Below are 72,089 nucleotides of genomic sequence, written 5' to 3' on the forward strand. Positions count from 1 at the left end.
ACCAAGTAGCTTGTTTAAAATGAGAAAACACTATCTGACTCCCTTTGAAAGATGGCAGCAGTCAGCAAACTATGGGTCATAGGCCAAATCTAGGCCACTGTCTGTTTATGCATGGCCCTTGAGCAAAGAATGGTTCAAAAAAAAAAAAGAAAAGGAATATGTTACAGAGACTATATGTGGCCCACAAAGCTGAAAATATTTACTCCCTGGCCCTTTACAGAAAAAGTTTGCTGACCCCTGTAAAAGAGAATTGAAAAAAGCCAGTGTTGGGTCAAAGAAAAAGGTTGAGGGATGCTCTCTGTTAAGAGATGAGCAAACACATCATAGTTCAATCATAGTGGGAAAATGTTGCCTGCAGTAAGGGAATTTCTAATGTGCAGCTCTGTAGATTGTCCCATCCATGGGGCAATTCCATACCTACGAGGGAGAAAAAGGTTTTCAGGTTTATTTATGGAGATCCAGTTTGCACAGTGCTAAGGCAAAACTCAGCTAAAGTTTTTAATGACCCAGGGCTTTTATCCAGGAAATCAGATGCTGAGGTATCCCAATTTCTGAATTCTGTATCTACAGGGGAGATTTCCTTACCCAATGAGACAAGGTTACTATAGTTCTCCAGCATCACATCTTGGTACAAGTTTCTCTGAGAAGGAGCCAGCTTTCTCCACTCATCCCGCGTAAAGAACACAGCCACATCTTCAAACGTCACTGACACCTGTAGAGACAAGCATCCCAGCTCACCCAGGACCACCCATCACACAGGGTGAAAAAGGCGGCAGTGGGGAGTAGACGGGCTACCATGAAATGCTTCTATATTATTCTAGGTTCTGAAGGTTCCAGGTCATTTGTTTAATGAACAACTGACCAATGACAAATATATACTGAGTAGCATGAAGTATGACCCAGGCCCCGAGTTAACTGCTACAAGAGATGTGTGGAGGTATTAAGGCCATTAGTGGGAGTGTTAATTAGAATAATCTTCCTGTTGGCAATTTGGTAACATACATTAGAAGCTTTAAAATGTGCATACTCTTTAACTCTCCAATTACTATATTTGTTTGATAATGAACACTGAACAAAAATGCACATGCAAGGACATTTATCATGGTGTTAGTACCAGCAAAGAAATGGAAACAACCTCAATAATCACCGAGGGAGCTAGTTTAAATAACTGAAGGCACTCTGTGCTCCCTAAAGCTTGAGGACAGTAATAATGGAAATTAAAATAGCTATAATTTATTGAATGCTTTTTTCAGGCTAAGTACTATTCTTAGGGCTTTATATTAACCTTTAGTGTATATCTTTATTTTATCTTCACAACAACCCTATGAAGAAGGTACTATTATTGTGTCCATTTTACACAAGAGAAAACAAAGAGAAATTTATCCAAGTCACACAGCTGGTATGAAGGAAAAACTCACTCCTCCTGCATGTCTCCTCTACTCTCAATACAACACTATTTCACTTCTGACACCAGATGTGGGGGGTTTTCCACACACCAAGCACTTGTGGGACACCAGCTGGGTGTCCTACAATTAAACTCAATTCTGACACCTGAAGATAGTGTCAGATTCCCACAAGACTGGCCCCCTTTCAATGTCAATCACAAGTCCAGGTTGTTACCTGTGCTGCTGACTGACTGGCTATAAGTTGGAGGTTTCTACAACGCTCTCCTCAGGTTTGATTAATTTGCCAGAATGGCTCACAGAACTCAGGAAAACATTTACTTACTAGATTACTGGTTTATTATAAAAGAAGATATAGGAACTGGCAGGTGAAAGAGCGGCATAGGGAAGGGGTGCACAGCTTCCATGCTCTCTCGGGATTCACCATTCTCTCTGACTCTCTACATGTTCACCAACCTGGAAGAACTCTGAACCCTTCTGGGTTTTTATGGAGGTTCATTACATAGGCATGATTGATTAAATCACTGACCATTGGCGACTGATTCAATTTTCATCTCCTAGGGTGGTGACAGATGGATAAGAGGGGTTATTGGGGGGCAGGACTGAAAATTCCAACACTTTAATCAAGGTTGGTTCCCCTGGCAATTAGCCCGCATCCTTAGGTGGGGTACAAAAGTAACCTCATTAACATAAACTCTGGTGTGGATACAAAACACACCCATTGTACCTTCATTGCTCTGAAGTAATTTCAGGGATAAAAAGCATATATTACTAACCACTTAGGAAATCACAAGGGTTTTGGAAATTATGTGCCAGGAACAGGGACAAAGACCAAATATATATTTCGTATTATAAATCACAATATCACAGCTGGTCAGTCGTAGAGGTAGAATTCCAATCCAAGGAACTGCCTCTCAACGCCTATCTCATAGGGTTAAGTAATAAATGATAATCCATACGATGGAGGTAAAGAGTAGTGATGGTAGCACAACACTGGGAACGTACTTAATGCCAATATACTCAAAAATGATTAAAGTGGTAAATTTAATCTTATGTATATTTTATCAAAATAAAAAGCTAAAATGATAAAAATATACATACATACATATGTACACATGTACATAAATAAATAATAAATAAAGGTACACAGAAAATTATTCTGAGGGCTGCATACCAAAGGTATGACCATGATTATCTCAAGATGTTGGGGTAAGAGTGATTTTACTTTTTTATTCTCTGAGATTTTTATCATTAACATGCAGTGCATGTATAATAAGATAATTTATTGGCACATGGCAGGGAATACAAGAAATGATCTTTGCCCTCAAAACAATTTACAATCCAACTGGCAGACAAGAAAAACGCATGAAACAATTTGAACAAGAAAAGTGTCGCTGGACAGGACCATATACTATTTCCTAGTTCAATCCTCATTTTAGAGATGAGAAACACAAGGTCCAGGGCAGTTAAGACACCAGGTCACATACTTTATCAATGGCAGAGACAAGACGATAACTGAAGTTTTCTTTTAACCCAGAACTTGGTGGGTATATTCTCTCTCTGGTCTTAAACGTCCTGTCACTGAGTTTTACACACAAGTCCACATAGTACTGACATATCGGCAGCAGGTGAGGTTAGGGAGAAATGTCACATAGGACACACAAGCAGGGATGGAGAAGATTCTGGGTAAGAGAGCAGCCTGGCTCTGTTGGAATGGAATGGGAAGGGCTTAGACAAAAGTAGCCCAAATATGCAGAGGCAGGCCCTAGCCACACTCTCAGAACATCAACCACTACCACATTTCATGGGTCCAAAAGATACACAACATCACATTGCAGAGAACTCTGGTCATTTGGGAGCCAGGCCTGCCCTGCTTTCTGAAAGATGTACCAGAGGAAAGACTGGATGATAACTAACATGAACTTAGAGGCCAGACATACCTGGGTTTGATTTCAGGTTACCTGACTTCGTTGAGCCTTAGTTTCAAGTGTAAAATGGGGGTAATAACTTCTGCTTCGCTATGAGAGTGAGAACAAAGGTGAAGCCCTCAGGATATTCCCCAGCAACGTTAACTACTATTGTTAGATGAGGATGAGTAAAGGAAGGACACTGTATAGTCATTTCTATCTACCAACAGTAGATAGATAGACATCATGAACTAGAATAATATCGTTTAGCTACCACAACCACCACATATTGAACATCTACTATGTGCCCGGCCCTGATAAGAACGCTTTCCATGCACTAACTCCCAGGATCCTCTCATCTACCCTTTGAGGTAGGCCCAGTTGTTGTATTCATGTTACAGGTGAAGAAACTGAGGCACAGAGAGGTAAGAAACTGAGGCACAGAGAGGTGGAGTTTTTTGCCCAAGACCCATTAACAGCAACAGAGGAGATGGGCACAAACCTGGCCATCTGGCTCAAAAGCCCCACTGAGGAATCACCGTATACACTGCCTCTCCACTACCAACATCCCATGATATCCCATACACTGCTGCTTCCTGAGGAGTCTTCTCTCTGCTCTTGGAGTCAAGAGACCTCTCCATCTACATCCCCACCAGCATGGCTATCCTTTGTGCACACAGTGGCTCACCTGGATGGGGTCCCACCCTCATTCTCACAACATAAAGATGAAAATGGCAGGTCAACATCAGTTTTCAAGAGAGTGACAGAAGCAAGGCACATGATCCAGAAAGTTAAGATGGAGAAAAACTAAAAACTATGGACTGGGAAAAGCCTGGCGAAGGTATCATGAGGATTTCTCAGGGGCGGAAAGAAAAAGAAAAGCATTCTGGCCAAGGGTAGGGAGGGGGACACGACTGAGCAAAGGAGACAGGCCAGAAAGGAACTCTGCCAAGTGCGCATGTTTGTTTGTTCTGACCCCAAGTGGTATAAGACATGTGGCATCTTACCTATCAATTCACTAATCATACAGTGAATTGAGATTAATGAATAAAAGAGTGTCTATTAGAAAAAAAAAGAGAAACACAGGCCATGGATTGGGGGGTTGGAGGCAAGCATTCCCTATGCAATCCACCATCCACCAGGGTGGACCAACTCTTCCAAGGCAGAAGGACATGGGCTCCAAATCCTGGTGAAGACTGTATTGGGGAGAAAACTTCAGTTTAAGGGTAAAATAACAAAAAAAAACCCATCTATCTCTAAGACCTGAGATGGCAATGAACTCACCTGAGACCTTGCTTCCCTCTGTTCAGTAGCCATGTCCTCTTTCTCGGCAGTTTCACCTTAGGATGGGAGAAGTCTCCAGAAGCCAGATCTGAGAGAAGAAAAAGGGAACCAGGAGGAAGCCCCTTCTGCTTTCCACCCCTCAGAATCAGCAGCTCTGAAGCCTTTATACCACTTGAAAATGATGCCAAGTGCCCCCAGAGAAGGAAGTCAGAAGGAACGAGGGCTAGACAGGACCAGAGAGAAGGGCTGGGTCATCCTGGTCCAGGCCCAGCTCTTTCCCTGGCTCAGAGGAAAAGGTCCTAGGACTCTATCAGCAGTAGCAGCAACTCCCTGAGCCTCGCCGCGTGCCAGGCACTACCTATCAATACATCATCGAGTCCCACAGCACAGCTGGCACTGTCAGCACCCCATTTTATACATCAGGAAACTGAGGGCAGAGTGGGAGCAACTTGTCCCAGTCCACACAGCCAGGGAGGGTAGCACCAGGTTTCCAAGCACCGTGGGCTCCAGAGCACCTGCTCTAACCTCCCTGCGTGCATGTGACAACTTTTCTCCACCTCAAGCATTCCCACCCAATTCCTACCCCTCCTGTCAAGGAAACAATTTCCAGATTTCTAGAGAAAGCTGCTTCGGAAAGGGAAAACATCAGCTCTCCTATGGCGGGGAGGGGCTGCTGTCTTGAGGAAAGGGCACATTAAACCAAAGACCTGGGTCCAGTCCTGGCTCTGCCACTGGGGGAAGCCGGTGACTCACTTCTCGCGTAAAACAAGCCTGTCACTCGGGAGTGCAGGGGTGATGGTAAGGGGAGGAAATAATTTTCTCACGTTCACTGCCAGCCCAAAACAAATTCAAATGCCAGCAGGCGCTGAGCAGGTAGCGCGCTGGGAACTGGTCGGGAAGAAGCAGGAGGGTGGCTGGGTCCAGCCAATGGGGACGAAGTGTCCGACCTGTCTCGTTCAGGGGCACGTCAGTGGGACGGCTGGGGGCGGCAGGCGAACAGAGCCAGGGGTGCCCGGCTCTCGGCCCGCCGGCGCCCACAAAGACCCGGCTCGCGTCTCTTGGGCCTGTGCCCCATGCCCCGGCGACGCATCCTCCCGAAGCCCGGTCCTCCCTCCCGCATCCTGCCTACCCACCGCCGCTCACCTCGCCCAGGCATCGGGGGTTCCGCGGGCCGCAGGCTGGAGGCTCCGGAACTGCCACGGCCGGACAGAAGCTTCCGCTGGGGACTCCACGCGGTGCCGCCTCGGCGGACCTCTGGCGGATAATCAGCTCACGCCAACGGCAAACGCCCGACGCCCGACGCCCCACGTAGGTCCGGGAGGGGTGGGGCAGGGACAGTCGCGAGCCCCTCTGGGAAATGTAGTCCATGCGAGAGCAAAAGATTCTGGGAAATGTAGTTCTTCGAGCTTGTCTGCGAGGAGAGCCCTGGCTGAGCCTATCACTTGTCCAGACCCCATTCTGGGTTCGTGGTCGAGCTCCTTGGGCTGCTGGCTCCTGGGTTCCCGGTTCTTCCAGGAGGAAACCGAGGTTCCTACAGGGCAGTGACTTGTAGCTCTGCATCTGCGTAAATGAGAGCAAGGCAAGTAGACAACCGCCAAGAACAAACCTATTTCCCCGTAAGTCTTTCAACAAGAGTGTATGGAGGACTTCCCTGGTGACTAAGTGGTTGAGAATCCGCCTGCCAATGCAAGGAACACGGGTTCGAGTCCTGGTCCCAGAAGATCCCACATGCCTTGGAGCAACTAAACCTGTGTGCCAGAACTACAGAGCCTGTGCTGTAGAGCTGGTGAGCCACAGCTACTGAGGCCATGTGCCACAACTACTGAAGCCTGCGCACCTAGAGCCCATGCTCGTCAAGAAAGAGAAGCCACCTCAATGAGAAGCCCACGCACCTCAACGAAGAGTAGCCCCCCTCACACCACAACTAGAGAAAGCCTGTGAGCAGCAACGAAGTCCCAACGCAGCCAAAAATAAAGAAAGAAATTTATATTCGAAAAAAAAATGTATGGATCACCTGCTATGTGCCAAGCCCCTTTGTAAAGGATTTGAAATACCTCAGTGGGCAAAAGAGAGATCGTTGCTCTGGAGAACAGTTTTGGGAGGTGGGGGTGGGGGAAGGAGGTAGAGAGCAGACAATAAGCCATGAATATCATTATATAACATTTTAGGAGATAAGTGTTATGGGAAAAAGTGAAAGAAGAGCAGTGTGGTGGGGATTTGGGGCTCATTTGGGAAAGTGAGTAGGGTGGCTCCTCGCAGGCCTCACTGAGAGAGTGAGAATGGAGGGAAGAGTCAGAGGCAGTGCAGGAGAGGAGGGCCATTTCAGGCACCGAGAAACCAACAAATTTTTTTTTTTTTGGTAAAGAAACACATGGCCCATTTAGAAGGTTTGATAAATAAAATAAAGAAAGATGCACTTGATGCCACCACACAAAAATAAATGGTTAACATTTTGGTGAACATCTTTTAGCAGCCCTTTGAACTCCATATTAATCTCTCTGATAGTCACACCAATCTGTTTTTAACAAAATGGAATATTGCAGATAGCAATTGTAACCTATGTTGGTTACAATTATGTGTGGGTTTTTTCCCCACTTAAGAATATGCCTTGAATATTTGAACTTGCCAATAAATCTTATCCGTCAGTAGTGTTTTCAGTGACTTCAGTACATTCCATTGTATTTAAATAAATTCTTTTGTTAAACATATTTAAACTTATTTATTTAAATGTACTTACCTAATATTTTACCCCTACTGTTAGTTATATTTTTTCTAGTTTTTTGCTCCATTAATATCCTTGTAGCTATATCTTTGAAAATTATTTTCTTTTATTTATTTATTTATTTTTGGCTGTGTTCGGTCTTTGTTTCTATGCGAGGGCTTTCTCTAGCTGCGGTGAGCGGGGACCACTCTACATCGCGGTGCGCGGGCCTCTCACTATCTCGGCCTCTCTTGTTGCGGAGCACAGGCTCCAGACGCGCAGGCTCAGTAGTTGTGGCTCACGGTCCCAGTTGCTCTGTGGCATGTGGGATCCTCCCAGACCAGGGCTCGAACCCATGTCCCCTGCATTGGCAGGCAGATTCTCAACTACTGCGCCACCAGGGAAGCTCGAAAATTCTTTTCTTTTTTTTTTTTTTTTTTTTGCGGTACACGGGCCTCTCACTATTGTGGCCTCTCCCGTTGTGGAGCACAGGCTCCGGACGCGCAGGCTCAGTGGCCATGGCTCACGGGCCTAGCCATTCTGCGGCATGTGGGATCTTCCCAGACTGGGGCATGAACCCGTGTCCCCTGCATCAGCAGGCGGACTCTCAACCACTGCGCCACCAGGGAAGCCCGAAAATTACTTTTTAGTTTAAATTCCCTGAAGTTGAATTGCTGGATCAAGGACTGGTAGAATTCTAAGTACATTGACTAGTTGCCTTCCAGGAAGATTTTACAATTTATATTTCCATAAGCAGTTTCTGACACCCATGCCCATTCTGGGTTTTTTCTTTTTAACGATTTAAAAAATACTCTTTTTTAATTTAATAGAGCAAAATTTTTATATTTAATTTGAAATTAAATATAATATCATATTTATTGAACTATTCAGCTATATTAATTGCCTGTATATGTACTTTGGCCATTTCCTATTGAAACGTTAAAACTTTTGGTATCATTTTGAAATACTGTATATGCACAATTTTTTAAAGGGAAAAGTGCTTTGTTGTTTATCCTGTCTATGAAAATAATGCATTCATTGTTAAAAAAATTTACACACAGTATATGGAATGAAGAAACATGTAATAAAGAAATAAATCCAACAGAAGCATTGGTTACATGTTTATATGCTATTCATATATGCTGTTGTATGTGCATATACACATTTGTGAGTATGAAACAAAAATAGAATCATATTTCTCATACTTTTAAAAATGTGAAATATACATACAGAAAGCCAATTAGAACATATAATCCAGTGTAACACATGATTATAAAGAGATCACCCCTGTAAACATCTATCCAACTTGAGAGGTAGCCCCCTACTAACACTCAGTACCTTCTTCCTAATCACTAATCAGCTACTATCATGACTTTTGAGATAGATCTTTTTGTGATTTTCTTTATGGTTTTACTACCTACTCATACATCCTTGTGTAATAGCTTTACTTGTATTTAACTTTATAAAATAGAGTCATATAGTCATATTTTTTGTGTGCTTTGTTCTCCAAACATTTTGTCAGATTTATCCCCATTATTGCAGGTAGCTTTACCTATTATACTGTCAATGGACATCTGTGTTGTTTCCAAGTTTTATCTTTTAGGAACCGTGATAAAACAAATTTAGTAGTATGTTATTGGTAGAATCTAGGTGATGGTATATGGGCGTTCACTGTAAAATTCTTTCAACTTTACTTTGTATTTGAAAATTTTCATAATAAAATGTTGAGGAAAACTCCATACCTGGGGTTTGACCCAAAATGGAGTAGCCCCATTCCTCCCATGTCATCCCTTTTACAATTAAAAATCCATGGGCATAACACAACGAACAAGCACGGGAAGACTCTGAAATGTGGAAGGAAGAAGGCAAACTGAGAACTTTAGAGCCAGGGAAGGACATGTGGTAAATTCCCTTGTTTTCCTTATCACCTCCTGTATGTCTCAGCTAGGGTGCTGCAGAAGCTTACAAGCCAGAACCAACAACAGACCCAGACAAGAAAAAAACAAAACTCTAAGAAAAGCCTATTTCCCTTAGTTGAAACTGGGGAAAATGGTGGCCTAACACAGAGAACTTTTTTGGTAATACCCACCTTACTGTAACCAAACACCAGTGGGAAACCACCCCCCACTCATCTGAACTGTGGAAGCCAAAGGAAGCAGCATGTTTTTCTCAAATGGAAAGAAAAGGAACTGTCAACCATGAATTCTATATCTGGTGAAAATACAATTCAGGAGTAAAAGGGAAATAAAGACATCCTCAGACAAAGGATAACCAAGAGCATTCATTGCTAGCAGAACTACCCTTAAAGAATAACTAAAGGAAGTATTCTAAACAAAGTAAATGATAACAGAAGAAGGCTTGGAACTGTAGAGAGAAAAAAAAAGAACATCAGAATGGGTAAAAATAGGGATAACTAAAACAGACTCTCCTAACTATGAGTTTCTTAAAACAGAAGTGATGGTTGAAGTAAAATGATAGCACGATTGGTGCCCAATGTATACAGAGGAAAGACTTAAGACAATTATATTTTAAAAAGTGGGGAGACAGAGGGACCTCAGTGGAATTAAGGTTTCTGTACTTTGCTAAGTTATGTGTGTATACCTAGAGCAACCACTAAAAAATTATACAAAATGATATACTGAAGAAGACTATATAAATCAAGGTGGAAGTCTAAAAAATGTTTAAGTAACATACGAGAAGGCCAGAGAAGAGAAGCAGAACAAGAAACATGAAACAGAAAACAAGGTTAAACAAAATCCTTTCTCTCTCGTTAACCAAATGGCTCATGATAGACTATCTCAAGCTTTATTTGTTTGTTTTTCATTTTCAAGTAAGAGTAATAGTAGCTTTAAAAAACATGCTGCCATAATAAACCAGTCACAGAAAGACAAATACTCTATTATTCTACTTATATGAGGTTATTTGAATAGTCAGAATCATGGAAACAGAAAGCAGAATGGTGGTTGCCTGGGGCTTGGGGGAGGTGCTGTGGGGAGTTATTGCTTAATTGGTACAGAGTTTTAGATTTACAAGATGAAGAGTTCTGGACATGGATGGTGGTGATGGTTGCACAACACTGTGGATATATTTAATACCACTGAACTGTACACTTGAAAATGGTTAAGATGGTAAATTTTATGTGTATTTTACCACAATAAAATGTCTTGGGAAAAAATGCTGCTGTAAATATTCTGTACATGCTGATGTACCTCTTCATGAGTTTTTCTAGAGTTTGCAGGTACCTGTGGATAATTAAGACTTTCCCAAGAGTGCATAGTTACTGATAGTTGTAAGGGAATGAATGTCTAGGCCACAATTTCCATTTGTGTCCTCCTGAGCAAGGAAGGTTCTCTCCTCTTTTCATTCCCTTCAAATAACCCTCTTCCCACTCACCAGAGGACTCTTAAAATGGTGCAGTGCCCAATGGTGTCAAACTCTCTGGAGTACCACAGTCTAGGACTACTGAAATGAGTCTTTTCTAGGAAGACTTCTTTTCTGATTAATGAAAGACCCCACACATGGGGCTTCCCTGTCTTTAGTCACATTTCTGTTAGAAATGGGGTATATAGGCCCTTAGCAGTCTCTGAGACCAGATACTTCAACAATTTGAGAGTCATGGTAGTTTCACTGTCCCTTCTCATCTAGTCAACAAACTGTCAAATAATGTACTGCTTTCAAGAAAGAGTGTATGGTGAGAACAATGCAATTAAGGCGCTGGTAAAGAAAATATTGAATGATTAAAATGCCACACACACACACCACACACACACACACACACACACTTTTTTTTAAAGCAAGCACCGTTCTGCAAGAGATGATGTGAAAAGTATTTCAAAATGGATGCCAACCAGAGAAACTTAATGGGCTTACTCACTGATGTCAACTTCGTCTTCAGCTCTGCTCCATATTCATCCACAGGAGGGCGCATTAAATGTCCAACCTGTATTTTTTCTAACACCACCAAGCTGTTAACTCAATTGTGACACAGGCTACCTGGAGATGATATCAGATGCCACAAGTTAAGGCTTCAGAAGTCCTACAAGATTGCCCACCACCCCAAATTCCACCCCCACTTCAGACACCAATCTCAAGTTCAGGTTGTTACCTGTGACTCTGACCTACTGGCTATAAATCAGGGGTTTATGCACCCCCCTCCTCAAGTTTGATTAATTTTCTAGAGCTGCTCACAGAATTCAGGAAAACATTTTGCTTACCAAATCACCAGTTTACTATAAAAGGATGTAATACAGAAACAGCCCAATGGAAGAGAGGCATAGGACAAGGTATGGGGAAAGGATGCAGAGTTTTCTTGCTCTCTCTGAGCACCTCTCTCCCAGCAGCTCCACAAGTTCACCAACCTGGACGCTCTGAACCCCAGTCATTTTGAGATTTTATAGAGGCTTCATTACATAGGCATGATTGATTAAATCATTGGTCATTGATGATTGAACTCAATCTCCAGCTCTCCAGCCCCTCTTCCCTCCCTTGATATTGGGGAGCGGGGATGGGGCTACTTCAACACTCTAATAACATGGGTTGTGCCCTGGCAACCTGCCCCCATCTTTAGGTGTTTTCCAAAAATTAGTTCATTAACATAAGGTCTGGTGTGGTTGAAAAGAGCTTGTTATGAATATCAAAAGACACATTTATCTCTCTTACCACTTAGGAAATCCCAAGGGTTTTGGGAGCTCTGTGCCAGAAACTGGTTGAAGATCATATATATATTTCTTATTATAAATCACAATATCACAAACTGGTGAAAACAACAACTTGAAACAGTCATGTTAATGAAGCTTCTTGTCTTTTCATTTATTCTCTTTTTTAAATGCAGATTTGTAAGTGTACATTTTCGTCAAATTTGATAAATTTGTTTGACCCCAAATAAAACATGGAACATTCTCATTATCCCAGAAAGTTCCCTCAAACTACTTCCCACTCAAAACCACCCACACAGAAGCAACCACTCTTCTGATATCTTTTGCTGTATATTAGTTTTGCCAGTTCTAAAACTTCATATAAATGGAACCTTATAGTATGTACTTTTTTGTGTCTCACTTCTCTCCCTCAACATATTATTTATGAGATTAATTTATTATGGTCTGTGTATCGATACTTCTTTTCATTACTGTGTAGTATTTTTTCTTTTTTAAAAAATACCCAATATCAATAGAACTTACATTCTTTTAAAAATATTTATTTCATTAATTTTATTTTTTGCTTCATCGGGTCTTAGTTGTGGCGTGCAGGCTCAGTAGTTGCACTGCACGGGCTTAGTTGCCCTGCTGAATGTGGAATCTTAGTTCTCCATCCGGGGATCAAACCCACATCTCCTGCATTGGAAGGTGGATTCTTAACCACTAGACCACCAGGGAAGTCCCACTGTGTAGTATTTCATTGCACAAATGTACAACAGTATTTATGCACTCACCTGTTGATGGACGTTTGGATTGTTTCTAAGTTATTATGAATAAAGCTGCCATGAACATTGGTGCACAAGTCTTTTGGTGGGCATCGATTTATTTCTCTTGAGTAAATACCTAAGACTAGAACAACTGGTTGTGGGGTAGGTGTATTACTCTGCTTGGGCTGCCATAACAAAATACACAGACTGGGTGGTTTAAACAACAGAAATTTATTTCTCACTGTTCTTGAGGCTAAAAAGTCCTGGGAAGTCTGATCTGAGAAGTGTAAGATTAAGGCACCAGCAAGGTAGGGTTTATTCTGAGGCCTCTTCTCTTGGCTTGTAGGCAGCTGCCATCTTGCTGTGTGCTCACATGATCTCTTTGTGAGTGCAGGAAAGAGAGAGAGAGCAAGCTCCCTAGTGTCTCTTCTTATAAGGGCCCTAATCCCATCATGAGGGCCCCACCCTCATGACCTCAACTAGCCCTGATTACTTCCCAAAAGCCTCATTTTCAAATACCATCCACTGGGGGTTAGGACTTCAAAATACGCATTTTGGGAGGAACACAAACATTCAGTCCATAACAGTAGGTGACGTTTAACTTTATAACAAACTATTAAATAGCTTTCCAACGTGGTTTTATCCCTTTACACTCCCAGGAGCAATGTAGGAGTGTTCCCGCATGTTCACTAACACTTGGTACTGTCACCTCTTTCATTTTAGCCTTTTATTGAGTGTATAATGGCATCTCATTGTACTTTTAATTTGTATTTCCCTGAAGACTAATGATTTTGAGACCCTTTTCAGGTGCTCATGGGCCATTTGTATATGTTCTTTTGTGAAGTATCAGCTCAAGTCTCTTTCAAGTCACTATCACAGTTTTCAAGGTCTCTGTGAAATATGATTTACTTGGTACCAAAGGATACAAGCAGATCTGAAGGGAGTCAGGAATTGCAGTGATGTGGGATGTCCTCCATCAGAGCTATTTTTCTTATTCTCCCAACCATAGATTAAACTTCACTAAACCTCTAGATGCTTTAAACTATCCCTTAGCCTTTTGGTCACAGTAACTTAATTTAGTTGCTCCTAAACATTCCTTGGTGAATTTAGGTGTGTCAAACAATGGTTCTGTGGGTAGGGAATGCCTCTGAAAGGACTGGCTGAATTTTGTCAAACTCAGATTGATAAAATTCATATCAAAACTGATATAAAACTCAGTTCAGTTATTTCATGCTGTTAAGAACTTTTATCCTGGGCTTCCCTGGTAGCACAGTGGTTAAGAATCCACCTGCCAATGCAAGGGACACGGGTTCCAGCCCTGGACCGGGAAGATCCCACAAGCCACGGAGCAACTAAATCTGTGCGCCACAACTACTGAGCCTGCACTCTAGAGCCCAGAAGCCACAACTACTGAAGCCCGCATGCCTAGAGCCCGTGCTCCGCGATGAGAGAAACCACTGCAATGAGAAGCCAGCGCACTGTCACGAAGAGTAGCCCCCAGTCGCTCCAACTAGAGAAAGCCCGCACACAGCAACGAAGACCCAGCACAGCCAAAAATAAATAAAATAAAATAAATTAATTAAAAAAAAGAAATTTATCCTGAGCACAGACTCTACATTCTCGCTATATGCTATGTTCATCATTGCTCAGCTGTGTACCAGAGCTGTGGCACAGCTTTGTGTCTTCAGATGACCCCAGTTGGAAGCACACTGCTTGCTCTACCACCAGTAGACTTCAGGGGTCACAATGCACGTCATCCCCATGGTTCCAATCCTTACATCATCTTTAAAATTTTTCCTATAAGAGGTTTAATTAATGAATTGTCTAATACATAACAACATGTATGTGTAATCAGTACTGCATATCATTATACCTATACCAATTAATAACATTGAAACCCAAATCTAATCTTGTCCTATAGGACTAAAATCATTGGCTAGGTTTAAGGAGCACATATTTTGAAACATTTAAAATTGATCCAGTTCTAACAAGTAATCCACACTTATTCTATTCTCATTCACATCATTTATGACATTACATTAATACTTTCTTTCATTTCTTGGCTCAGCAATACATCAGCCCAAGAAATGTGACTTAGCAAATTGTGGCATATTAATCTCTTGCTAGCACAGAATATATTTTGTAAAGATTTCAAGATACCCCTTACAGATTCCCTCCTGTGTCTAAAGCACTATGCTCATAAGGCATGTGATTCTGTGTGTTCTCAAGGCCTCCAGACACCAGGTAACAATGGCCCACACAGAAGGACAAATCTGAGAATAGTCTTTAAGTTGAAGTGAGAATTTTCTGTCCCAAGAGGTAAAGGTAAAAAATTATGATTAATAAACGTACCCATGCATCTTAACATACAGAAAAATTTAGATCTTATACCTTCTATCCAAGAATATACAGCTAAGATTAGATAGGTGTAACTTTTGGGCCATTATCCTCCACATCCTCCAAGTGTCCAGAAGTATCTTCTGGCCCAGCAGCCATAATTTCAGCTGGCTTCACACCATTTTATTGTTTCATTTATGTTTTGAATAGATACAAGGAGTGCAGTGTGCCAGCTGGTCTTTGTCAGATATTTCCCTTCAGTGGGAGTGGTCTTTTCAGAGGTGCATACAACTATTCAGCAGCTGTCTCCTCAGATGTTTCAGATGATAGCTCAGGTACAAGGAAGCAAGACTCATGATGGCTTTGAAGCCCTAGGCCCTATCAGATCTAATGTATCTTGTAACAGCCTATGAGAACAGCTGAGTTTCCAAGGTTCCTGCAAGGGACTTGCCCAGTGTAAATACACTTTACCAATCAGGAGTCATTTTTATCTTAAGCAATGTTGCCTCATTATGCAGCTGATGAATCTTTTGAGCATGTTACCAAGGCAGTCAGAAACATAAATAAGATTGTTCAGAAACACAGTTGACATACTTTCTTGGGTGGTTACCAGGGGAACAGAGCTAAAATGCTATTCCAAGGTCAAATTCTTTCACAGAGAATGAGAAAGGATTTCCTTATCTTATTACCTATCACCCATCCCCTTGTTCTTTAGTTAATTGTTTTTTTTCATTAAACTGTATTTTGAGATCATTACTGATTGACATGCAGTTGTCAGAAATAACACACAGGGCTCCTGTGTATACTTTACCGTTTCCCCAGTGGCAACATCTTGCAAAACTATAGTACAATAATGTGCTTGTTAGCTTTTTTAATACAGAAAAGAAGACAGGTTAGTATATACCTGGTCACCAGGACTTATATTGTAAAATGGGCCATTAACAACCAATTTATTTATTAAATAATTAGGTGATTTTTTTGATCAAAATAACTTTTTAGTATCCATAGTATTTTTATAGGAAATTTTCTACCAAATAATAGTATGACAGTATTTAACACACCAAACAGTGTTATTTGACAGAGTTAACAGTATCTCTTTCACCCTCACAGCAAGTGTCTCTTTTAGGTATCTCAAACTTAGTATGTTTTAAATTGGATGTTTTATCTTCTCTCCCAAACCAGTTTTACCAACATTTTTAGTAGACTTTACTTTTTTAGATCAGTGTTAGCTTCACAGCAAAACTGAGCGGAAGGTACAGAGAGCTCCCATAGACCTCCTACCTTACCCACATACACAGCTTCCCTCACTATTTTTTTTTTATATACTGCAGGTTCTTATTAGTCATCCATTTCATACACATCAGTGTATACATGTCAATCCCAATCTCCCAATTCGTCACATCACCCCTGCCCACCACCACTTTCCTCCCCTGGTGTCCATACATCTGTTCTCTACATCTGTGTCTCAATTTCTGCCCTGCAAACCAGTCCATCTGTACCATTTTTCTAGGTTCCACATACATGCGTTAATATGTGATATTTGTTTTTCTCTTTCTGACTTACTTCACTCTGTATGACAGTCTCTAGATTCATCCACGTCTCAACAAATGAACCAATTACGTTCCTTTTTATGGCTGAGAAATATTCCATTGTATATATGTACCACATCTTCTTTATCCATTCATCTGTTGATGGGCATTTAAGTTGCTTCCATGACCTGGCTATTGTAAATAGTGCTGCATTGAACATTGGGGTGCGGTACATGTGTCTTTTTCACTACGGTTTTCTCAGGGTATGTGCCCAGTAGTGGGATTCCTGGGTCATATGGTAATTCTATGTTGTTGTTTTTTTTTACATCTTTATTGGAGTATAATTGCTTTACAATGGTGTGTTAGTTTCTGCTTTATAACAAAGTGAATCAATTATACATATACATATGCTCCCATATCTCTTCCCTCTTGCATCTCCCTCCTTCCCACCCTCCCTATCCCACCCCTCCAGGTGGTCACAAAGCACCGAGCTGATCTCCTTGTGCTATGCGGCTGCTTCCCACTATCTATTTTACATTTGGTAGTGTATATATGTCCATGCCACTCTCTCACTTTGTCACAGCTTACCCTTCCCCGTCCCCATATCCTCAAGTCCATTCTCTACTAGGTCTGTGTCTTTATTCCCATCTTACCCCTACGTTCTTCATGACATTTTTTTCTTATATTCCATATATATGTGTTAGCATATGGTATTTGTCTTTCTCCTTCTGACTTACTTCACTCTGTATGACAGACTCTAGATCCATGCACCTCACTACAAATAACTCAATTTCGTTTCCTTTTATGGCTGAGTAATATTCCATTGTATATATGTGCCACATCTTCGTTATCCATTCATCCGATGATGGACACTTAGGTTGTTTCCATCTCCTGGCTATTGTAAATAGAGCTACAATGAACATTTTGGTACATGACTCTTTTTGAATTATGGGTTTCTCAGGGTATATGTCCAGTAGTGGGATTGCTGGGTCATATGGTAGTTTATTTTTAGTTTTTTTTTTTTTTTTTTTTTTTACATATGCAATATATTTTTTGCATATTTTTATGACATCAGGTCACAAACATCTAAGATGATCTAAAAGGTGTTTTGCAAGCAAATGATTTTGAGAATTTCTAGGTTTCAACTATTAGCATTATGGATTTAAATCAAGATGAAAATTTGCCTCTTAGAGCTGACAATAGTGCCTAACAAAAGTGATTAAGAAATGACTAAATTTGTCCTGTCAGCCTTTCCTATCGCTCTTGCAGCTGCTGAGTAATACTTTGAATGATTTCACTATTTACATCTGGACACTACTTTTAAAATTCATCACCTAATAAATCATACCACCCACTGTTTTTGACATAACTTAGCTTCTTTGATAAAATCCCTGTAGACAGTGGAAAACACCCTGTTTTACTGTTGCCTTCGGTTAATCTCATCAACTCGATTTATTCAGTGATAAATTTTCATGCCTAATTATTTATATCTGTGAATTTTACATTTTATTTGGGGGACTTCACCCCATAATTTATCATTTCAGTATTTGGAGAGAAAATACACTCATAAAATTGGTTATGGAACCTCTTAGATCTTCACTGATCTATAAATCATGCCTATAAGTACAAGTATGTAAAAATATGGCAAGTTGAAAAATTCAGTCCTATAAAATTAGTCCTGGTAGCAATTATCTTATGACAGTAAGGAGACCACCTCTAGGAAACACAGTGGTAAGATAGTAATAAAAATGAGGGTACAAAGAAGATATATACAACCAATTGCAACTGCTGGATAACAAATTCAAGCAACGTCTTCAATTTTGGGGTGAGGACTTCATTTTGTATATCTGGCAATTAGCCAAAATAACACCAGTTTAAAAGTAGCCCTGAGATCTTTTGGATTGAATTAACCTTATTTATCACATAATAGGCTGTCAAAAGTCAATTTTGTCTGTAATACTTAACTTTGTTGATTTACCACCAGGATCAAATACATCATAGGGAACACCACAGATGTTTTTAACAAAAACATGTTCTTTCACCCACACATAGTTTGCTTTTTCAAACATTGAATTAGGGTTTCTTTCTTTGTAGACACAGTGGTTCTTTTTCTTTTTTTTTTTTTTTTTGCTTTATCACAAATTTAATCAGTTATATGTATACATATGTTCCCATATCCCCTCCCTTTTGCGTCTCCCTCCCACCCTCCCTATCCCACCCCTCCAGGCGGTCACAAAGCACCGAGCTGATCTCCTTGTGCTATGCGGCTGCTTCCCACTATCTATTTTACATTTGGTAGTGTATATATGTCCATGCCACTCTCTCACTTTGTCACAGCTTACCCTTCCCCGTCCCCATATCCTCAAGTCCATTCTCTACTAGGTCTGTGTCTTTATTCCCATCTTACCCCTACGTTCTTCATGACATTTTTTTCTTATATTCCATATATATGTGTTAGCATATGGTATTTGTCTTTCTCCTTCTGACTTACTTCACTCTGTATGACAGACTCTAGATCCATGCACCTCACTACAAATAACTCAATTTCGTTTCCTTTTATGGCTGAGTAATATTCCATTGTATATATGTGCCACATCTTCGTTATCCATTCATCCGATGATGGACACTTAGGTTGTTTCCATCTCCTGGCTATTGTAAATAGAGCTACAATGAACATTTTGGTACATGACTCTTTTTGAATTATGGGTTTCTCAGGGTATATGTCCAGTAGTGGGATTGCTGGGTCATATGGTAGTTTATTTTTAGTTTTTTAAGGAACCTACATACTGTTCTCCATAGTGGCTGTATCAATTTACATTCCCACCAGTAGTGCAAGAGTGTTCCCTTTTCTCCACACCCTCACCATCATTTATTGTTTCTAGACTTTTTGCTGATTGCCATTCTGACCGGTGTGAGATGATACCTCTTTGTAGTTTTGATTTGCATTTCTCTAATGATTAATGATGTTAAGCATTCTTTCATGTGTTTGTTGGCATTCTGTATGTCTTCTCTGGAGAAATGTCTATTCAGGTCTTCTGCCCATTTTTGGATTGGGTTGTTGGCTTTTTTGTTATTGAGCTGCATGAGTTGTTTGCAAATTTTGGAGATTAATCCAACAGACAAAGTTGCTTCATTTGGAAATATTTTCTCCCATTCTGAGGGTTGTCTTTTGGTCTTATTTATGGTTTCCTTTGCTGTGCAAAGCTTTGAAGTTTCATTAGGTCCCATTTGTTTATTTTTGTTTTTATTTCCATTTCTCTAGGAGGTGGGTCAAAAAGGATCTTGCTGTGGTTTATGTCATAGAGTGTTCTGCCTATATTTTCCTCTAAGAGTTTGATAGTTTCTGGCCTTACATTTAGATCTTTAATCCATTTTGAGCTTATTTTTGTGTATGGTGGTAGGGAGTGTTCTAATCTCATACTTTTACATGTACCTGTCCAGTTTTCCCAGCACCAATTATTGAAGAGGCTGTCCTTTCTCCACTGTACATTCCTGCCTCCTTTATCAAAGGTAAGGTGACCATATGTGCGTGGGTTTATCTCTGGGCTTTCTACCCTGTTCCATTGATCTATATTTCTGTTTTTGGGCCAGTACCATACTGTCTTGATTACTGTAGCTTTGTAGTATAGTCTGAGGTCAGGGAGCCTGATTCCTCCAACTCCGTTTTTCGTTCTCAAGATTGATTTGGCTATTCGGGGTCTTTTGTGTTTCCATAAAAAAGGTGAAATTTTTTGTTCTAGTTCTGTGAAAAATGCCAGGGGTAGTCTGATAGGGATTGCATTGAATCTGTAGATTGCTTTGGGTAGTATAGTCATTTTCACAATGTTGATTCTTCCAATCCAAGAACATGGTATATCTCTCCATCTATTTGTATCATCTTTAATTTCTTTCATCAGTGTCTTATAATTTTCTGCATACAGGTCTTTTGTCTCCTTTAGGTAGGTTTATTCCTAGATATTTTTTTTCTTTTTGTTGCAATGGTAAATGGGAGTGTTTTCTTAATTTCACTTTCAGATTTTTTATCATTAGTGTATAGGAATGCCAGAGATTTCTGTGCATTAATTTTGTATCCTGCTACTTTACCAAATTCATTGTTTAGCTCCAGTAGTTTTCTGGTAGCATCTTTAGGATCCTCTATGTATAGTATCATACCATCTGCAAACAGTGACAGCTTTACTTCTTCTTTTCCGATTTGGATTCCTTTTATTTCTTTTTCATATCTGATTGCTGTGGCTAAAACTTCCAAAACTATGTTGAATAATAGTGGTGTGAGAGTGGGCAACCTTGTCTTTTTCCTGATCTTAGTGGAAATGCTTTCAGTTTTTCACCATTGAGGACGATGTTGGCTGTGGGTTTGTCATATATGGCCTTTATTATGTTGAGGAAAATTCCCTCTATGCCTACTTTCTGCAGGGTTTTTATCATAAATGGGTGGTAAAATTTAAGTTAATACATGCACAAGCCCTCTGACTTCCCCCATACCTGAATATGTGCATATTTTCCATCATTTCCACTTTTGTTTGCAAATCTTGTTAGAAAGCAATGATGCTCAAAATATCCACCCCTCAATGCTGGGGTGCTGGCTCTTACCTCAGGTTCAGATCATATCCCTCGCTGTTAGGTCTCCTTTATATTCACCTAGTCACTCACGTTGGAGGAAAACTAAGCTGATCTCATGAACAGGCTCAGAGGTATGTTAATGGGGAAACACTTTATAGGCTATACATTTTATCACTTACACTCAATTGTCACAGAAGCATTGCACATGTGCTATTAGCAGCAGACTTAAAGCAAGCAGTGTCACATTTCATGAGTAGTTATAATCTGTGAAAATTTCGCTGGATAATTTTCTTGCCATTCAGAACACCAGGGCAAAAGCGTGGTTAACACAATACCTGTCATAAATACAGACCTTAACTAAAAGAACTAGAATTTAACATCCACTAAAACATAGTCTTTTTTCTCTCTGAAATAACCCTCATCTCCACCAAACACAGCAAATCAAAACTAGTTTGTTTGCAAATGACCATATCAGCTCCTTCAAGCTGGCTGAGGTAGAAGTCCTCAGGAGTCACAGACTGAATTCCCCAAAGGCCTCTCAAGGCCAGGAATGCCATGACAAAAGCCTGCCATAAGCCTCCACCTCAGTGGATTTCTGTCTTCTAGAGGTATCCCAAATATCAAGATTCGTGCACATGCCAGGAGACAGTCTTTCCCATTCACCTGATAAGGCTGCTCAGAAACCAAGAGTCCCAGTTTTTGGAGGGACTGGGCAGAGAGAAAAGAAAAATGTTTCAATTCTACCCTCAGGAGTAGTATACCCAATTGCTGTAAGTCACAACTAACTTGAGGGGAAGGGCATCCCTCTATCTGGAAAACACAGATCAAAACTTTCCAGACAAAACCCATAAATATTATAACCATATTCACCAGTTCACTCAGTAACCAATCCTTCCATTAACTTTTTACGAAGCCATCAGGTTTTCCTTTAGGATTATTTAAGTTTTTACCCAGTTCTGAAGTGTAATCTGAAATTTATCAGAGACCTGTTATTGTCAAAAGGTCGTTCCTATGAATCTGGAAGATGAAGCACTTTTGCAAAAGCATCAGAGTACAACAAGAACTGTCTACAAAAGACAAAAGACTTAAAAAGTCACAGTTAAACATATTATCACAATGTAAGTGATAAAGAAACTTGGTTATAGTAACTAGAATTATGATTGATTATAATCTTAACCCTTAAAAACCTTAATCTCTCACCAAAACCATAAAACAATTGTGCATTTCCTGATTGGAAAGCTTAATGCTTTAGTCTTATTCTCCTAAGCAGGCAAAAGTAGATAAACTTAGACCTGCCCAGCAATTAATGTTCCAATATTTTACCTTTCTTGAAATGACTTAGTCAATGAATTCTCTTCATGTAACTTAGTTTAGTTTCAAGTTACAAAAATCTTGAGAGTCTATTTTAGATAGACATTCCCAAAGCATAATTATTCCCATAAAGATTTTTAAAACCCTTGCTCCTTTTTGTTCATTTACCCTTAGAGATCACATATGATTAGATTAAAGTTCCTGAGAACCCAGGTAGATCATATACATCTCAAAGGTACAGGAAGAGAAATACCAATTCCTTCCAGAGAGCTAGCTTAACCAATTACAGAAGGCTCACTTTGATACAGTAGCAGAGCCATGAGGGGCCATTGTTCTCCAGATCTCTTGGCAGCCCCCATTCATCATGCACAGCCACTAGAAGGTCTCACATACTAGTAGACATCCACTGCAGTACTACCCCTGCAACTTTCAGGATTACCCCCTCAGCTTTTGGACCCCACGTGTGAATGGCCGGCCACTCTGGGATAAAACCCACAACTTTCAGGCCCCACAAGCTAGTGGACAAGCCCTGCAACATTCCATTCCCCATCCTGTGTTTCCCAACATCTCAGTGCTCACAAGAGTTTCCTTGTTCTCCTGGCTGGCTCTGCCAACTGTTGGGCTGCACCCAGCAGGCCTCTAAGGCCTACATTTGCCCAGTTTAAGACCAAAGAAGAAGCCTGGAGTCAGCAACAGAGACACCAGTGGCTTAATGGATGGTAGGGCGTGTAGATTGCCAGTTATAGAGGGAATTACATCAGTTTGGCGCATTAGTTACCAGGACCCATACTACCCCTTTGATAAGGACAATCAGTAGCCTGGGCCTGGAGCAAGCATGTAGGAAGTTCAGTCGTGTGAGTAGGGTACAGGTGAAGCAGGCAGTGGTTGAGCAGGGGGTGTTCAGAGTGGAAGAGAACCCCTATCTTGAGTGGCCTGACCATATAAATGTCATCAGTATTATACCATGTCCCTGTTCCCTCCTTCCTGATCCTCTCCTCCCCACTTCATGTAGTAAAGTCGGAGTAATTTTTTTACCTATTTGTCTTTGAATGATTTCTTTACCAAAATATTATATTAGATATGATTTCTTGAGACTACTTTTGGCTTCATTATGACAACTTTTAAGGATATAAGCTGAATTTGTTTACGATAGAAATTTCTTGAAATAACTGGATCACTAGGCAGTTCTTTGGTCTTTTTAGGTTCTATAGGGAGTTTGAGTTGTAATCATGGCTTTGTATTGTGGGATTTGATCTGCATCATCAAGTCTGAATTCTTAAGGGACATCTGCAGCTACTTTCATGCAACAAAGATAACCTCACGTCCTTCTTGACAAATATATCCATCCACAGTACAGGGGCAAGTTTGTGCCTTTATATCAGTTGTATCTCACATTTAGAAATCATGATGAACCTGAACCAGTAGTTTTTGATGAGCAACAGGATATGCCTGAAGTTTAGAATGAATAAAAGGTGGCCTGTTTTGACGGTGGGCTTGGCAATACATTGTGTACCTCTGTGTGGCTCACAAATGAAAAGTTAATCTAGAAAACCAGATTCATTTGGAATCAGAGTTCATAAGCTAGACATAGCCAGCTTTCAATATTTAAGTGACAAAAGGTCAATGCCGAGAACAAAGTCATCTACTTGAAGGCCAATTGACAATGTGATAGATAAAGTTCATATAAAGCCTAGCTTTCTGCCCTCAACCACAAGGAGACAAGATATTACAGGCAGAACACTAAGAATATCTACTAGGCTACAATATCCAGGGAATAGCAGGAAGGGCGTCTTCAGCTCATGAGAGATGGTGCGGGACTGTAATGGAAACCGTGGCCTTGGAACAGAAACTTGAAGGACAAGTTAGAGGAAAATGATTCCATGAAACATGAAAATACCTCCAATGGCTGTGACATGGAGCAAACCTTGTTCCCTCCAGGGAGAACAGTATCTGGGGAAATGTGCCAGGAAGAAGGATGAGCCTTTATTCCAACATCAGTGAGGTGAAGCCAAACTTTTCTCTCCATATGGTTTTTTGTTTGTTTGTTTGTTTGTTTTTGTTGGTTTTTTAAAACATCTTTATTGGAGTATAATTCCTTTACAATAGTGTGTTAGTTTCTGCATTATAACAAAGTGAATCAGTTATACATATACATATGTTCCCATATCTCTTCCTTCTTGCATCTCCCTCCCTCCACCCTCCCTATCCCACCCTTCTAGGTGGTTTGTGTCCAGATGGTTTTAATTGGCTCACAAAGAGCTGTTCCTGTTGGCTAACTAGTGCTAGATGGAAGATGCCTGTGGTGAAGTGGGGGTGGTGTCTTTAGGGAGTCCCAGCTGCAGAGAAGAGGCTCCTGGCACAGGCCTGGCCTCTGCTAAATCAGGCCATGGAGGGTGAATTCCCAGACACAATCCTGATTTCCTGGCTGCTCCCAGGGGGGACTCTGCCAGCCTGGCACTGCTTTGCTTGTATGGGGAGAGGGCACTAGAAGCCCTGCATGAGGCTGAGCTTTAATTTATGACCACTTCATGTCATGTGTGACTCTCACATGCAGGAAACCACAAGAGAGGCTGATTCTACCTGGACCCTAGAGTAAACCCCTTTTCTTATTTCCCCTTCATTCCCCTTAAGTGGTTGAAGTAATGCAGGGAGCCAGTGAAGATGGAGTTGAAGGTGGTCCCCAGAAGTAGGAGGATTAAAGACTTGAGGCTCTGGTAGAATTAAACAGCATATAACCTCACACCACAGCCAGTCTGAGCAAGACAGAGGCCCTTCCTCTTTCTGTTAACACCACACTGCTGAGATTTCTTTTCCCCTTCAGACAGGATCTTCTGTCTGGTGAATGATGATTTCTCCCTTGAGATGAACGAGTGGGGACCATGTAGATAGAGAGTGATTTTCCCTTTGACTTTGTACCCTATTGTAAGTTCACTGATTTCTCTCTATCCTCATGCTTCTTCTACAGCCAACTTTTGACTGACAGTTGAGGGAGAGGGATGAGCAATAAAACTATATCCCAAACATGGTCCTTTTCATTCAACCCTGCAGCTTCCTTGGGTCCCAGAATGCAGTGAAATCTTTCTGTGTTCTGGAGCAGCCTTCTCAGTACTTTAGTTCCCTAGATTTAAATTTTTACCCTTCTGATTTTTTTGTGTCTACGAATGTTCACTTCCCAGGTTACCATTAGACTTGCCTACCACATCATCAGTGATTTTTCAATACATGATTATTTGGGATGAACAAAAACTCTACTGAGCATTGTATGGGATGTGCCCATGCATAATCTATGGTATTTTATCAAAGTGAATATGTAATGTAATAACCAGAGGAGATATGTATGCAGACATGGGTAATGCAAGGAAGAATATGATGAGACCAAAATGAGTCATGTAACCTTAAACACCAACATTAGTCCATGTTATTATATCTTAAACATTTGCACTAAACTACTTCTAAAATAAAACTTAACAGTTCAGAACACTACATAGATTTTATCACATGTAGTCAGGTTCCCACTGGCACCAACATACATTTGGGAGTTCATTTACTACATCCAAGAAGAACTATGTTGTGTGCTCAGTACATGTCTGTGAGATGTAATTAGTAAAGGAGTTAAGGGGAATGCACAATTATTAGAGTCTTAAAAAATCAAGGGAGGGCTTTCCTGGTGGCACAGTGGTTGGGAGTCCACCTGCCGATGCAGGGGACACGGGTCCGTGCCCTGGTCCGGGAAGATCCCACATCCCGCAGAGCGGCTGGGCCCATGAGCCATGGCCACTGAGCCTGCGCGTCCGGAGCCTGTGCTCCACAACGGGAGAGGCCACGGCAGTGTACCGCAAAAAAAAAAAAAAAAAAAAAAATATATATATATATATATATATATACACATATAAAATACACATATTTCCACCTTGAAAATAGAGAATATATATTCTTATTTTAAGCCCAGGGAATAATTACAAATGTTGGCCATTTTCTTGACTACAAAAAAAACTTTATAATAGAGTTTTTGAAATGAAAACTGAATCAATGAAATCAAACATTGATTTCATAGGATATATTCTCTTATGGCCTTCACCACAAAGCCAAAAATTAGAAACCAGAAATCAAAATGTAAAAAGAAATGTTCAGTTGATAAAATTTAAAACAGTGTTCTTCATAATCCCCATATCAAAAAGAAAGTTTAAACCAAATGATTCATAAATTAGAGAAAAAATATAAAAAGCTATGGGAAAATAGCCTTAAATGTTCTTATTGATAATAAAGGAATATAAAAACTGAATAAATCAAGTATTTAATCAAGAATTTTTATTTTAAAATTATTTTACTCAAATAAATATATTAGCATAGCTTTAAAAGTTAAACAATTCTTTAAATGAGAAAGGTAGTTCACTACCTATCTTTCCACTCCATGATCCAACTTCCCAATATAAATACTTTTATATATTTCTAAATAATATGTTTATAATGCTATTTTTGATCATTGATTTACAATATATTGTCTTCCCATTTTGACAGGTGATGAGTTAATACCACTTCACCATCCCTTTTCCTCTTCCTCAAATGCTCCTATTATAGGCACATCACAATTTGGAGGTATGTCAATATCTATTACTGACTTTCTGACTCTGTTATACACTGTTTGTGTACTAATCCTTTTGTTTTTCCTGGCACAAATTTTGAATGTTCCTGAAGTTAATAATTGCCTATTTAAAAAAAAAATAATTGCCTATTTTTTTCATTTGCTTAATTTATTTATTTATTTATTTATTTATTTATTTATTTATTTTTTTGCGGCATGCGGGCCTCTCACTGTTGTGTCCTCTCCCGTTGCGGAGCACAGGCTCCGGACGCACAGGCTCAGCGGCCATGGCTCACGGGCCCAGCTGCTCCGCAGCATATGGGATCCTCCCGGACTGGGGCATGAACCCGTATCCCCTGCATCGGCAGGCGGACTCTCAACCACTGCGCCACCAGGGAGGCCATCATTTGCTTAATTTTTATGCCTCTTTTCTTTCCATATTTTGAAATTAATTTTGGGGGGGTGAGTTATAATTGATAGATAATAAACATTACCCATTTACGTTACACTTCAATGAATTTTAAAATCATGTTGTCATGTAACCACCACCACAATCAAGAAACACAACAGTTATATCACCCTAAAAATTTTCTTCTTTCCCTTTGAAGTTAGCACCCTTCCATGACCAGGTAATCACTGATCTGCTTTCTTTCACTACAATTTTGTGTTTCCTAGAATTTAATATAAATGGAATCATACAGTATGTGGTCTTTTGTGTTTGAATTCTTTCACTTAGCATAATGCTTTTGAGATTAATCCATGTTGTCAATGTATCACAAATTTGTTGCATTTATTAACATTGTGTTCCTTTTCATTCCTGTGTAGTATTCCATAGTAAGGAGATCCACAATTTTTATAACCATTCAACAGTTGAGGAAATTGGTTTGTTTCCAGTTTAGAACTATTATGTATAATATGTATGCATATCACTATATATGTATACAATGTGCATATAATACTACCATGTATATTTCTGTAGAAGTTTGTGTGTGGCCATATGCTTTCATTTTTCTTGGAATGTGATTACTGGTTTTTATGGTAAATGTTTTAACTTTATAAGATACTGCAATACTGCTTTTGCAAAAAATAGCTGGACAGTTTGCATTCCTATCAGCAATATTTGAGAGTTCTAATTGTTACACATCCTTATCAACACTGGGTATTGTCAGTCATCTTTTTTTTCGGTATGCAGGCCTCTCACTGCTGTGGCCTCTCCCGTTGCAGAGCACAGGCTCCAGACACACAGGCTCAGCGGCCACGGCTCACGCGGCATGTGGGATCTTCCTGGACCAGGGCACGAACCCATGTCCCCTGCATCGGCAGGCGGAGTCTCAACCACTGCGCCACCAGGGAAGCCCTTGTCAGTCTTTGTAACATTAACTATTCTACTGGATGTATAATAATATCTCATTGTGGTTTTAATTTGCATTTTCCTGATAACTAGTGATGTTGAGCATCTTATACTTATCGCCTATTCATATATCTCCTTTTGTCAAGTTCTGTTCAAATATTTTCCCCATTTTTATTGGGTTGTTTGCCTATGTTTATTGAGCTGTTTTTCTTCTCATTTTTGAGGGTTTTTTTCTGGACTCAATTGTAAATTTCGCAAATATTTTCTCCCAGTTTGTGGTTTGCTTTTAATTTTCTTATGCCTTATGAAGAGAAAAAAATTAATTTTAATGTTCATCTTATCACTCTTTCCCCTTAAAGTTATGCTTTTTATGTCCTATTCATGAAATCTTTGCCTAAGTCAGTGTAACAAATATTTTGTACCATGTTTTCTTCCAGTAGTTTAATAGAATTTTGTCTTTAACTTTATGATTCATTTCCGTGAGTGAATATGATGTGAGGTAAAAATTAGAGTTAGTTTTTATCTATACTGATAACCAGTTGTTCCAACATCACCTGCTAAAAAGATTTCTGTTTCCATATTGAATTATACTTGCACCTTTGTTGAAATTCAATTCTATTTCTGGAGTTTTTGTGTGTTGCATTCATTTCTATGTTTATCTAACGCCAATACCACACTGTCATGATTATTGAATCTTTATGTTAAATATTGAAATCAATAGTATAAGTGATCTGAACTTGTTCTTAAGTTTCAAGGTTTTTGGCTATTTTAGGTCCTTTGCTTTTCAATATAAACCTTTAAATCAGCTTGTCAATTTCTTGAAAATTGTCTGTTAGGGTTTTGATTGGGTTGTATTGAATCTGTTGATTAATTTGGGGAGGATTAAATTCTAATCTTTTATTGCTAACATGTAGACACACAGTTGATTTTGCGTATTCACCTTGTACTCTGAAATTAGCTTTTCAATTCTAGGAATGTTTCTATAGATTCCATTGTGTTTTCTATGTACTTCAACATGTACACTAAGGCAAGAGTCAGCAAATTTTTACTGTAAAAGGCCAGTTACTGAGTACTCTAGATGTTGCAATGTCACCTCTCCCATTGTAGAAGGAGAGCAGTCATAGAAAGTATGAAAAAAATGATGATGGCTATGTTCCAAAGAACTTGTTAAAAAAAGAAAACAAAAGGCAGAGGGCTGAATTTTGCTTATAGGCTGTGCTTTGCCAACTCTTGTTCTTGGGTTTTGCAGAAATGAAATCATATAACATGTACACTTTTGTCTGGCTTCTTTAACAGCATAATTGTTTTGAGATTCATCCATGCTGTAGCTGTAGTTTATTCCTTTTTATTGCAGGTAATATTCCATTTCATGGCTATACTACAACGGTTCATACAGGCGCCTATCTATGAAGGCTTGTGTTGTCTCAGAAATAAAGTCACAGGCAACATTCAACTACAAGACTTGGTATGGATCTATGCTTTTTCTTCTCTTGGATTAATTAACTAGAAGAGGAAAGGCTGGATCATTTTAAGAAATTAACATTTTTAAGAAAATGCCAAACTCTTTTCCAAGGTTGTTGTATTGCATATATTTCTTGGTGAATTGCCTGTTCAAATTTTTTGCATTTTTAAAAATTACAATGTTTGTCTTTATATTCCTGAATTTGTATATTGGGCATAGTTAACCTTTATCAGATATATGAATTAACAGATAAATGTTCTTATCAGATATATGATTTGCAAATGTTTTCTTCCAGTATGTAACTTGTCTTTTAATTCATTTATCAGTGTATTTTGAGGAGCAGAAGTTCTTACTTTGATGTTCAATTAACCAGTTTGTTCATTTATATATGGTCTTTTGGTGTCATATCTAAGTTTTTGTTTTGTTTTGTTTTGTTTTGTTTTGTTTGCGGTACGCGGGCCTCTCAATGCTGTGGCTTCTCCCGTTGTGGAGCACAGGCTCCAGACACGCAGGCTCAGCGGCCATGGCTCAAGGGCCCAGCCACTCCGAAGCATGTGGGATCTTCCTGGACCGGGGCATGAACCTGTGTCCCCTGCATTGGCAGGTGGACTCTCAATGACTGCGCTACCAGAGAAGCCCTCCAAAGATTTTTTACCTGTTTTGGAAGTTTTATAATTTTGGATTTTACATTCAGATCTGTGGTCCATTTTGGGTTAATTGTAAAATATGGTATGAGGTATGGATCCAAGTTCCATCCCCCTCACCCCATATGATTTAGATAGCCAACTGGTCCAGCACCACTTGTTTAAAAAAGCTAGACGTTCTCTGCTAAATTGCCTTTGTATTTGGGTTTATTTCTGAATTCTTTCCTTTCCATTCATATATTTGTCTATACTGATGGCAGGACTCAGAGCCAAGACTGATGGCCAAGACTCATTTGTCTTGAGTACAATCTTTGTTAATAATTCTTGAATTTGGACAGTGTAAGTCTTCCAACTTAGATCTTTTTCAAAGCTGTTTTTGCAATGCTAGGTTTTTTGCATTGTTATATAAATTTTAGAATCAGTTTGCCAATTTCTATGAAAAAGTCTGATGAAATTTTGAGACCACATGAAACGTTATCAATTTCAGAATTAACAATAATTAGTCTCCTGACCCAAAAGCATAGCATATTTCTTCATTTTAAAAGGTTTTCTTTTATTCCTCTCATGAATATTATTTTTAGTTTTCAGTGTACGGATTGCTCATATTTTTGACAACTTTAACACTAAATGTTTCATATTTTATGCTACTGTAAATGGTACTAAGTTTTTAATTCAAATTATTTATTATTTGTTGTTATATGATTTTTTTTAATATTGGTTTTGAATCCTGAAACTTTGCTAAACTCACTAATTAGCTATAATAGATTCCTTATAATTCCATCAAAAATTCTGCATGGCAGATTATTGTGTCCACATACAAAGACAATTTTACTTTTTCCTTTCCAATCTACTTGGGTGCCCTATAATTTAATTTCATTCAGATACTAACTATCCTGACCTAAGACAGACCCCAGAGTTTAAGGGCTCAGTCCCACAAAGCTACCCCCATTCAGATGCCAATCAGAAGTACTGGGCCCCCAGGTTACTCATACTCTGCTAAACTTGGTTACACATCGGGGTTTCCATGACCCCATCCTCAAATTGGATAATTTGCTATAATGTCTCACAGAACTCAAGGAAACAGTTTATTTACTATTATTGGTTCATTTTAAAGGATACTATAAATGACACAAATGACCAGCCAGAGGAAGAGGCACATAGGGACAGGGCAAGGTCAGGAAGGGTCCTGAGTGCAGGAACTTCTGTCCCACAGAGTTTGGGGTGCACCACCCTCGTGGCACATGGATGCTCGCTCTTCTACTTTTCCTTCTTTCTCTGGCCTGTGGTGTCGAAATGATGACAGTACCTCCAGCTGCCACCCTGGACCATAAGATGAGGATGGAAAACTTACACTAAGATAATGGGGTAGAAATTTCTGAGCTTGGGAGTCTGATGACATCTTAGATCCACTGTACCAGCCTTTGAATACCTACATCTGAACTTATTTTGTGTGTGATAGAAATAAACTTCTATCTTGTCTAAGCCAACATTTTATACATTTTTGTCTTTTGAAGGTAATAGTACTGTTCCAAATGGCCCCCAAGCATAGTGCTGTAATGTTGTCTAGTTTTCCTAAGTGCAGGAGGGCCATGAGGTGTTTAACGGAGAAAATAATCTTTGTTCAGGCATGAGTTATAGTGCTGTTGGCCATGAGTTCAATGTTAATGAGTTTACAATATATATTAAGTAAGGTGTATTTAAACTGAGACACACATACAACAATGTTATGTATTGATTGGTTGACCAAAAATATTGTGGCCAGAGGCTCACAGGGACCTATTTCCCTTAGTAACAGTGGCTCAGTATTCACCAATTCAGTGTTTATCATGACTTTATGGAACAAAACTACCCATATAAAGAGAATTGACTGTATTATTATCCTTAGATGATAAAGCTGAGGTGCAGAGATACAAAGTAATGAGCCCGGGATCACATAGCTAGTAAGTGGTATAGCTGATATTTGAACCCAGGGCAGCCTGGCTCCAGAACCTGTATTCTTCCCCACCACACCATCCTGCCTCTGGTAGGGTGAGAGAACTCTGGGTATCAGGCTTCCTTGAAGGTCAGGGTTGGGAGTGGGAATTAGGATGCCCTGGAAAAAAAACTCCTCCCCAGCCTCCTAGGAAATAATGGTATCCTGGGATGTCAAGTCAAACCTGTAGTGTCTCAATGTCTTGGGGAGCAGGGTAGTAGGTCAGAGTTTCTTTGTAATATCAGAGTGTCCTGGGATCATCAGGCTGCTTTGGATGGCTGGTCAGAGTTCCCTTATAGTGCTAGGCTATATTGAGGCAGCAAGAGTATTGGAATTCAGTGTGTGCTTGTGGATCCAAGTTGACTACATGAATCTTGGGAGGCAGAGCTGTCATGCAGCTCGAGTTTCTCTAGGAGGTCACAGTATACCCTGGGGTAGGGGGAGAGGGGTTGGCATCTTGGATCAGTGTTTCTTGACTTTTATGTTGTTATGACCTGAATGTTTGTGTCTCCTCACCACTTCATATGTTGAGTCCTAACCCCAATGTGATGCAATGATATTTGGAGGTGGGGCCTTTGGGAGGTGATTAGGGTTAAGTGAGATCATGAGGTTGAGGCCACAAGATAAGAGTAGTGTCTTTATAAGAAGAGAAAAGAGACCAGGACTGAGTTCTCTTTCTGTCTTGTGAAGACACAGAAGGTGGCTGTCTGTAACCCAGGAAAAGTCTCTTAGGAACTGAATCAGCTGGCACCTTAATCATGGACTTCTCAGCCTCCAGAACTGTGAGAAATGGATATCTGTTGTTTTAGCCACCTTGCCTTTGGCATTTTATTATGGCAGCCAGAGCTGATGAAGACAAGTGTACAGTCAGTTCTCTTGGGGATCTTGTTACAGTGAAAATTCTGATTCAGTAGGACTGAAGTGGGGCCTCAAATTTTACATTTCTAACAAGCTCTCATGTGCTGCTTATACTTCTGATCCATGGATCATATTGTAAGCCTCAGGATCCTGGAAGATTACCATGTTTTTCTGTCTTGAGTTGTTCTTTTAAAGAATGTGTGTGAAGGATTAGCATAACATTGGGGATCAGACAGTCCCATGAGTACAGTGTGTTCCAAGGGGATTAGGGTGCCCTCACTGATTCAGTCTATTCTGACATTTCAGAACTTCATGGCGGGGGACAGGGATAATCTCCTAGTTGAGGTTGAATACTCTAGGTTTCAGTGTGTCCTAGAGAACCCTAGAGTCCTAGGATATTGGGTTGTCTTTAAAGGGTCAGGATGTCCTACGGATGTCAGAATGTAGTTCCTAGATCTAAGTAATCTCAAGAAGCAGAGTACTGCGGGTATCAGGGTGTCCTGACTGCTCTGCAATGCTGGGTATGTCAGGGTTTCCTTGAAGAATCAGAATGTTGGGATGTCATGGGAATCTCAGTCTTCTGCAGAGTCCTGAGGTCCAGGGAGATCAGGATGCACCTGAAATACAGATGCTCTTGAGGGTAAGTGTTCTCTGATGGTCTGGGTGACCTTGGAGCGTCAGGGAGTCCTGGGGGGTTCTGAGTGAATGAGGAGGTGACATTTGGGAGAGGGAAACAGAAAGTACTTGAGAACTATGGTGTCCGGGAGACTCATCCTATGGTTCAGGTTGTCCTGACGGGGTGTCCAGTGTATTCTGAGAATCAGGATATTTAGGAGGGGCCAGAATGTACTTGTGTTTTTAGTTTTTTACTTTCCTGGAAAGAAGTCTTTGGGAATCACCCACGTACTGAGACACAAGGCAGGCCGTACTCCTTATCTCCATTTTCACAAACTCTCCCTCTCCCTCTCCCCTCATGATGAGGTTCTGAGGAGGAGTCTCAGGAGGAATGCATTTTCTCTTCCTTCCCCTGCCTGCTCCCAGGAGGGGATTTAACAGGACAAAAGAATTTGGTCCTCTGGGAATATGAGCTCTTGGCCCCAGTCCCTGGACCCTCCAACAGAGCACGTTCCCTCATTTGGCTTGTGATCCTCCCCTGATGATGGGGGCTCTGGCGACCAGGCAATGATTGGATGGGCTCACATGGGTGAGGAACAGGTCACTCCTCCAAGGCTCAGGGAGAAAGAGTTAGTGTGGGATTGCAAACTGGGAAAGTAGGCAGCTGAGAGCAAAAGGAGAGAACGGCATCCCAGAGAGAGAAGGTGCAGGGGGAGAAAAGTGGAGACTAAAACAGAGAAACAGGGTGAGGGCAAGGCAGAATGAGATGATACTCAAGCAAAGGAATGGGGAATTAGAAATAGAAATAAAAGTTAGAAAAAAGGAGAGAGAGAAAAAGGTCTATCTATCTATATCTACACAGGGAGAGAGATTCAGAGAGAGGTATAAACAGGGGGAAAGCAGTGAAATACAAGGTATAGAGGGGAACAGAAACAGAGAAAGACTGATCCAGAATCACAGACTCAGGGACATGAGCCTGAGCTGTCTTTGGTCTTTGTTGTGAGCCATGGATGCAGAAGGGAAGAGTGAGCAGGGTAAACAAAAGAAGGGGCGAGTTTGCAGCAGTCTCTGGCCCGAGGGCTACGCAGCCACTGGGACTTTGATCTCCACGGTGGGTGAGTGAATCTCTGGGGTGGTCCTGAGGAGACAGCAGGTGTGCATGCTCCATGCCCAGGCTCCGTGGGGCGATGGTTCGCCACGAGGAAAGTGAAGAGGAGAAATAAAAAACCAGAATCCTAGCATGTTAAAAACAAGGGAATCTTAGAACACATGGGACGATACAACTCCTTTGCTTTACAGAGTGGCACACTGAGACCCTGACTGATGAGGAGGCGGCAGAGGCTGAGCTAAAAGCTGTCTCCTCACTCCTGACCTCAGAGTTTGCTCACTGCACTGCTTTCTCCAAGGAAGAGAGTTGGAGGGGCCAGGGCTTTGGATCCGAGGAGATCAGAGGGCTAAGGTGGACAGTGAGCACGGGGTAGGGTCTACCGCCTGGGTCCCCATGGGGATGGGATCCTCACTCCAGATATCTTTTCTCAGTGTGTGCCTCCCAGGTGTTTCCTTTCGCTCCTGTTCTCTATTCCCCAGATGGCTCTCAGACTAATTAGTGTGGGGGCTTAGTGAGTCTGTAGGGAGAAGAGGCAGGCCTTTCCCACGAGCTCAGGTTCCTGCAGCCTGGTGGCCAGGCCAGGACTGGGATTGGGGAGAAGATGAAATGTATGTGTGAGGAGGGTGTGTCTGAGCAGAAGAGTGAGGAATGTTTCATCTTCCCAGGTGGAGGGAATAGGACAATGGGAACAATATAAAGGTTTAAGTTGCATGTTGAACCATGAGAGCAGGGAGCAAGTCATAGGGGTCTTAGACAGAGACCTGGGCAGTTTGTTAGGTTGTCAGAGCGAATAGGAGATCCACAGGGTGAGACCCAGGAAGGTGGTATGTGTGCTGAGAGAGATGAAAGGCTATGGAGGGGCATGCCTTACATGGGGATGCATCTGTGGGAGTGTAATAGGGAGTGGGCACAAGGTGCAGAAGTGAGGCAGAGGGAGCGTGAGTGCCTAGGACAAGTGAGACTGAGGGGCGGACTTCATGTGGAGAGGGCAGCATGGGTTAAGGGAATCAGAAGTGAAGCAGGGCCAAGGCTGAGCTGGATTCAGCTAATTCTGAAAGCTGAAGAATTTCTGGTCAGGGCAGAGTATATGAGCAATACACTGGGTCCTAGTAGAAACTGGGGGTTCCAGCATATGTGGTCTGGCATGGATGGGTGGATCCATGCGGCAGCAAACTCTCCTCCACCCTCCTTCTCAGACATGAGCACTCAGCCCTGCAGGAACCTCTCTGGTGTAGGAGTGGGGAGACCAAGTCTTTGCTCACAAGGAGAACAGAGGGGTCGCCCACACTCCCGGCGCCGCCAACGCACCACCTTCAGTCCAGCGCACTTGGAACAGCTGGAGTCAGCTTTTGGGAGGAACCGCTACCCTGACATTTGGGCCCGAGAAGGCCTGGCCCGGGACACAGGTCTCAGCGAGGCCAGAATCCAGGTGATGGCCCAGGATCCTCCGCCCACCATCCCCTGAAGAAATGCAGATTCGGTGATTGGGAACTACTGGGGCATAAATTCTCAGGGCACTATAACCCTAACCCAAATGTTCGCCAGAACAGAGTCTTACCCAACAGTCAGCATAACCTCATCTACATCAGGAATTTCACTGGAGTTTAACCTTGGGGCTAACCTAACCTAACTTGAATTTCAATGTCAAACCCCAACCTTAACAGTGATGTGAACTCCAACAGAAATTCAATCCTAACTATTCACACACGTACGTAACCTTGTCCCTAACCATGGTCTTGAAACTCAACCTGATGCTTGCTCAATTCTAACCATAGAGTTACTTAATCTTAAGAATAAACTGTACCCTAAATCTAACCTGGTCTGTAACAATTAAACTCATCCATAGTCTTAGTCTCTAATAACCCTAGAGGAAATTTCCCATTCTCTGTGGAGGTGAAATGCCACTGTGTCATATTTATCTCTTTCTTTTTACAAGTTGACATTTCTTACTCACCCAAAGTTGTAGCAGGGCAAATTTAGATATGGATTGGGGGAATGGTGTGGGTCTTGCTTTGTCACTAGTCCTGGTTCAGCTATGCCTTCTGCAAGAGCTTTACTTCCTCTGGGGATGTGGGGGAGTCTTATGCCCTGTACCAGTCTGTAGCCACATATGACAATGCCACCTATTTGAGAGAGGGGCTCTAATGTGGCTATTCTCCCTCCTCCTCAGGTCTGGTTCCAGAACCGCAGAGCTAAGCAGAGGAAGCAAGAGCGGTCACTGCTCCAGCCACTGGCCCATCTGTCTCCTGCCACCTTCTCCGGTTTCTTGCCTGAGCGCCCTGCTTGCCCCTACTCCTACCCAACACCACCTCCCCCAGTGACCTGCTTCCATCACCCCTACAACCATGCCCTTCCCTCTCAGCCTTCCACTGGTGGTTCCTTTGCTCGACCCCACCATTCTGAAGACTGGTACCCCACCCTGCACGCAACCCCTGCTGGTCATCTGCCCTGCCCTCCACCCCCATCCATGCTTCCCCTCAGCCTTGAGCCACCAAAGTCCTGGAACTAAAGTTAAACAAGTACTGATAAGGTATTTTCCCAGCCTGTGACCCTCACAAAACAGAGAAAACTGGGTGGTTTCCTTTCCTTCTAAGGGCGAAGTAGAAATATGGTGAATGACAGCTCAGAGACTGGGAATGTTAAAATGGGAGATCATGATGAAGGCTCACTGAGCTGATTAATTGAGTGAATTTAAGGAGGTGAAACTACTGGAAGATATAGGTAAAAAGCCCCAGTGGAGGTGACTGGTGGAAAAGTGACATTGAGGGAAGCAGTGGTTGCTGCTGGTGGCTGGAAATGGTTGAAGGGGATAGAACTTTTGGGACTTCACTCATTGAGATCACAGTTGAGGACCTTCATCCCCATTGTTTCTAGCTGATTTCAATAAGGCTTTTGATTTAATGTCTACCTATACATCCCTTCCCCAACACCACCATCTGAATCCATCATTAAGTTTTATTCATTCTATCCTGGAAATAGCTCTTGAATTTATTCCTCTCCTTTCTGTTCCAGCAGACACTTTTTTTCTGGCCCCACGTTTTCTAATTAATCCTCCTCCTTGGTTCCCTTAGCTCCAGTCTTTCCCACTTCCAAAAGGCTTTGTAAATCTGATCATCAAATATTAGCTCTCCAGTGTTTTATAAACAATAAATAAGTAATACCTGATTTGCTAAGCCTGTAAGAGTCTTCAGCGTTACCTTCAACGTAACTTTTAAGTCACCTGCATGTGGCTTTGTTATTGAGCAAGGGCTCCTGTGACTACAGCACCGAAAGCCAAACTCTGACAGCTGATGTTTGCAATAAAGTAAGGGTTTATTGCAGGGTGCCAAGCAAGGGAGTGGGAGACAAGCCTCAGATCTGCTCCAACTTGGCCTTTGAGTTGGGAGTGTTTTTAAAGAAGAAGAAAAAAGAAGTTGGGATTAACCATCATCTTGTGACATCTCTTAATCATAGTTGTGGAAGTCAGGATGTTTCCAGTTTACAATTCTCTAGCCACCTGGGGGATCTGTGAGCTCATCCTGCTCTGGAGAAACAACCTGATTTTGTGTGTTAATGATGATATCTACAACAGCAATTTTAGTACATTAATGATGTTGTAGACAATAGCAATTTTAGTCATCTGATTCTGTTTGATTAGTGTTCAGTTAGCACAGGATTGAAGTCAGAAGAGGCAAACAAGGCAATAAAGTTTTGAGTAGAGAGATTAATCAGAAACTCACAAAGGGAACTCAATTTTAGAGGGGCTCAGTTTCAGTTTGTGATAGAGAAGAAACAATTTGATTAAGGGCAAACTTTTCCAAGAGCAAACCGTGAGTCTTGAGGTTCATAAGAGGTCATTCCCAGAAAAGAATCTGCTGTGAAGTGCCTTAGTCTGAGCTCTCCTAATAGAAACATGCTGTGGCCTAGTTGGTTTGCCATTTATATACCATATTGCTTATAATGTACTTATTTTACTCATAATTTACTTATTTATAAGTAGGTCTACCTCACTTATGGGCACATACATATAAAACTTCTGAGTAAACAAGCCTCTGGGGATTTTATTTGCAGTTTTTTGTATGTATTATATTTTAAAAGTCTGGAATTGAAACCTCTGTGATGCACAATTCCATTTCCATGTAATTATCCCCTTGTGCCAGACTGCCTTCCTGAAAGATAATACTGGTTTGCATGCCTCCCAAAATATCAGTGTCAGTTTCAGCACATCCTTATCGACATTGATCATTTTGGACAATTTTTTGACTGAGAGTCATGTCTCCTAGTTGGTTATTTTTTCAGTTTTCATTTAATCTATTGCTAGTGAATGTTAAAAATAGTTTCATGTTTATTGACAATTTACATTTTTTTCTCCTCTGCATTGCTTTTCTGAGTTATTTGTGTATTGACCTAGTCATCTCTTATTAGTGTTTGAGGAACCCCAAGTGAGATATCTCCCCTTAATTTTACCGCTTCACCATGTTTTCCTTATTATTTGGATCAAAATACTATGCCTTGAATCATTTTAAATTTATTTTAGCTTGTGCGGTAGAATAGTCATCCAATTTCCCCTCAATCAGCTAGCTGGTTTTTCCAATATAATTTATTTAACAGTCTAACTTTGATTTGTAAAAACATTTTTCCACACACTAAGATCTCATATGGGACAGCTGTAGACTCTTAATTCTTTCCACCAATTAGCTTCTCTATTCTGATATCAGTACCATAGTGTCTTCATTACCAAAAATGTAAGGATCTTTAAAATGTTAAATTTTCTTATCCAAATACAAGGTGTGTCTTGTTATTTTTTCCAGATTTCTCTTATGTCCCTCAGGAAACTTCTTGGTATTTTTTTATAAAACAAATCTTAATAAGAGTTTTATAAATTACAAAAGTTATATAGGGTCTTTGTAACAGTCAACCCAAAAGATTTATATACATATAAGACATATATATTATATAGATGAATATATATTGTACATGAATATATATTTATACATATTAACCTGGATTAATCACAAAACCCCATGTTAAGCAAATTCACCTCAACATGAGATAAACAACATTAGTAGTGTGTATCTTTCCACAACTTATTGTGCTCATAGAAAAATATACAGACATACACATGTAACAGGGAAGAACAAAATGTGACTCCACGTTGGATCTGTTTCTTTTACTTTAACCTTTGCTCTCCATTAATTTTTATTACTATAATCACTAAAAGGCTGATGTCTATAGCTATAGGCATACATAATGGCCTCCCTCGGGGAACCCTGACCCTCTGCCTGAATATTAAACTAAAGTGCCTTTGTTCAGCTCACAAGGAAACACCCTGACCCTGCCCAACTGTGAATGGCTGCAGAAAAGAAGAAATTAGCACAGCCCCTCCCTGCGGCTGGCCAAAAACCAGGAGATATTTTGCAAGACTTATGGCCTTTTACTTTACTTCCTCACCTCCTCCCCTTCTCTGTTCTATAAAAAAAAGCTAGCATCCAGACACTGATAAGATGTTACTCTAGGATATTAGTCTGCCACCTTCTCATCTGCCTGCTTTCCAAATAAAGTTGCCATTCCTTGCCTCAACACCTCATCTCCTGATTTATTTGCCTGTTATGTGGCAAGCAGAGCTAGCTTGGACTCAGTAACACATACACTAATATTTTTTTCCTTTTTAAAAATAAAAATGATATCCTACTGTAAGTGGATATAGATATAAAAACATTCTTCAACTGGATCACATAGATTTTTATTGTTTTCATTCCATTAACTGGCAATTTTATGAGCCATTTAACCATTCTCCTGTCATTCGAGATTCAGAGTTAGTTTGATATTTTGTTTTGTTTTACCACCACAAATGCCACTGTAGTTGTTTCATTAAAGGATAATTCTCAAAAAAAAGGTAAAATCATGACTCTCATAGATATGTAAATTTTATTTAACTCATTTAACTCATAAGGCAACGATAAAGATGTCAAAGCCAGTTCAAAGGACAAAGACCAAGCATATTTATAGATGAGGAATAGTGAAATGAATGTGTAAATGGAGGCAAAATTGCCTTCTTTCCTAGCTGAGGAGGGACTTCAATTGACCCTTCAGGGGATGGGATTTATTTACGTATCTATAGACAAGAATTTTTTTGCATTGCCATCAGTTATCTAGAATTTACAGAGTTATAAATTAGCTCAAAGGCAAAGAAAGCCTCAGAGTGCACAAAGAATCAAAGTCAAATAAACTGGAAAGGTGGGCCCTAAACAGTGCATGGCTTTCCATTGAATCACATTTTCCCCCTACAGTTTCCTCTGGTCCAGGTGCTTTTTACTTCTGTAGGTTAGATGTCCCAAGGTTGGACTGCTGTGTTAAGTGTTATGTACATTTAAAATTGTAAGAGATACAGCCTGATTAGTTTACCAAAAAGGGTAGCTTAGGAAAATGTCTTGTTTAGTTAAAATTTTTTTTCCTTTAAGCCTAGAAAATACTTCACCCTAATATTTCTTTAAAGGTTTGATTTTTTAAAAATCTAAAATAACTACAGAACCTACTTTTGTATATGCTGAGAATCAAGGGAGTGAGTCTCTTCTAGATCAAAAGTAAAATATACCAGCGCTATTCATTAAACTACCTTATTCATTGAATCAAATTGCTACGTTTATCATATATCATAAATTAAATTCGTGTGAGGTTTAAAAATCTATTCTTGGTTCTCTATTCGAGGGTCGGTTCTCCCACTAGCTTTTTAGGATCACGCAGGCAGCGGCACACACTGGGGGTCCCCCTCTGCCTCATCACACCTGCTGGTGAGCTGGTACATACGAGGTCATGTTCTCTGTGCCCTTCACTCCAGCCTTCCTAGCCCATCTCGGCCTCCTGTCCCGCCCCCTGGCCCGCGGTCCCACTATGGGGGAGGAAGGGGTGCAAGCAAAGGAAGGAAGGCAGAGGGTGTTTCCGCACTACTGGCCCCCTCTCGCTGTCAGCCTGCACACATCCTGGTGCCTATAGTGCCAGGGACTGAACTGAGGGGCTGAGGCTGGTGAGGTTAGCAAGGCATCTCAGCGTCCCTGCGGGTCTTAGAAAGCCCAAGAGGCAGGGCAAGGCGTACCTCGATTCTTCGGGTTCCCCTGTCCTTCCTTCTCGGGATTAGAGATACCCTTACAGTTCAAACTGGCAGAAGTTTGGAATCTTTGCCCCAATTGGGGTTTAAAAAGAAAAAGAACTGCCTTTGAAGCAGCGACATCCCTTCACTCATCCCCGCCAACCAAAGAGGAAATGCAGCCACGTGAGGGTAAAGAAGTCACGAATTCTTCCTTGCGTTGGGAAATCTAAATCCCTGGTTTTTCAGAAAGATCCATTCCCAGCAGGATCCAAATCCGAGTTCAGAAAGCGAAATGACTTGGAGTCCGAAATGGGTGTGCAGGGCGTAAGAGCAGGAGCTCTGGGGTGGCATAGCGGAGTGCACTGCTCCAAGCGACTTTGGAAACAATTAGGGCGCTCCTGCAAGCTACTGAAGACCGCAGGGCTGAACCATGGAGTTTCCGGGTGCTCCTAGAAGGCTGAGAGGTGAGGTCCCAGAGACCCTACTGGTCCGGGCTGGGAACGGGCGGGGCATGCTCAACGCAATGAAAACAACCAGGCCTAAGAAAGCAGAGGAGTTAAAACATTCAACTCCTGTGAGAAACCCCCTCCCAGACACCTGGGGACTCGAGGCCTGGGCCGCTTCTAGCTCTACCAGCTTCAACTTCCTGGGAGCTCGAGCAACGCGTTTCTAAGTGCTTCAGACACTTCTTGGTCCTGGGGCCTGGCTCCTCTCCAGCCCTCAGGCTGTCTGCCCAATGCAAACAACACCTGGTCCCTTCACGGTCGCAGGACCTGTTCTCTAGGTTCTGAGCTCATGGCCGTAAGGGTCTTGAGAAGAGTTCCTCTCCACGCATCCAGACCGGGGGCTCCTGGCTCCCGAGAATGGCAGGAGAACACTTGAAGACCCCGGCCCATTGTCTGCGTGGCGTCTGCTCCCTCCTATACCAGAGACCTCTTCACTTCGCTCGTTCCCAGACTGCATATCTAGGCGCTGTCTGAACCGTCCACCTGCGCAAACAGCGCCCCCTTCGGCTCATTGACTCCCTCTTTCACTCAGCTGTCTTTGGGAGGATGAAACCTGGGAATGTGTTGCACACCTAGGAAGAGAGATAAGTGCCATTAGGTCAGGGAATTGCGGTACAGGAGACCTAGGTACTAGACCTAAGTGGGGGAAGGAGCTGGAGCTCCAGGTGGCAAGCACCCTGGACCCTGAAAACTTCTCACCTGGTGGAGACAGGAGCGGCTGGATGAGGACAAGAGAGGGCCTTCAAACTGCTGGCTCCAGAGTAGGGGACCCAGTGTCAGTCTCTAAGACTGTACTGGGTGGATTTTCCCCTGCAGGGCTTCCTCCCAATCAATCCTCCCGCTATTTTCCAGGTTTTTCCAAATTCTCCTGGAATTAAAATACTCACTCTTTTTCATGCTAGAAACAAAAGCTGAACCCAAAGTTCCAGTAACAAAAGCAGCTCGGAGACTCAGTCTCTTTTGAATTTGGTCAAATATCTTCAGAGTTTTCCAGGTTCTTGCTCCAGGAGGTCCTTCCTCCACTCCCTACGACATGCCCCTCAGATTCAACTCCCTCAATACTAGGCATCTGAAAGCCTAGGGGGTCCCTTACAGCTCTCTTAACACCCAGCTAAGAAGCCCAAGATGGAATAAGGTAGGCGTCAGCCCCACAGGGTGACTCATTGAAGGTGTGTGTGTGTATGTGTCTGTGTTAGCATGTGGGTGTGGGTCTTTGGGGGCTGCAGTGTCTGGATAGGCCTAGGAAGCCACATGGCCTAAGGCTTTGGAATTCAGGGTGCTCGAAATGTGCCCTTATCAATTTGTTTGCTGGACTTCTGGGCCCATCTGAGCCCTGGCATCTCTGTACCAGCAAATAGAACCTGAGGAGCTGGTATAGGGTATCTCAACTAGCAGCTAGAACACCTCTGGGAAATTCTGGCATTTTCTAGAGTGAGATGGCCTCGTATGCACTCAGGGTAAGGAAGCCATGGGCACCTCAGAAACTCAGGCTCGGAGCCTAAGCCTGGTCAGGTGAGGGAGGTGAGGGGGAGCATGGGTAGAGACAGCTTCCTGTCCATCATATTAACTCTGCCATCACAGGGACATGAACCCCAAGGTCAAAGAAGTCAGGTCCTCTTGCCCATCTCCAGAGGATAGAATTGACTCCTGACCAAGCTACCTGCCCTAGCAGCAGTGTGGTAGGGCAAACTGCTTAGTCCCCAAGACTTCCACTACCACCTCCCCCTTTGCTGTTATAAACATTTCCACCTTTTTTTGTTAGACTTCTCAGTTATCAAAGCTAGAATTCTAATATCCTTATAGAATTCCATGCAAACATTTATTGGGTACCTTCCTAGTGCCAAGTGTTAGTCAAACCCTGGAGATTCATCTCAAATCCAAGAACTTCCTGTCAGACATTGAGACATACCAAGATAGGAGAGGACATGTGAACCCAGCCTCTGACAGAGGAAGAAAAGAAGTGTCTGAAAGGAGATCCCCAACACCCCACTTCAGAGGACTTGTCCTCGCTCTGCTGAGCTCCTCTCTGAGCTCACTTACAGACGTTGTCCCCTCTGTGTGGAGAACAGAGGGTCGTGGAGAAAGGGAGGAATGTGAGGGTCATGGCAGCCGCTGCTCAGGACAGGCACACACAGAAGCCCTTGGCCTTGAAACCTAGCCACTCTGGACACAGAATCTCTGAGGGTATGCTGGCCACCCAGGAGAGGTATTTCGTTTGTTTACTGATCTCCTGCAGTGGACTCTGAAGATCTAATTGCGGTGCACGTCCTGACATCTTCCTGGGTAAGCTAGGTGTCTCCAGCAGTGCACGGGCCAGAGAACACTCCTGGCAGCAGAGCCTTCTCCCAGGTCCAGGGTAGGGCTCTGGGCGTGCTCAGAAGTCCCGCCTTTGCAAAGCCTTCAATTCAAGGAGGCTCCCCGGCTGCTTCTTCCTTGGAGGCCATGCAGGGGGTCCAGACACCGTTTTCTGCCCTCCCAGGACCACATTGGAAGCAAGAGGTCTGAGTGCGAAGGAGGTCCTGTGGCAGAGGGGGGATGGCAGGAGAGAATGTCTCTGGGCTTGTCCAGGGGGGTCTGTGAGGGATGCGACACAACCTTGGCCCAATCAGGAAAAGAGAAAGTAGCTAATGTGATCTATATATATCCCTCCATTGTTAAACACTCCTTACCTCTTTAACCAAACCAAACCAAAAGAAAACAAAAAAGCTACTTCAGCAATTCCTCCTCTCCACAGGAATTCAGTGTGTGAAAAATGCAAATTTCTCTCTGATGCCACTGTAAGCCCAAGAGACACTCCCTTCCCTAACCAGATGCTGCAGGTGCCTGAACATCATCCCTAAGGACCAAATACCAACAGACAGGAATTGATCCCCAAGAGTATCCTGAAGAGGTGGCTGCTGCTTCTGGAAGTTGGCAGGGTGTATATTTAAAGTTAATAATTGTCATAATATAATAACAGCCTCAGTGGCTCAAACTTGCTGTTTTTCTTACTTGCAGAAGACATAAAGCAGTAGCATTGACTGCAGGATCCTGGCAGAGTCCCAGGCCCAGCACCATGGTCAGGTGTGGGGGCAAGTCTTGCTTCCAGGATCTGGGATCTGTTCACAGGAGAGAAGTGGCCAGAGCCAAGACTGAGAGACGGCACTGGGGCCTGGAGGTGAGCTCAGGAGCCACAGAGGGGGCTGGGGAGGATGGACTTACAGGTGCAGGCATCCCCACTATCTGTGCCCAGAAATGCTTGGTGCTGCCTGCACAAACTCCCACTAATTACAGTTGTGGGAATTAATTTTTATCACCCTTAAACTTGAGACATTCAACTTGCCTGTGGTAATGGATGAAAATTGGTGCTTGGGCTTCAGATTGACAGGGCAGGATCCCAGGTGGGGTCAGCCAGAGTAGAGGTTTGGTTTTATCATAGTCCGGTGGACAGTGTTTCAACTTTTTTTCTTTTTAAGAGGAGGTGGTAGATACACTCAGGTCCAGCAGTTACTCTGAAGAGGAGAGGGGTGGAAGTACTGGCATCCCCCTTTCACCACAGAGGCAAAGCACAGAAGCAAGGGAAGTGGGAGGAGCACAGGCCCAGGAGCTGGGGCTTTGAGTCTCTTGTTTTTGAAGGGACCTGTGAAGGATGGATTTTCTTCCTTAGGGCTAAAAGCAAACCCCGAGTTCTCCCTTGCTGTTTTGTATTGTTTTAGACTCTTCAAATCCCACCTCTTCCTCTGGAGCTGTACTGGCATCCCCCTTTCACCACAGAGGCAAAGCACAGAAGCAAGGGAAGTGGGAGGAGCACAGGCCCAGGAGCTGGGGCATTGAGTCTCTTGTTTTTGAAGGGACCTGTGAAGGATGGATTTTCTTCCTTAGGGCTAAAAGCAAACCCCGAGTTCTCCCTTGCTGTTTTGTTTTGTTTTAGACTCTTCAAATCCCACCTCTTCCTCTGGAGCTTGTACACTCCTTCAGGGCACGTTGTCCTGGGCACGCTGTCTGCTACATTTTCCAGACCACAGAACCCGCCCCATTCCCGCAAGTATCAGACCCAGCAGGGCCTAGTCCCAGGCCCAGGAAACTTGAATCTTAAACTCCTGCCTGTCCTAAGAGTGGAAGTCAGAGGTCTTCCAGGCACATTCATCCATCTGGGCCCTTGGCCCTCAGACCTGGTAGAGATGGTTCTCTCTCCCTTCCTGCATCCCCATTCTTTTCTATAATTGCCCTTCTCCCTCCTTTTTCCCAGGCTCACTCTGCTCTCTTCTTTATCTCCCCTACATTTATCCTTTAACCTTGGGTGAACTTGGTTCAGTCCTGATTTAATAACCACAGCACCTGGACCAGGCAGGAGTGTGGGGCGGCTGCAAATGGTCTTTGCCTCCCTTGCTTCCTCCCTCCCATTACCTGTCTGTCCCTAGTGTGGGGGACTGAGACAACTTCCTACCCCAACCTTCCTTGAGTACAGGATGTGTTGGGAAGTAGGCAGTGGTGACATGAAAAGAGAAAAATAATCATTTGGGAGAGATCAGGTCTAGGGCATCTGGTCCAGCAGGGAGACGAGGGCAGTGCCCATATTTCCTGTCTGTACCGTTCTGGGAATGTCCCCACTGGGATTGGTAATGCGGACTTGGCCCAAGTCAGGTCACCTCCTCCTATTCCTGGAGGCAGCTGCCTTTGGGTGAAGAGTTTACTTCCTGTGCTCAGATCTCAGAAACTTTTCCTTGCTTCTGGGTCTGGGGAGGGGAAGAGGGAGGGACTGCAGGCCATCTGAGGTATGTCTACTCCATAACTTGCCTGGGTGGGGTGGGTCATATGAAGGGGACCCAGGCACCCACCTCACCTTTTCCCCCTCCCTCCCAGCTGGCTACCCTTCTTGGAAGCTATGAGGGTTGGCCACTGATTGGCATCCACAGTATTCATCATCACTCCAAGAAAACTTAAAGTAAGTGATTCAGGCTGAAAGACTACAATATATGTCAGAAATCTGAATCTACACAAAGAAATGAAAAACGTTGGAAACAGAATAAATAAACACAAAGTGAAATCTTTTTTCTTTTTATTTTTTTTTTTGGCTGTACACTGGACTCTCACCCTTGTGGCCTCAACCATTGTGAAGCACAGGCTCCAGGCACGCAGGCTCAGCGGCCATGGCTCACGGGCCCAGCCGCTCTGCGGCACGTGTGATCTTCCCGGACTGGGGCACGAACCCGCGTCCCTTGCATCGGCAGGCAGAATCTCAACCACTGCGCCACCAGGGAAGCCATAAGTGAAATCTTTTCATTCCTTACTTTTATCACTCTAAATGCAAACTGCTTAAACAAAAGTTGTATGTATTGTGAATTTATAGCATATTTAAAAGTGACACGTATGACAACAATGGCAAAAGGATGGAAGGGAAGAATTGGGAATATACATATATAAGATTGTTACATTACAGGGGAAGTATAAAGTAAGAGGTTTAAATAATAAGAAGTCAATAGAGGAGGTGAAGAGAAATCATAAAATTAAATCCATAAAGGCAAGAGAAGAGGGGAAAAAAGAAGACAAATTGAAAAAGTAGAAAACATCCAGTAAGAAGAGAGATTTTAACCCAATGATATGAATAATCACTTAAATGTGAATGGCCTAAATAATCTCTGCTAATAGATTTGGGGAAAAAAAGCAAGATCGACGTAAGATCTATAAGGTCTCTAAGAAACATACTTTAAGTAAAAAGACATAGGTTAAAACAATAGTTATAAAGGAGAGTGGGGTAATTTTGTTCACGAGGCTACAGTTGGCAATGTTTGAAGACATTTTTGGTTTTCAAAACGAGGAGGTGCTACTCACATCTAGTGGGTAGAGGCCAGGGACACTGCTAAATATCCTAAAGTGGACAGGACAATCCCCCACAACAAAGAATTATTTGTCCCTAAATTTCATTAGTACCGAGGTTGAGAAAACTTGGGTTAAAAGTTATAAATTTGAGAGATGTCATGAAAACAGTAACCAAAAGAAAGCTGAGGTCATCATATTTATTCAAATAAATTAGACTTCAGAACAACAATACTGTCAGGGATAAAGTGGAGCATTACCAATGAAAAAGAGGTCCATTCTCCAAGAAGACATAACAATCTTAAATGTGTATGAACCTTCACACATACACAAACTTCCACATATATGCAGCAAAAGCTAATAGATCTGAAGAGAGAAACTGATAAATCCACAATAATAGTTGGAACTTCAATACTCTTCTCGCATTAGCTGAAAGAACAAGTAGGCAGAAATTCAGTAAAAATATGGATGCCTTGAACAGAACTATCAACCAACTTGACCTAATTGGCATTCATAGAACACTCTAGGCCCAAAATAGCAGAATCTATTTTCTTTTTGATGCACATGGAACATTGATCAGGATACACCATGTTCTGAGAAATAATACAAACCTTAAAAAATTGAAAAAAATTAAATTAATAAAAAAGTGTGTTCTCAGCTGGAGCTTGGTCAAGATGTAGGAGCAGGAAGATCCTGAGCTCACCTCCTTCACACTAAAATTTCAACTGTTTACAGAGCAACTATTGATGACAAAGACCTTAATCTAGCAGAAAGGATCTTCTACAACTAAAGATGTAAAGAAGGAACTACAGTTGAGACAGATAGGAGGAATGGAGTTGTGGAATAGTCAAGACCCATACCCCCAGGTGGGTGACCCACAAATGTGAGGATAATTACAACTGCAGAGATTTCCCCAAGGAGCAATGGGTCTGAGCCCTGCAACAGGATCCCCAGCCTGGAGATCCTGCACTGGGAAGATGAACTTCCAGAAATTTTCTTTGAAGGCCAGCAGGGCTTACTTTAGGGAGACCCAGAGGGATGTGGGAAATAGAGACTCTATTCTTAAAGGGCACACACAAAATCTCACACACTCTGGGACCATGGGCTGAAGCATTAATTTGAAAGCATCCTGCAGTAAACCCACCTGCTGATCTTGGGGAGTCTCCCAGAGAGGCAAGAGGAAACAGGAGTTCACCCTGGGACACAGAAATTAGTGGCAGCCACTTTGGGGAGCTTATTCTACCATGTAGACCTGATGCTGGCAAGGGCCATTTTGCAATCCCTTTAGCTTATTAACACTGGGACCTGGGCCTACCTGCCAGCCCGTCAGGACCAGTACTTGGATGCTTCATGTCAAGCAACTAGTGGGGTGGGGACACAACCCCACCACCCAGCAGAAAGGCTTCCTTAAGACACCCTGAGCTCACAGCCACCCCAGGATATTGCCCTGTCCAGGACCTGGCCCCACACACCAGTGGGCAAACCCCAGCACCAGGACCCTCTGGGCCCCAGCCCCACCCACCAGTGGGCTGACACACCAACCCTGGGACCCCCAGAGCCCTTCAACCAGAGACCCTAGGACCCAGCTCCACCTACCAGGGGGCTAGCACTAGCCCCAGGACCCAGCTTTATACACAGGATAGTAGGAACCAGACCTGTGTTCCCCTGAGTCCTGATTCTGCACACTGGTGGTTGAATACCAGCCCCAGAACTAGTGCAGCCCCACAGCCTGAGATGGTAGGACACAGCCCACCCACCAGCAGGCCACAACAATCCCCAGAACCCCCTGAGTACCTGCCTCACCCACCAGCATGCCAACACCAGTTCCGAGACACCCTGTGCCCTTCAACCAGCCACCTCAGGATCTAGTCACACCCACCAGTGGGCAGATACAAGCTTTGAGACACCCCAGAATCCACAGCCAGTTGTGTCAGGAACTGGCCCTGCCCAACAGCAGGCAGACACCAGCCCTAGGGCCAATGTATACTCACAGCGTACCTTGTCAGGACCCAGACAACACACCAGCAGGCCAACAGCAGCTCCAAGATACCTTGAACTTCTCAGCCAGCTAGGCTGGGATCAAGCACATCTCACATGGTGAGTGGACCAGCACCAGCTTTGGGACATCCCAGAAACCACAGCCAGCCATGTCAGGAACTGGCCCCATAGCAGGTCTGGAAACTCTGAGCCCTTAAACACCTACCCCAGAACTACCTCTGCCAGCCAGTGAACCAGCAATACCCCAGAAGACCACAGGTTTCCAGAGACACCCACCTTGTGACCTGGCAACTCCAACCAGTGGCCAGCAGTCCCCACACAAGGCAGGGTCTGGCAAGCAACCGGACCAGGGACCAAAAACGCCTACCAGACCAATGACAGCAGTTGGTCTGCCACAAAAGAAGGACCCATGCAACCCACATATGGGGCACCACTAGAGCATTTAGCTTTGGTGACCAGAGAGGTGTGTGCTGTTGGGTTGCATAGGATGTCTCCTACAAAGGGTCACTTCTCCAAGGTTGGGAAATGTAAACAACCTACCAGATACATAGAAATCAAACCAGCAAATTAGGAAAAATGAGGTGACAGAGGAACATGTTCTAAACAAAGGCACAAGATAAAATTCCAGAAGAAAAACTACTCTAAGTGGAGATAGGTAATCCCAATGACGAGTTCAAGGTAACCATTGTAGAAATGATCAAAGAACTTGGAAGAATGGATGAACAGAGGGATAAGTTAGAGTTTTTAATGAAGAGATAGAGAATAGAAAGAAGAACTGAAACGAGATGAATAACACAGTAAGTGAAAAATACACGAGAAGGAACCAACTGTAGACTAGATGATACAGAGGAACAGATCAGCAAGCTGGAAGACATAGTAGTGGAACTCACTGAAGCTGAACAGAAGAAAAGGGAATACAAAGAAATGAGGGCAGTTTAAGAGACATCTGGGACAACATAAAGCATACTGACATTTGCTTATATGAGTCCCAGAAGAAGAAAGAGAGAAAGGTGCTGAGAACATATTTGAAGACATAATAGCTGAAAACTTCCCTAACCTTGGAAATGAAACAGACATCAAGGTGCAGGAAGCACAAAGAGTCCAAAACAGAATCAACCCAAAGAGGAGCTAAAAAAGACACATTGCAATTAAAATGGCAAAAATTAAAGATAAAGAGAGAATATTAAAAGCAGCAAGGGAAAACCAACAAGTTAAATACAAGGGAACTCCCATAAGGCTACCAGCTGACTTTTCAGCAGAAACTCTGCAGGTCAGAAGGAAGTAGCATGATGTATTTTAAGGGATGAAAGGGAAAAACCTACAACCACGAATACTCTACCTGTCAAGGTTTTCATTCAGTTTTGATGGAGAGATTAAAGGGTTTACAGACAAGCAAAAGCTAAAAGAGTTCATCACCACCAAACCAGCTTTATAATATTAAAGGGATTTCTCTAAGCAAAATAGAAAAGGCCAAAACTAGAAACATGAAAATTATGAATGGAAAAAAGGTATCTATATAGTAAAGGTGGTAAATCAATGATGTACAAAGGTAGTGGGAAGGTTAAAAGACAGAAGTAGTAAAATCATCTATATTTGCAATAAGTAGTTAAGGATACACACACAAAACAGATGTAAAATATGATGACAAAACAGTAATCATGGGGAGAGGGAAGGAAAATGCAAGCCTGTTAAAATGCTATTTAATTCAGAGATCAGCAACTTGAAATAATCATACATATATAAAACTCATGGCAACCACAAACAAAATATCTATAATAGACACACAGAAAGAAAGGAATCCAAACATAACACTAAAGATATTCAAACAAATCACAAGAGAAGAGGACAAAAGAAGAAAGGATCAAATAAAAACTGCAAAAGCAACCCCCAAACAATTAACAAAATGGCAATAAGTACAAGCCTATCAATAATTACTTTAAATGTAAATGGACTAAATGCTCCAACCAAAAGACATAGAGAGGCAGAATGGATACAAACAAGACCCACATATATGCTACCTACAAGAGACTCACTTCAAATCTAAAGATGCACACAGACTGAAAGAGAGGGGATGGAAAAAGTACTCTATGCAAATGGAAATCAAAATAAAGTCAGAATAGCAATACTTATATCAGACAAAATAGACTTTTTGTTTGGGAGATTTATTTTCATTTCATTTTGTGTAATTGCAATTGATTTGTTGCAGAAATTTGTACCTGGCATTTCATACTCCATAGAGTAGCACTTGAACTATTATCTGGCCTCTTTCACTGCTTTCCATTATCACCATCTGACTTTATAAAAGGAAATTTCCTTTTCATACAGTGTTAGTGGTAATATAAAATTGGTACAACCTCTTTGCAGATCAATTTGTTCATTCTATTAATTTTTTTAAAAAGTACTCTTTTATTAAGCAATTTCACTTCTAGAAACTGATAACTGTACAAAGTTGAATGGACAAGGATAATCAAAGCTGCATTGTTTATAAACTGAAAAAATGGCAACAACTTAAAAATGTCTATAGGATGGACCACATCAATCATGATGCATCTAGCTGATAGAATCCACTGCAGCCATTAAAAGGAATGAGGTAGAGTTTCTTTACTGCCACAGAAAGGCCTTCAAGGAATAAAAAGTGAAAAGAGAAAGGTTGCATAATCATAATGATAATAATAGTAATTATTATTATTACAAACACTTGAAAAGTGTGTACTATATTCTAAGCATTTAACTTTATTATTATTTTTTTTACATCTTTATTGGAGTATAATTGCTTTACAATGGTGTGTTAGTCTCTGCTTTATAACAAAGTGAATCAGTTATACATATACATATGTTCCCATATCTCTTCCCTCTTGCGTCTCCCTCCCTCCCACCCTCCCTATCCCACCCCTCTAGTTGGTCACAAAGCACGGAGCTGATCTCCCCGTGCTATGTGGCTGCTTCCCACTAGCTATCTATTTTATGTTTGGTAGTGTATATATGTCCACGCCACTCTCTCACTTTGTCACAGCTTACCCTTCCCCCTCTCCATATCCTCAAGTCCATTCTCTAGTAGGTCTGTGTCTTAATTCCATCTTAACTCTAGGTTCTTCATGACATTTATTTTTTCTTAAATTCCATATATATGTGTTAGCATATGGTATATGTTTTTCTCTTTCTGACTTACTTCACTCTGTATGAGAGACTCTAGGTCCATCCACCTCATCAAAAATAGATAAGTTTCGTTTCCTTTTATGGCTGAGTAATATTCCATTGTATATATGTTCCACAACTTCTTTATCCATTCATCCGATGATGGACACTTAGGTTGTTTCCATCTCCGGGCTATTGTAAATAGAGCTACCAATGAACACGACCCTTTTTGAATTACGGTTTTCTCAGGGTATGTGCCCAGTAGTGGGATTGCTAGGTCATATGGTAGATCTATTTGTAGTTTTTAAAGGAACCTCCATACTGTTCTCCATAGTGGCTGTACCAATTCACATTCTCACCAGCTGTGCAAGAGTGTTCCCTTTTTTCCACACCCTCTCCAGCATTTATTGTTTGTAGATGTTTTGATGATGGCCATTCTGACTGGTGTGAGATGATATCTCATTGTAGTTTTGACTTGCATTTCTCTAATGATTAATGATGTTGAGCATTCTTTCATGTGTTTGTTGGCAGTCTGTATATCTTCTTTGGAGAAATGTCTATTTAGGTCTTCTGCCCATATTTGGATTGGGTTGTTTTTTTGTTATTGAGCTGCATGAGCTGCTTGTAAATTTTGGAGATTAATCCTTTGTCAGTTGCTTCATTTGCAAATATTTTCTCCCATTCTGAGGGTTGTCTTTCGGTCTTATTTATGGTTTCTTTACCGTGCAAAAGCTTTGAAGTTTCATTAGGTCCCGTTTGTTTATATTTGTTTTTATTTCCATTTCTCTAGGAGGTGGGTCAAAAAGGATCTTGCTGTGATTTATGTCATAGAGTGTTCTGCCTATGTTTTCCTCTACGAGTTTGATAGTTTCTGGCCTGATATTTAGGTCTTTAATCCATTTTGAGCTTATTTTAGTGTACGGTGTTAGGGAGTGATCTAATCTCATACTTTTACATGTACCTGTCCAGTTTTCCCAGCACCAATTATTGAAGAGGCTGTCCTTTCTCCACTGTACATTCCTGCCTCCTTTATCAAAGATAAGGTGACCATATGTGCGTGGGCTTATCTCTGGGCTTTCTATCCTGTTCCATTGATCTATATTTCTGTTTTTCTGCCAGTATCATACTGTCTTTATTACTGTAGCTTTGTAGTATAGTCTGAAGTCAGGGAGCCTGATTGCTCCAGCTCAGTTTTTCGTTCTCAAGATTGCTTTGGCTATTCGGGGTCTTTTGTGTTTCCATACAAATTGTGAAATTTTTTGCTCTAGTTCTGTGAAAAATGCCAGTGGTAGTTTGATAGGGATTGCATTGAATCTGTAGATTGCTTTGGGTAGTAGAGTCATTTTCACAATGTTGATTCTTCCGATCCAAGAACATTGTATATCTCTTCATCTATTTGTATCTTCTTTAATTTCTTTCATCAGTGTCTTATAATTTTCTGCATACAGGTCTTTTGTCTCCTTAGGTAGGTTTATTCCTAGATATTTTTTTTCTCTTTGTTGCAATGGTAAATGGGAGTGTTTTCTTAATTTTACTTTCAGATTTTTCATCATTAGTGTATAGGAATGCCAGAGATTTCTGTGCATTAATTTTGTATCCTGCTACTTTACCAAACTCATTTTTTAGCTCTAGTAGTTTTCTGGTAGCATCTTTAGGATTCTCTATGTAGAGTATCATATCATCTGCAAACAGTGACAGCTTTACTTCTTCTTTTCCAATTTGGATTCCTTTTATTTCCTTTTCTTCTCTGATTGCTGTGGCTAAAACTTCCAAAACTATGTTGAATAAGAGTGGTGAGAGTGGGCAACCTTGTGTTTTTCCTGATCTTAGTGGAAATGCTTTCAGTTTTTCACCACTGAGGACGATGTTGGCTGTGGGTTTGTCATATATGGCCTATATTATGTTGAGGAAAGTTCCCTCTGTATCTACTTTCTGCAGGGTTTTTATCATAAATGGTCATGGAATTTTGTCGAAAGCTTTCTCTGCATCTATTGAGATGATCATATGATTTTTCTCCCTCAATTTGTTAATATGGTGTATCACGTTGACTGATTTGCGTATATTGAAGAATCCTTGCATTCCTGGAATAAACCCCACTTGATCATGGTGTACGATCCTTGTAATGTGCTGTTAGATTCTGTTTGCTAGTATTTTGTTGAGGATTTTGGCATCTACATTCATCAGTGATATTGGCCTGTAGTTTTCTTTCTTTGCGACATCCTTGTCTGCTTTTGGTATCAGGGTGATGGTGGCCTCTTAGAATGAGTTTGGGAGTTTCTTCCCTCTGATATATTTTGGAAGAATTTGAGAAGGATAAGTGTTAGCTCTTCTCTAAATGTTTGATAGAATTCGTCTGTGAAGCCATCTGGTCCTGGGCTTTTGTTTGTTGGAAGATATTAATCACAGTTTCAATTTTCATGCTTGTGATTGGTCTGTTCATATTTTCTATTTCTTCCTGAATCAGTCTTGTCAGGTTGTGCATTTCTAAGAATTTGTCCATTTCTCCCAGGTTGTCCATTTTATTGGCATACAGTTGCTTTTAGTAATCTCTCATGATCTTTTGAATTTCTGTAGTGTTAGTTGTTACTTCTCCTTTTTCATTTCTAATTCTATTGATCTGAGTCTTCTCCCTTCTTTTCTTGATGAGTCTGGCTAATGGTTTATCAATTTTGTTTATCTTCTCAAACAACCAGCTTTTAGTTTTATTAATCTTTGCTATGGTTTCCTTCATTCCTTTTTCATTTATTTCTGATCTGATCTTTATGATTTCTTTCCTTCTGCTAACTTTGGGTTTTTTTGGTTCTTCTTTCTCTAATTGCTTTAGGTGCAAGGTTCAGTTGTTTATTTGAGATGTTTCCTGTTTCTTAAGGTAGTATTGTATTGCTATAAACTTCCCTCTTAGAACTGCTTTTGCTGCATCCCATAGGTTTTGGGTCGTTTTTTCTCCATTGTCATTTCTTTCTAGGTATTTTTTTATTTCCTCTTTGATGTCTTCAGTGATCACTTCGTTATTAAGTAGTGTATTGTTTAGCCTCCATGTGTTTGTATTTTTTAGAGATATTTTCCTGTAATTGATATCTGGTTTCATAGCATTGTTGTCAGAAAAGATATTTGATACAATTTCAATTTTCTTAAATTTACCAAGGCTTGATTTGTGACCCAGGATATGCTCTATCCTGGAGAATGTTCCATGAGCACTTGAGAAAAATGTGTATTCTGTTGTTTTTGGATGGAATGTCCTATAAATATCAATTAAGTCCATCTTCTTTAATGTATCATTTAAAGCTTGTGTTTCCTTATTTATTTTCTTTTTGGATGATCTGTCCATTGGTGAAAGTGGGGTGTTAAAGTCCCCTACTATGAATGTGTTACTGTCAATTTCCCCTTTTATGGCTGTTAGTATTTGCCTTATGTATTGAGGTGCTCCTATGTTGGGTGCATAAATATTTACAATTGTTATATCTTCTCCTTGGATCGATCCCTTGATCATTATGTAGTGTCCCTCTTTGTCTCTTGCAATAGTCTTTATTTTAAAGTCTATTTTGTCTGATATGAGAATTGCTACTCCAGCTTTCTTTTGGTTTCCATTTGCATGCAATATCTTTTTCCATCCCCTCACTTTCAGTCTGTATGTGTCTCTGGGTCTGAAGTGGGTTTCTTGTAGACAGAATATATATGGGTCTTGTTTTTGTATCCATTCAGCCAGTCTGTGTCTCTTGGTGGGAGCATTTAATCCATTTACATTTAAGGTAATTATTGATATGTATCTTCCTATTCCCATTTTCTTAATTGTTTTGGGTTTGTTATTATAGGTCTTTTCCTTCTCTTGTGTTTCTTGCCTAGAGAAGATCCTTTAGCATTTGTTGTGAAGCTGGTTTGGTGGTGCTGAACTCTCTCAGCTTTTGCTTGTCTGTAAAGGTTTTAATTTCTCCATCAAATCTAAATGAGATCCTTGCTGGGTAGAGTAATCTTGGTTGTAGGTGTTTCTCCTTCATCACTTTAAATATGTCCTGCCAGTCCCTTCTGGCTTGCAGAGTTTCTGCTGAAAGTTCAGCTGTTAACTTTATGGGGATTCCCTTGTGTGTTATTTGTTGTTTTTCCCTTGCTGCTTTTAATATGTTTTCTTTGTATTTAATTTTTGACAGTTTGATTATTATGTGTCTTGGCGTGTTTCTCCTTGGATTTATCCTGTATGGGACTCTCTGTGCTTGCTGGACTTGATTAACTATTTCCTTTCCCATATTAGGGAAGTTTTCAACTGTAATCGCTTCAAATATTTTCGCAGTCCCTTTCTTTTTCTCTTCTTCTTCTGGAACCCCTAAATTCTGACGTTGGTGTATTTAATGTTGTCCCAGAGGCTTTGAGACTGTCCTCAGTTCTTTTCAATTCTTTTTTCTTTATTCTGCTCTGAAGTAGTTATTTCCACTATTTTATCTTCCAGGTCACTTATCCATTCTTCTGCCTCAGTTATTCTGCTATTGATCACTTCTAGAGTATTTTTAATTTCATTTATTGTCTTGTTCATCATTGCTTGTTTCACCTTTAGTTCTTCTAGGTCCTTGTTAAATGTTTCTTGCATTTTCTCTATTCTAGTTCCAAGATTTTGGATCATCTTTACTATCATTATTCTGAATTATTTTTCAGGTTGACTGCCTATTTCCTCTTCATTTGTTAGGTCTGGTGGGTTTTTATCTTGCTCCTTCATCTGCTGTGTGTTTTTCTGTCTTCTCATTTTGCTTATGTTACTGTGTTTGGGGTCTCCTTTTTGCAGTCTGCAGGTTCGTAGTTCCCGTTGTTTTTGGTGTCTGTCCCCAGTGGCTAAATTTGGTTCAGCGGGTTGTGTAGACTTCCTGGTGGAGGGCATTAGTGCCTGTGTTCTGGTGGATGAGGCTGGATCTTGTCTTTCTGGTGGGCATGTCCACATCTGGTGGTGTGTTTTGGGGTGTCTGTGTACTTATTATGATTTTAGGCAGCCTCTCTGCTACTGGGTGGGGTTGTGTTCCTGTCTTGCCAGTTGTTTGGCATAGAGTGTGCAGCACTGTAGCTTGCTAGTCGTTGAGTGAATCTCGGTTTTGGTGTTGAGATGGAGATCTCTGGGCGATTCTCGCTGTTTGATATTATGTGGAGCTGGGAGGTCTCTTGTGGACCAGTGTCCTGAAGTTGGCTCTCCCACCTCAGAGGCACAGCACTGACTGCTGGCTGCAGCATCAAGAGCCTTTCATCCACACGGCTCAGAATAAAAGAGACAAAAAGTAGAAAGGACGAAAGAAAGAAAGAACGAAAGAGGATAAAATAAAATAAAGTTATTAAAATAAAAAAAATAATTATGAAGAAAAAAATTTTTTTAAGTTAAAAAAAAAATGGACAGATAGAACCCTAGGACAAATGGTGAAAGCAAAGCTATACAGACAACCTCTCACAGAGAAGCATACACATACACACTCACAAAAAGAGGAAAGGGGAAAAATAATAAATCTTGCTCTCAAAGTTCACCTCCTCAATTTGGGATGACTCCTTGTCTATTCAGGTATTCCACACATGCAGGGTACATCAAGTTGACTGCAAAGATTTAATCTGCTGCTCCTGTGGCTGCTGGGAGAGATTTCCCTTTTTCTTCTTTGTTTGCTCAGCTCCCAGGTTTCAGCTTTGGATTTGGGCCCGCCTCTGCATGTAGGTCGCCGGAGGGCGTCTAGTCTTCGCTCAGACAGGACGGGGTTAAAGGAGCAGCTGACTCGGGGGCTCCAGCTCACTCAGGCCGGGGGAGGGAGGGGTACAGAGTGCGAGTCGAGCCTGCGGTAGCCGAGGCCAGTGGGACGTTGCACCAGCCTGAGGCGCACCGTGTGTTCTCCCTGGGAAGTTGTCCCTGGATCCCGGGGCCCTGACAGTGGCAGGCTGCACAGGCACCCTGGAAGGGAGGTGTGAACAGTGACCTGTGCTTGCACACAGACATCTTGGTGGCCTTAGCAGCAGCCTTATCATCTCATGCTCGTCTCTGGGGTCCGTGCTGTTAGATGCAGCTAGCGCCCATCTCTGGAGCTCCTTTAACCAGCGCTCTTAATCCTCTCTCCTCATGCACCAGGAAACAAAGAGGGAAGAAAAAGTCTCTTGCCTCTTCGTTAGGTCCAGACTTTTCCCCAGACTCCCTCCCAGCTAGCCGTGGTGCACTAACGCCCTGCAGGCTGTGTTCACGCCGCCAACCCCAGTCCTCTCCCTGAGCTCCGACCAAAGCCAGAGCCTCAGCTCCCAGCCCTGCCAGCCCCGGCGGGTGAGCCGCCAAGCCTCTCGGGATGGTGAGTGCCAGTTGGCACCGATCCTCTGTGCGTAAATTTCTCTGCTTTGTCCTCCACACCCCTGCTGCTGTGCTGTCTTCCGAGCCCCGAAGCTTCCCCCCTCTGCCACCGCAGTCTCCACCCGCGAAGGGGCTTCCTAGTGTGTGTAATCCTTTCCTCCTTCACAGCTCCCTCCCACTGGTGCAGGTCCCGTCCCTATTCTTTTGTCTCTGTTTATTCTTTTTTCTTTTCTCCTACACAGGTACGTGGGGAGTTTCTTGCCTTTTGCGGGGTCTGAGTTCTTCTGCCAGCGTTCAGTAGGTGTTCTGTAAAAGTTTTTCCGTGTGTATATGTATTTCTGATGTATCTGTGGGGAGGAAGGTGATCTTCACATCTTACTCTTCTGCTATCTTCCCACTCTCCAACAAAACAGACTTTAAAACAAAGACTGTAACAACAGACAAAGACAAAGGACCTTACACAATGATCAAGGTATCAATTCAATAAGAAGATATAACAATTGTAAATATACATGCACCCAACATAGCAGTGCCTAAATATATACATAAAGTGAACATTAACAGAAAAGGAGAAATTAGCAGTAACACAATAATAGTAGGGGAATTTAACACCCCACTTACACCAATGGACAGATCATTCAGACAGAAAATCAATAAGGAAACTCTGGCCTTAAATGACACATTAGACCAAATGGAATATATATATAAGATTATATATCTACAAGATTTCATCAAAATGCAGCAGAATACACATTGTTTTCGAGTGCATATGGAACATTCTCCAGGATAGCTCATGTGCTAGGCCACAAAACAAGTCTCAGTAAATTTATGGAAATTGAAATCACATCAAGCATATTTTCTGGCCACAGTGCTATGAGACTAGAAATCAACTACAAGAAAAAAACTGCAAAAAAAACACGTAGAAGCTAAACACTATGCTACTAATTAATCAATGGATCACTGAAGAAATCATAGAAGAATTTCAAATATACCCAGGGAAAAATGAAATAGAAAACGTGATGATACAAAAATCAATGGGACACAAAAAAAGCAGCTCTAAAAGGGAAATTTACAGCAATACAAGCCTACCTCAGGTAACAAGAAAAATCTCAAATAAACAACCTAACCTTACCCTTAAAGGAACTACAAAAAGAACAAACAAAACCCAAAGTAATTAGAAGGAAAACAAATAATAAAGATCGGAGCATAAATAGAGGCTAAAAAAATAGAAAAGATCAATAAAACTAAGAACTTCTTCTTTAAAAAGATAAACAAAATTGATAAACCTTTAGACAGACTCATCGAGAAAAAAAGACAGGGCCCACATTAATAAAATCAGAAATGAAAAAGTTATAACTGACACAACAAAAAAACACTTGTAAGATGTTACTACAAACAGTTATATGCCAGTAAAATGGACAACTTGGAATAAACAGATAAATTTCTAGAAAAGTACACTCTCCGAAGACTGAACCAGGAAGAAATAGAAAATATGAACATGCAAGTTATGAGTAATTAAATTGCACCAGTAATCAAAAAACTCCCAACAAACAAGTCCATGACTAGATGGCTACACAGGTGAATTTTACCAAATATTTAGAGAAGAGCTAAAACCTACTCTTCTCAAACTATTCTAAAAATTGAAGATGAAGTAATGCTTCTGGCATCACCCTGATAACAAAACCAGTGAAAGATACCACAAAAAAATTACGGGCTAATATCACCGATGAACATAGACGCAAAAATCCTCAACAAAATATTAACAAAAGGAATCCAATAATACTTTAAAATGTTCATAACATCATGACCAAGTGGGATTTATCCCAGGGATGCAAGCATGGTTCAATACCTGCAAATCAATCAATGTGATGCACCATTTTAACAAACTGAAGAATAAAAATCTCATGATCATCTCTACAGACTCAGAAAACGGTTTTGACAAAATTCCACATTGTTTGTGATAAAAACTCTCCACAAAGTGGGTATAGAGGGAAAAAAACCTCAACATAATAAAGGTTATATATGATAAGGCCACAGCTAACATTGTACTCTATGGTGAAAAGCTGAAAATATTTCCTGTAAGATCAGGAACAAGACAAGTATGCCCACTCTCACCACTTCTAGTCAACATAGTATTGGAAGTCCTAAATACAGCAATCAGAAAAGAAAAATACATACATAGTTTTTCATATTCTTTTCCATTATGATGTATTACAAGACAGTGAATACACAAAGTCCCCTACATACAAGAGTTCCATTACGAGAGCATGTTTGTAAGTCCAATTTGTTCTTAAGTCCAAAAAATTTAGCCTAGTTACCCAACTAACATGATCAGCTATATAGTACCGTACTGTAATAGGTTTATAATATTTATCACCCAAATTATACATAAGAAACACAAAAAATAAAACATTTTAAACCTTACAGTACAGTACCTTGAAAAGTACAGTAGAACAGTACAACAGCTGGCATACAGGGGCTGGCATCAAGTGAACAGGATGCCAGGAAGTGTTACTGACTGGAGGACGGAGAGGAGGTGGGAGAGGTAGAGCTGAAAGATCCTCAGCAATAGGAGATGGAGGGCAAGCTGCAATTTCACTCATGCCTGAAGCTGATGGAATGCACATTTGCCTCTTTGAAAGTTCACAACTTGAAGGTTTGTATGTAGGGGACTTACTGTGGTTTCTTGTGCTATACAGTAAGACCTTGTTGTTTATCTATTTCATATATTGTAGTTTGTATCTGCTAATCTCAAATTCCTTATTTATCCCTCCCCACTCCCTTTCCCCTTTTGTAACCATAAGTTTGTTTTCCGCATCTGTGAGTCTGTTTCTGTTTTGTAAATAAGTTCATTTGTGTCATATTTTAGATTCCACATATAAGTAATATCATACAGTATTTGTCTTTCTCTGTCTGACTTACTTAACTCAGTACAATAATCTCTAGTTTCATCCATGTTGCTGCAAATGGCATTATTTCATTCTTTTCTGAGGCTGAGTAGTATTCCATTGTGTATATCTACCACATCTTCTTTAACCCTTCATCTGTCAATGGACATTCAGGTTGCTTCAATGTCTTGGCTATTGTAAATAGTGCTGCTATGAACATTAGTGTGCATGTATCTTTTTGACTTATAGTTTTGTCCAAGTGTATGCCCAGGAGTGGGATTGCTGGGTCATACGGCAACTCTATTTTTAGTTTTCTGAGGAACCTCCACACTGTTTTCCATAGTGGTTGTACCAATTTACATGCCACCAACAGTGTTGTAGGTTTACCTATTCACACCCTCTCCAGCATTTGTTATTGTAGAACTTTTAATGATGGCCATTCTGGCTGGTGTGAGGTGGTGCCTCATTGAAGTTTGATTTGCATTTCTCTAATAATTAACAACGTTGAGGCTCTTTTCATGTGCTTAATGGCCATCTGTATGTCTTCTTTGGAGAAATGTCTATTTAAGTCTTCTGCCCATAACTTATTTTATACCTATAAGTTTATACTTCTTACTCCTTACCTCTGAATTGACCCTCCCCCTTTGCTCTCTCCACTGGTAACGACTAGTTTGTTCTCTGAGTCATGTCATCTGTAAATAGTGACAGTTTTACTCCTTCCTTTTCAATTTGGATTCCTCTAATTTATTTTTCTTCTCTGATAAATCATACCAATATTTTCTTAGGTCAGTCTCCCAAGGCAATAGAAATAAAAGCAAAAATAAACAAATGGGACCTAATCAAATATAAAAGCTTTTGCACAGCAAAGGAAACCATAAGTAAGACAAAAATACAACCTATGGACTGGGAAAAAATATTTGCAAACAATAAGACCATAGGTTGTCAATTACTAACACCCACGCTGGAGAAGGGTATGATGTTTCCTAAAAATTCTAAAAACTAGAGCTATGGGGACTTGCTTTGTGGCGCAGTGGTTAAGAATCCAACTGCCAATGCAGAGGACACGGGTTCGAGCCCTGGTCCAGAAAGATAACACATGCTGTGGAGCAAGTAAGCCCGTGCACCACAACTACTGAGCCTGTGCTCTAGAGCCTGTGAGCCACAACTACTGAAGCCCGTCGCCTAGAGCCCATGCTCTGCAAGAAGAGAAGCCACTGCAATGAGAAGCCCATGCACTTCAACGAGGAGTAGCCCCAACTTGCTGCAACTACAGAAAGCCCACGTGCAATAACAAAGACCCAACACAGGCAAAAAAAAATTAATTAATTAAAAAAAATGGAGCTACAGAGCATACGGCACTTCCACTCCTGGGTGTAAATGTCAGGATAACCATAAATCCATAGGACACAGGCACTTCAACTATTAGTGCAGCCCTTTTGCAGGAGCCTCGAATTGGAAACAATGTAAGTGTCCTTGGAAGGAAAAAATGGATAAAGAAGATATGGTACTTATGTACAATGGAATATTACTCAGCCATGAAATCAATGAAATAAGGCCAGTTGCAGCAACTCAGGTGGACTTAGGTACGATCATTCTAAGTGACATAAGTCAGACACAAAAAGACACTTAGCATAAGGTATCACTTATAGGTGGAATCTAAAAATGGCTACACATGAACTAAATTACAAAACAGAGTCACACATTTAGAAAACAAACTTATGGATGCTAAAGGGGAAAGGTGGGGTGGGGTGAGGCATAAACCAGAGGGTTGAAATTAGCACAGATAGGGTTCCAAAGACCAAATAGGTAATCGACAAGACCTACTCTATAGCTCAAAGAACGGGACTGGGCACACTCTAGTCACCATAAAAGAATATATACGACTGGTAAGAATCTGAAAAAGAATTTATGGATGTCTCTCTGTAAGTGAATCAAGTGGATGTGCAGCAGCAAGAAAGACAGCATTGAAAATCAGCTATACCCCATTATAAAAATAAATTACAAAAAAAAAACCACAGGGAGAAACTGTTACAAAATTCCTTCAGGGGCTGTGATGCAACCTGCATTGACCCCATCTAGATCCACAGCGAAACGGGACAAGAGCAGAGGGCTCAGTCTCTGTCTTTACGTTTACAGTCTAACGCGAGCTCAAGTCATTTTACCTCTGTTCATACGCTGCTGATTATTCTCAACAAATCACAAAGATATCGGTGTTTTATGTTTACTCTTTGGTGCTTGAACTGGAGTAGCAGGCAGCACCTTGAGTATATTAATCCTGGCTGAGTTATGCTAACCTGGAGCGCTACTTGGAGATGCCCAAATCTTTAACGTAGTCATAACAGTCCCTGAACTTGTAATAATTTTCTTTGTCGTTGTACCCATTATGATTGCAGGGTTCAGAAATTGACTTGGGCCACTAATAACTGGGGCACCTGAGGTAGCATTTCCCCAAATAAATCATGTAAACTTTTGACTACTTCCCCCATCATTCTTACTCCTACTCATATCACCAATAGTAGAAGCTGGTTCTGGTACAAGTGGAACTGTATATTCAGCTCTAGCCTGCAATCTGGCCCACGCAGGAGCCTCTGTTGACCTAACCATTTCCTCCTTACATTTAGCAGGTGTCTCTTCAATTCTTCGTGCTATTTCTTGTATTACTATAGTCTTTAATCCAAAACCAGCAGTCATATCCCAATACCAAACACCATTATTTGTTTATTCTTCCCTAACTATAGCCATATTACTATAATTACCACTTTCAGTCCGAGCAGCCAGAATTGCCACACTGTTAAGAGACAGAAATCTCAACACTACATTCTTTGACCCTGCAGGAGGAAACCGAATCCTATACCAACACCAATTTTGATTCTTTGGTCACCCTGAAGTGTGTATTCATGTCCTACCAGGGTTTGATATAATTTCACATAACATTACATACTATTTAGGACAAAAACTGCCTTTCAGCTATTTGGGAATATTATGAGTCATGTCCACTGGCTTTTTAGGATTTCTCTTGTGGGCCCATCTTATATTTACCATAAGGATAGCTGTCAACACAGTAGCATACTTTGCATCAGATACCATAATTACTTCTATCCCTACAGGAGTAAAACTATCTAGCCGATTAGCAACTCTTTATTTAATTTTTTTTTTTTTTTGGCTGCGTCGGGTCTTTGTTGCTGATCACCGGCTTTCTCTGGTTGTGATGAGTGGGAGCTACTCTCCGTCGCCATGCACGGGCTTCTCATGGCGGTGGCTTCTCTTGCTGCAGAGCACAGGCTCTAGGCATGTGGGCTTCAGTAGTTGTGGCTCAGGGGCTCTAGAGGGCAGGCTCAGTATTTGTGGTGCACGGGCTTTTTGCTCCACGGCATGTGGAATCGTCCTGGACTGGGGACCAAACCCGTTTCACCTGTATTGGCAGGCCAATTCTTTACCACTGCATCACCAGGACAGTCCCTGATTAGCAACTCCTCACGGAGGTAATATTATATGAGATCCCACTCTATTATGAGTTTTAGGCTTTATTTTCCTTTTTACAGTAGGTGGTTTGACAGGAATCATCTTAGCCAACTCATCCCCGGACATTGTCCTCCAGGATACATACTATGTAGTAGCACATTTCCATGACCTAGTGTCCATGGGAGCAGTCTTCACTATTATAGGAGGCTTCCTACACTGCTTCCCACTATTCCCAGGTTACACAGTTAACTCAGCAGTAGCAAAACTCACTTCACAGGTATATTTGTAGTAGTAAATATGACTTCCTGCAGCACTTTCTTGGCCTCTCAGGGAGGTTACTACGTTACCCTGAGGCACACACAACATGAAATATGTTGCCTTTAGGCTCATTCATCTCAGTAGCAGCAGTAATGCTAATAATCTTCATACTGTGAAAAACATTTGTGTCCAAACGAGAAGTCTCAGCAGTGGAAACTGCTACTCCTAACCTAGATTGGTTGCACGGATGCCCTCCACCATATCCTATATCTGAAGATCCTACCTATGTAAATGTAACATAAGGTAGGACTCAAGTCCTTTTCAAGCTGTTTGTAGCCAACAGCATAACAATTATGTCTTTCTCAATAAATGAGATAAAAAATGTAAACTTTTCAAAGTTAAATTATAGGCTAAAATAGTGTATATCACGAAGGCATATCAATTTCATCTAGCCTCTCAAGATACAACATCACCGATTATGGAAGAATTTTTACATTTTCATCACACACATTAATAGTGATTTTTAAAAGAAGTTCTGTAGTCCTCTATATTATTTCACTAATATTGTCAACTAAACTAACTCATATATGTACAATAGATGCACAGGTAGAGAAAATTTGAACATTTTACCAACCATTTTTGTAAGCTTCGCTGCTCTATCATCATTATGAATCCTTTACATGATACATGAAATCAATAACTCTTCCCAAACCATAAAAACTATGGGTCAGTAATGATACTGATGCTACAAATAAACAGATTATGAAGATTTAAATGTTGACTGCTCTGTAATCCCCATATCAGAGCTAAAACCAGGAGAATAATGATTAATAGAAGTCAACAACCTAGCAGTATAGAGATAGTCATTGAATATTAGTTTCAACAGAAATTGTTGTACACTCCTAAGCTGTTCCTTCTCAGGCCTAAAAAGACCTGCTCTCCCAGGACGCCTAAATTAAAGAATCTTAATACCGACAGGGCCAGGCCTATGTTGTGGACAATGATCAGTAGAGGCCATTTTCCTGAGTTCAAAGACAGGACAGAGGGATATGGCTGATATGGGGTGAATCTGGAGCCCAAGGGGATGCACTCTCCAAGCTCCAGGATTGGAATGGGGCTTCTGGGGTCCCAAGCCACCCACCACGCCCTCCCGAGCAGGATCTTGGCAACATTCCCTGTCACTGATGAGGCAGCCCTAGAACTTGTCATGCCCCAATGTTGTGTCCTATGTGGGCCCCATGCTCTTGGGACCACACCCACACTCTGCAGGTCTATGCTGCAGGGTCCTTCGTGCCTCAGGAGTAGAGACCGAACAGCAAGCAGTTTCCTCCCCAACTAGCAGGAGGAGGGGAGGAGATCAGGGGCACCAGGGGAGTCTCACTCAGACAAAACACCCCAGGGGTGCCAGCGGGGTCAGTGATGATGCTGATGAGGCACAGACCAAGAGATGGATCCAGAGGACCCAAAAGGCAGCTGGTCAGGTCCTGGCTCATCTGCACGCCAGACACCTTTGTGTCTCATACACCCCCTTCCTCATACACCCTCTCCTTAAATGCAGATTCTTCAGAGGCAAACAGGCAGAGCTTCAGACTGAAAGTCACCTCTTCCAAAGTGACCCGTCAGCAAACACTGCAGGATTCCACTCCAGTGGGCACCCTGGGGTCGACAACTCAGGGACTGAAGTGGATATCGGTGCCAGGGGCAGTGGGAGGGAATGGGGAGTGAGACGTTCATGGTTGTGGAATTTTGGTATTGCAAGATGAAAAGTTCTAGGGATGGTGGTGATGGCTCCACAAGAAGGTGAATATATCTGATACATCAGAAACGTGCACTTAAAATGGTGATGATGGTAAAGGGTATGTGATGTGAGTTTTATTTCACTTAAAATAAATTCTTAAAATAATGTCTTCTTAATTGAGATTCCATTTCAACTGCACTTCATCACAAATGTCGGAGGCCCAGACACAGAACCCTACATTAAGGCCCATCATGGTACCCTCACATGGCACATGGGAGACCATTCTAGGGGGGGGCTAGTCTGTGCTCACCTGACCTCTGTCCAGGGGGACCCAGGCAGTGGTGACCCCCATAGATAAGACATACAATATGATATGATATTAATATGATACCACCAAGCATTGTCACTCACCAGAACACAGAGCAGCAACCCACTCAAACATGCCTGACCTCACGTGAATGTGAGAAGATTAAGAGAAGAAAAGGTAGCACAGGTTAATCAGGGCAACACCCTTAATGCAGAGGTTGGAAATCTCATAGGGGAAAACACACACTGCAGGCAAAGAGCACATATGGGGTCTCCCCGTACATGTGATCCTGACCCATGCAGATGTGGTGAGACCCACACAGTCCCCACACCCTTTACCTGGGGTCACACGTCCACACTCACCATGGTGACCCCACCTCCCCAGAGCCTGCACCTAAAGTCACATTCTCTCTCAACAGGTGACCCCTCCTACCCAGACCCCTCCACCTGAGTCACATGTCCACAGTCCCAGGGTGAACCGCCCTCCCCAGACTCCCCCAACTGAGGTCACACGTGCACAGTCTCCAGGGTGACCTCACGTCCCCAGACCCTGCACCTGGGGTGACATGTCCCCTTGGTCAGGCTCTGCTGGTGGCTCCCCTAATGTGGAAACAAGCTGTGTTCCTGGGGCCTCCTGGGATGGGAAAATTGGCAGGTGGGTCTCCTCTCCCCACACTTGTACCAGAGAAGTCCTCCTTGTTTCAGTTTGATTCTGTTGATTTTGTCTGTTTTTAAAGCTTTAATGCTAGAGTTGAACACTCTACTTGGTTCCGGCAGGCTCAGTCCTTTCTTGTCTCACATGCTTGTTGAGATAACTCACAGGACAGCAGGGCTGAAAGCCGAGGGGCAGCTCTGGAGGCTTCTGAGTAGGGATGGTAGACTGGAAGGAGAGCTCAGCAGCAGCCTCAGCTGTTACCCATCGGGCTTTTGCCCAATCTGCGTGCCCTGCAATCAATTCACCAGCTAAACCTGCCTCCCTACGCACCATGCACGTGCTGGTGAATTGGAATTATTGCCAGGTAGCCCTCCTGCGCATTCTCCACGAGCCCCAGGGAAGGTGAACTTTGCAGGGATTAAGACTAAGGCCCCAACCATAGCACTGACCTTTGGAAGGACCAGGTAACCACACTCAGAAGAGAGGCTGTTACTTAGACAAGCCCACCTCAGCTCCAGACCCCAGACAGCTAAGCACTGACCTTCAGATGCAGGCACGGAGGTTCCCAGTCCAGAGGCCAGGCCATGTTTCTACCCAGGTTCCCATAGTCCAAGCGTACACAGAACATGGTCAGGTCTAAATCTTCTTATTGTAGAAAACACATGGTCAACTCTAAACATAATCAGTAGACAGGACATGCAGAGGTCTAAATCTACCATGTAGACAGCACTTGATCATGTTTAAACTAGCTTAGGGCTGATCTCATAGGAGGTACAGGTCACACACATGGGTCTCTCATCTTTGGACACCCACATCAGGAAAGTGAACAAAATCTTTGTCATTAAACATTTCAACAGGCAAAACAGAAATGTTACCAATATCTCTGGCCACCTGATGGTCAGGATCCACAGGTGAGCCACGAACTTATGAGAGTGCAGCCCAGTCTGTTGCCAGGACAGACAAGAAGTGGGCTGATTCCAGCCTCCCAGGCTTCCAGAAGGAAGCAGCCTCACTGGAAGCCCAGGCAGGACAGTCCTGCATGGTCCGGGCCGGGAGATCCGGTCTGTCCATTCTGCTGGCCGGTTCCGGGCAGGGCGCTCAGGGCCGCTGAGAGCCCTGCACTCAGGTCCTGCATCCCTGTAGCGTGTGTGTGTGTGTGCATGTGTGTGTGCGTGTGTGTAGAGGGGGCTGTGGCTGATGGCTCCCATAGCTCCAGTCCTGGGCACTGCGCTGTCTTCGAGGGGAGGCACGGGGAGAGGTAGGGGCACAGAAGCCGTTGGAGAGGCGAACCCACCGTGGAACACCTTGCACACTTGCTCGCCCCACCTGGTGACCCACTTTCCCATCGTGGGCCACATGTCACCCCCCAGCCCCCATCCCCGAGGGCAGGGCGCCTGCTCTTTCAACAGCACAGGGTCTCACATGAAGGAGACCCAGTGGGGACTGTCACGCCCCCACTTCTGAAGCTGGCTTTGGGAGAATGAACCCCCTTGACTGGGCGATGGGACCCTGTGAGGAAAGAGGTGGCGGCCCCATCCAAGTTGGAGCCTGGCTGAGAGATGGGAACACAGGAGCCAAGTGCAGAGCCTGGAGGCCAGGCCAACAGGAGGGGCACCCCCAGCCTTGGCTGGGCTCTCCAACAGTGACACTGTAGCTTTAGGGGACCTGGGGCAGGTGACTGAAGGTAATGGGGGTCTAAACTGGACCCTGAATGGGGCTTAAAGAAGGTGTGAAGGATGTTACTGAGACCGTGACAGTCATTGGAAGACAGACTGTGTCAGGACATCCTGCTCCATCCATTTAAATCCCTGAGATCTGTGACCTTTACGTGGCTACACAGGATTGTTAGAGCAGCTGCATGTGGATATATCTGCAAGTGGTTCCAGAAAACACACAGTTGTGCGCAGGGGCGGGCACAGCACACACACAAACATATGCAGGTGCACAGCACAAATTCAAATATATTCACACACTAGCATATGAACACACATGCACGCATATGCCCATGCACACACTAATGTGAGCAAGTGCACACTAATGTGTGCAAGTGCACATACCTATGCACATGCACAGCATATGTATGCAAACAGGCACATGCACATGCATGTACATAGCACACACACAGGGAATAAAGTGAATCCATAAAGTGAATCCATAAAGCATTAAGTCCTGAACAGAAGTGAAGCTGACATGTATTTTTCCCTTTTCTTAGCTTTGATGTTTTTCACAATAAAAAGTTTAACAAAAAAGTTAAAGACAAATGACTTTGGATTCATAGGACTTTCTGATGTTATTCCACAAATATTATGACAGGAGAAATGAATGTAGATATTACATGTGTCCACTAATGGATGAATGGAGAAGAAAAACATGGTCCATCAATACAAGGGAATGTTATTCAGCCTAAAAGGGGAGGCAATTCTGACACAGGCTGCAGCAGGAATGAACCTTGTGGGCATTATGCTCAGTGATGTAAGCTAGACACAAAAAAACAAACAGTGCTTGATCCACTCATACAAGGCCCCTAGAGCAGTCGGAAACATAGAGACAGAATGTAGGATGTTGAGTGCCAGGGGCTGAGCGAGGGACAATGCGGACTGAGTGTTTAATGGGGACTGTTTCAATTTTGCAAGATGAAAAACTTCTGGAGGACAATGGCAGTCAGGTTTGCACAACAGTGCGAATTACTTCTTGACCCTGAAATGTGCACTTAAAAACAGTTAAGATAGTAAAGTTTATGTTTTGTGTATTTGACCACAATTTTTAAAACTTTTTAAAAAACAACAGGAAGCAGTCCATGAATACCACAAGATGCACAACTTCACTAACAACCGAGGGATTAAAACTGTAAGAAAATTATTGTGCACACACCTATCAGAATGGCAGACATGAAGACACAGTATCAAGTATCAGCAGGATGTGGAGCAATGGAAAGCCTGGTGTGCAGCGGGGGGTGCAACCACTTCT

At 41.9% G+C, this 72,089-nt stretch overlaps 1 protein-coding gene across 1 annotated transcript; it reads left to right on the forward strand.

The window, feature by feature from the left end:
• Positions 1 to 34,923: 34,923 nt before the first annotated feature.
• On the forward strand, positions 34,924 to 37,534 carry LOC307052762 (homeobox protein prophet of Pit-1-like; the record flags this gene model as incomplete). Its single annotated transcript, XM_079703878.1, has 3 exons — positions 34,924 to 35,032; positions 36,222 to 36,454; positions 37,196 to 37,534. 3 exons carry the CDS (start codon positions 34,924 to 34,926, stop codon positions 37,532 to 37,534), a joined length of 681 nt encoding a protein of 226 aa, XP_079560004.1.
• Positions 37,535 to 72,089: the final 34,555 nt, after the last annotated feature.

The sequence above is a fragment of the Hyperoodon ampullatus genome (assembly GCF_949752795.1).
Source record: "Hyperoodon ampullatus genome assembly, chromosome: 4".
NCBI classification, from domain to species: Eukaryota; Metazoa; Chordata; class Mammalia; order Artiodactyla; family Ziphiidae; genus Hyperoodon; species Hyperoodon ampullatus.